Below are 72089 nucleotides of genomic sequence, written 5' to 3'. Positions count from 1 at the left end.
AGAAACGTACCCGTAACAAGCTCCGGGTCTTCTTGTGCCTCTGCCGCATTAATATTGAAAACTCTTCCGCGGCCTTGTCCATTCGTGTTCTCCTGGTTCGGGCAATTTCTAATAATGTGGCCCGGTTTTCCACATTTATAACAAACTACATTGGCATAACTTGCTCCGACACTACTTGCTCCGCCATTACTCGTTCCGAAACCATTTGTTCCTTTCGTTCTATTAACCCCTGGTCCGTAGACCTCACACTTCGCCGTGCTATGACCATTTCTTTTACACTTGTTGCAAAATTTGGTGCAGAACCCCGAGTGATACTTTTCACACCTTTGGCATAGCTGCTTCTGATTGTTGTTGTTATTGGGGTTATTATTGTTGTTGGGATGATTGTTGTAGTTGCTGCTGTTGTTGTTGTTGTTGTTGTTGTTGTTGTTGTTGTTGTTGTTGTTGTTGTTGGGCCGTTTGTTGTAGTTGCGATTGATGTTGCAATTGTTGGGATAATTGTTGCGATTATTGTTGTAATTGCTGTTGTTGTTGTATTGGTGATTCTTATCACCATTTTCCTCCCACTTTCTTTTGACTTGCTTCACATTGGCCTCTTCAGCAGTCTGTTCTTTAATTCTTTCTTCAATCTGGTTCACTAGTTTGTGAGCCATTCTACATGCTTGTTGTATGGAAGCGGGCTCGTGTGAACTTATATCTTCTTGGATTCTTTCCGGTAATCCTTTCACAAACGCGTCGATCTTCTCTTCCTCATCTTCGAATGCTCCCGGACACAATAGGCACAATTCTGTGAATCGTCTTTCGTACGTGGTAATATCAAATCCTTGGGTTCGTAACCCTCTAAGTTCTGTCTTGAGCTTATTGACCTCGGTTCTGGGACGGTACTTCTCGTTCATCAAGTGCTTGAATGCTGACCACGGTAGTGCGTACGCATCGTCTTGTCCCACTTGCTCTAGATAGGTATTCCACCATGTTAACGCAGAACCTGTGAAGGTATGCGTAGCGTACTTCACTTTGTCCTCTTCAGTACACTTACTTATGGCAAATACCGATTCGACCTTCTCGGTCTACCATTTCAATCCAATCGGTCCTTCGGTTCCATCAAATTCCAAAGGTTTGCAGGCAGTAAATTCTTTGTAGGTGCATCCTACACGATTTCCTGTACTGCTAGATCCAAGGTTATTGTTGGTATGTAGCGCAGCCTGTACTGCGGCTATGTTTGAAGCTAGAAAAGTACGGAATTCCTCTTCATTCATATTCACGGTGTGTCGAGTAGTCGGTGCCATTTCCTTCAAAATAGTCAAATGGAACAAGTTAATCATACAGAATATTAAGAGTAGTTAATAGTATTTCGTAGCATAATATGAACTCATTTATAAAAGCTTTTTCTTCATATTAGCGTTTTATAAGTTTAAATTCGGGTAGTACCTACCTGTTAAGTTCATACTTAGTAGCTAATATACAATTCAACTACTACAATTCTATATGAAAAACTGATTATAATAATATTTCGCGTTCAAACTTTTACACAATATTTTACAAACTTACAATACCGCTTATTTTACATATAGCATGAAATATAGCACACAATGAATTTGATACAAGATGGTTGTGAAGATAATTCTAGCTAGTACACAAGTCGTTCAGCAAAGGCAATAAAGACACGTAATTCATACGTCCAGAAACAAGTCATGCATTCTGGTTTTACTAGGATTACTTCCCATCCTTGGTCTTGTGGAACATAACCGTTATGGCCGTTGATAAGACAGCGTGTTGTAACATCGTTAAAGGGGCGAGGGTTACGTAATGTCCAACAGTCCCGTAACAATCTAAAAACCTCATTTCTTACCCCAATTACCGACTCCGTCACTTGTGGGAATGTTTTGTTTAATAGTTGTAGCCCGATGTTCTTGTTCTCACTTTGGTGAGAAGCGAACATTACTAATCCGTAAGCATAACATGCTTCTTTATGTTGCATGTTAGCCGCTTTTTCTAAATCACGAAGTCCAATATTCGGATATATTGAGTCAAAATAATTTCTTAACCCATTGCGTAAAATAGCATTTGGGTTCCCCGCAATATATGCGTCAAAGTAAACACATTGTAACTTATGGATTTCCCAATGTGATATCCCCCATCTTTCGAACGAAAGCCTTTTATAAACCAAGGCATTCTTGGAACGTTCTTCGAATGTCTTACAAACTAATCTCGCCTTAAATAGTTGTGCCGAAGAATTCTGACCGACTCTAGACAAGATTTCATCAATCATGTCTCCGGGTAGGTCTCTTAAAATATTGGGTTGTCTATCCATTTTGTGTTTTTATACTGTAAAATAGACAAGAGTTAGATTCATAAAAATAAAAATACTTATTAATACAAGCAATTTTTACATATATCATAAAGCATAAGCACACTATATTACATATATTACACCACACGAATACAACTATCTTATTCCGACTCGCTTGTTTCTTCTTCTTCGGTTTTGGTTCGTTTTGCCAAGTTTCTAGGGATATATGATGTTCCCCTAATACGAGCCATCGTAATCCACATTGGTTTAGAAAAACCTGGTGGTTTAGAGGTTCCCGGGTCATTGTTACAACTTAAGGACTTCGGGGGTTGACGATACATATAAAGTTCATCGGGGTTGGAATTAGATTTCTCTATTTTTATGCCCTTTCCCTTATTATTTTCTTTTGCCTTTTTAAATTCAGTTGGGGTAATTTCTATAACATCATCGGAATTCTCGTCGGAATCCGATTCATCAGAGAATTGGTAATCCTCCCAATATTTTGCTTCTTTGGCGGAAACACCATTGACCATAATTAACCTTGGTCGGTTGGTTGAGGATTTTCTTTTACTTAACCATTTTATTATTTCCCCCACCGGTTCTATTTCTTCATCCTGTTCCGATTCTTCTTCCGGTTCCGATTCTTCTTCCGGTTCCGACTCTTCTTCCGGTTCCTCTTCGGGAACTTGTGAATCAGTCCACGAATCATTCCAATTTACATTTGACTCTTCATTATTATTAGGTGAGTCAATGGGACTTGTTCTAGAGGTAGACATCTATCACATAATATCAAACGCGTTAAGAGATTAATATATCACATAATATTCACATGTTAAAAATATATAGTTTCCAACAAAATTTGTTAAGCAATCATTTTTCAAGTAAACACGGTCGAAGTCCAGACTCACTAATGCATCCTAACAAACTCGATAAGACACACTAATGCAAAATTCTGGTTCTCTAAGACCAACGCTCTGATACCAACTGAAATGTCCCGTTCTTATTGATTAAAAATGTTCCATATTAATTGATTTCGTTGCGAGGTTTTGACCTCTATATGAGACGTTTTTCAAAGACTGCATTCATTTTAAAACAAACCATAACCTTTATTTCATCAATAAAGGTTTAAAAAGCTTTACGTAGATTATCAAATAATGATAATCTAAAATATCCTGTTTACACACGACCATTACATAATGGTTTACAATACAAATATGTTACAACAAAATAAGTTTCTTGAATGCAGTTTTTACACAATATCATACAAGCATGGACTCCAAATCTCGTCCTTATTTAAGTATGCGACAGCGGAAGCTCTTAATAATCACCTGAGAATAAACATGCTTAAAACGTCAACAAAAATGTTGGTGAGTTATAGGTTTAACCTATATATATCAAATCATAATAATAGACCACAAGATTTCATATTTCAATACACATCCCATACATAGAGATAAAAATCATTCATATGGTGAACACCTGGTAACCGACATTAACAAGATGCATATATAAGAATATCCCCATCATTCTGAGACACCCTTCGGATATGATATAAATTTCGAAGTACTAAAGCATCCGGTACTTTGGATGGGGCTTGTTGGGCCCGATAGATCTATCTTTAGGATTCGCGTCAATTAGGGTGTCTGTTCCCTAATTCTTAGATTACCAGACTTAATAAAAAGGGGCATATTCGATTTCGATAATTCAACCATAGAATGTAGTTTCACGTACTTGTGTCTATTTTGTAAATCATTTATAAAACCTGCATGTATTCTCATCCCAAAATATTAGATTTTAAAAGTGGGACTATAACTCACTTTCACAGATTTTTACTTCGTCGGAAAGTAAGACTTGGCCACTGGTTGATTCACGAACCTATAACAATATATACATATATATCAAAGTATGTTCAAAATATATTTACAACACTTTTAATATATTTTCATGTTTTAAGTTTATTAAGTCAGCTGTCCTCGTTAGTAACCAACAACTAGTTGTCCACAGTTAGATGTACAGAAATAAATCGATAAATATTATCTTGAATCAATCCACGACCCAGTGTATACGTATCTCAGTATTGATCACAACTCAAACTATATATATTTTGGAATCAACCTCAACCCTGTATAGCTAACTCCAACATTCACATATAGAGTGTCTATGGTTGTTCCGAAATATATATAGATGTGTCGACATGATAGGTCGAAACATTGTATACGTGTCTATGGTATCTCAAGATTACATAATATACAATACAAGTTGATTAAGTTATGGTTGGAATAGATTTGTTACCAATTTTCACGTAGCTAAAATGAGAAAAATTATCCAATCTTGTTTTACCCATAACTTCTTCATTTTAAATCCGTTTTGAGTGAATCAAATTGCTATGGTTTCATATTGAACCCTATTTTATGAATCTAAACAGAAAAAGTATAGGTTTATAGTCGTAAAAATATGTTACAAGTCGTTTTTGTAAAGGTAGTCATTTCAGTCGAAAGAACGACGTCTAGATGACCATTTTAGAAAACATACTTCCACTTTGAGTTTAACCATAATTTTTGGATATAGTTTCATGTTCATAATAAAAATCATTTTCTCAGAATAACAACTTTTAAATCAAAGTTTATCATAGTTTTTAATTAACTAACCCAAAACAGCCCGCGGTGTTACTACGACGGCGTAAATCCGGTTTTACGGTGTTTTTCGTGTTTCCAGGTTTTAAATCATTAAGTTAGCATATCATATAGATATAGAACATGTGTTTAGTTTATTTTAAAAGTCAAGTTAGAAGGATTAACTTTTATTTGCGAACAAGTTTAGAATTAACTAAACTATGTTCTAGTGATTACAAGTTTAAACCTTCGAATAAGATAGCTTTATATGTATGAATTGAATGATGTTATGAACATCATTAATACCTTAAGTTCCTTGGATAAACCTACTGGAAAAGAGAAAAATGGATCTAGCTTCAATGGATCCTTGGATGGCTCGAAGTTCTTGAAGCAGAATCATGACACGAAAACAAGTTCAAGTAAGATCATCACTTGAAATAAGATTGTTATAGTTATAGAAATTGAACCAAAGTTTGAATATGATTATTACCTTGTATTAGAATGATAACCTACTGTAAGAAACAAAGATTTCTTGAGGTTGGATGATCACCTTACAAGATTGGAAGTGAGCTAGCAAACTTGAAAGTATTCTTGATTTTATGAAACTAGAACTTTTGGAATTTATGAAGAACACTTAGAACTTGAAGATAGAACTTGAGAGAGATCAATTAGATGAAGAAAATTGAAGAATGAAAGTGTTTGTAGGTGTTTTTGGTCGTTGGTGTATGGATTAGATATAAAGGATATGTTATTTTGTTTTCATGTAAATAAGTCATGAATGATTACTCATATTTTTGTAATTTTATGAGATATTTCATGCTAGTTGCCAAATGATGGTTCCCACATGTGTTAGTTGACTCACATGGTCTGCTAAGAGCTGATCATTGGAGTGTATATACCAATAGTACATACATCTAAAAGCTGTGTATTATACGAGTACGAATACGGGTGCATACGAGTAGAATTGTTGATGAAACTGAACGAGGATGTAATTGTAAGAATTTTTGTTAAGTAGAAGTATTTTGATAAGTGTCTTGAAGTCTTTCAAAAGTGTATGAATACATATTAAAACACTACATGTATATACATTTTAACTGAGTCGTTAAGTCATCGTTAGTCGTTACATGTAAATGTTGTTTTGAAACCTTTAGGTTAACGATCTTGTTAAATGTTGTTAACCCAATGTTTATAATATCAAAAGAGATTTTAAATTATTATATTATCATGATATTATGATGTACGAATATCTCTTAATATGATATATATACATTAAATGTCGTTACAACGATAATCGTTACATATATGTCTCGTTTCAAAATCATTAAGTTAGTAGTCTTGTTTTTACATATGTAGTTCATTGTTAATATAATTAATGATATGTTTACTTATCATAATATCATGTTAACTATATATATATAACCATATATATGTCATCATATAGTTTTTACAAGTTTTAACGTTCGTGAATCACCGGTCAACTTGGGTGGTCAATTGTCTATATGAAACCTATTTCAATTAATCAAGTCTTAACAAGTTTGATTGCTTAACATGTTGGAAACATTTAATCATGTAAATATCAATCTCAATTAATATATATAAACATGGAAAAGTTCGGGTCACTACATATACGTAGAAATCATCAGATGTCAAAAACCTTAGATATATATTCAATTGATAGTGTACCTTTTCAAAAGAATGCAATGTTTACAAAACGTATCATGTAGAGGTCAAAACCTCACTATGAAATCAATGAATAACGTACCGCGTCAATAGCGATTTGGATGGGTCGTTACAGCCATTGTGTCAAAAGTTAAATGCATATTGACAAAAATTCTATTGCGTCATAAAAAAGTTTGAAATATTTTTGATGATGTCGTTGCATCATAAGTTGAAAATATTTACAAAAATTTAACCGTCGTTTTTAAAATGTAAAACTACCATCATACCCTCCACCATTTTAGTTTAAGAATTCCAATGGTTGAAACTTCATCCATATTTTGAGTTTTTAAATGATAATTAACTAGTTTCAACTACCCTCATATTTGAACATAATTATCACAATCAGTCACCGTAAGATTAAAGGTTAATCACCATAAACACCTAAGTGTTTGATGACTTTCACACTTATAAAATGTATGTATCTATATTTATACATCTTTTTTTTGGACAGCTGTTAGGATCACCCAGGGGGACTTAACCACTCACGCGTTCATCTCCTACACAGTTATACTCGCCCGAACTGCGTGCCTAGGAGGAAACCCGCACCAATCTCATACGGGGCATGGACGGTAAAACCCCTCCCCTTTACCCCCCAACGTGATGTGGGAAAGGTGTCATGGGTGGAACTTCATGGCAGGGATGAAATTGTGGGTTAATATGTAGCCAACGGGGGTTGAACTCCTAACCTCCCCTAAAGGAGGCAGGCCACAAACTGCTAGACCATATCACAACTTCTTATATCTATACATCTTAATGATGGTCATCAAGTTCTAGCTAGGAGATGCTCTCTCGAATACATAGGTTGTACAGTAATGTACACTTATACATTTAGACATTAACATAATGTGATCAATCGACCAGAGTGCTCTGTAAAGTTGTTATGAGTATATGTGCCAAGATGAATATTCATTCTGTAAGACCCAAATATTTATTGTACATAGAGTATAAATGGTGTACATAAAGTGTGTGAAGCATGATGTAAATTAAAAAGCTCAGAATATGTTCAGACCCCTGTGCGCGCCGCGCACAGTTAGAGGAGCGCGCCGCGCACCATGCCTGGCGACAGATTTCCTGCTTTTTCTATTTTGAGTTAAATGAGGGGCTTTTTGGTCTTTTCACTTGAGGACGGATCTGTGGCCATATTAGCAGATTTAGATCCACTTTTGGATCATTTTCACATCCACAACTCTCTCATCTTTAAACCCCAGAGAGAGGAAGAGTTTTTAGAGAGGGAAAGCTCCATTGGAGAAGAAGGATGTTGATTTCGGGTTAAGGTGCAAGAGTTAAAGTTGTTCTCGTTCATGGCTACGTTTTGGTAGTGTTGGTAAGCTCTAACTCCGAATTTAATTATTAAAATTCTTGTTCATGTTTAGGGTTTGATCTTGTTGGGGTTCTAAACCCCATTTCTCATGAAATTGGGGGTTTTGTTGTATTGTTAGTGTGAGTGAACTCGATTATTGTGGGTTTAGGGTTAGATGACAAATTTGGAAGTATTTGTCATTGGTTTGGGTGTTAATCGCTAGATTGTATGTGTGTTGGTGATTAGATGTTCATAAGAACATGTTAGTTGGTCAAAATGGGTGTTAACCTCAAATTGTTGTCAAACTAAGTTATGGGTCAATATTGCATGAGACAACCTGTCCTAATTCATAAGGACAAATACAATAACATATGCTTACATTGTGAGGTATTTGACCTCTATATGATACATTTTACAAATATTGCATTCGTTTTAAAAAGACAAACTTTCATTACATCGAAAGTTGACAGACATGCATACCATTTCATAATATCCGAACTATAAATGATTTAATCTGTCATTTACTTAATAATAATCTTTATTGAACTCAACGACTTGAATGCAACGTCTTTTGAAATATGCCATGAATGACTCCAAGTAATGTCTTTAAAGTGAGCAAATGCACAGCGGAAAATTTCTTTCAAACCTGAGAATAAACATGCTTAAAAGTGTCAACCAAAAGGTTGGTGAGTTCATTAGTTTATCATAATCATTCATTTTTATCATTTTAATAGACCACAAGATTTCAGATATAATTGTACACGTAACCTTAGTACAAAATAGTACGCATAACCTGCGAATTAAAAATCATTCATATGGTGAATGCTTGATAACCGAACTAACAGGATGCATATAGAATATCTCCATCATTCCGGGACTGTCATCGGATATGATAAATCGAAGTACTAAAGCATTCGTACCCCGAATGGGACTTGTCAAGGTCCATAGATCTATCTTTAGGATTCGCGTCAATTAGGGGCCATTTCCCTAATTCTTAGGCTACCAAGCTAAAAAGGGGCATATTCGATTCAATAATCCAACCATAGAATGTAGTTTCGATTACTTGTGTCTATTTCGTAAAACATTTATAAAAACAGCGCATGTATTCTCAGTTCCAAAAATATATATTGCAAAAGCATTTAAAAAGGGAGTAATGAAACTCACACTACTGTATTTTGTAGTAAAAATACATATGACGGCATTGAACAAGTGTAGGGTTGGCCTCGGATTCACGAATCTATATTAAGTATATATATTTATATGTTGGTCAATATCTGTCTAACAATTTAGGTCAAGTCGTAGTGTATCACAATCCTAATGCTCGAGGTTATCATGCAAAAGTCAACAAAAGTCATTTAATCCAAAAATGACTTCCAAAATCTATATATGTTTATTATATAACTTAAATATAGTCGCTTTATATATTTATATATATTTATCAGATTTTATTAGAGTAAATAATACAAGTCATTTATTAATAAAAATTTATATTAGAATTTATATATGATAAAAATATACTTTTATATATCTTAAGTAATAAAATTTATAAAGTTCACTTAATATTATAAAAAATATAGTAGTATGTATTATTAATGTAATTATATTACGTGTGGTAAAAATATCTTTGTATCACATATTTATTTGATAAAATAATACTGATAATAATAATAATGAGTAAAAGTTATATTATTTTGTAATAATAATAATTATTATTATTCTATTAGTAATAATAATAACAATATTTATATTTACTAATGATGATATTAATTATAATAAAATGATAATTCTAATCATGATAATAATGATGATACTTTTTATTATTAACTGTAATAATAATAATATTTTATAAAAATAATAATTCTATTCAAAATGATAATTTTTAATAATAATACTAAAATGATAATAATAATGATATTTTATAATAACAATGATATTTCTATTAAAAATGATAATTTTAATAAATATGATATTTTTAATATTAATGATACTTTTAATAATAATAATAATAACGATAAGAAATAATAAAATTATAGCTTTGATAAAAATATTAATTATTTTTAATAATAATAATAATAATAATAATAATAATAATAATAATAATAATAATAATATTTATATTTACTAATGATAATAACAATTTTGATATTAAATAATAATCTTTTGTAGTAATACTAATGTCATACTAATAATAATATTACTAATAATGATAAAAATAATGAAAATGATATTTTTATCTAAATCATAATCTTAACAATATTTTAACGGAATCATGATACTTATACTCATTATTTCCTAATCGACTTGTTTAATAACCTTTAGTCCTCTTTTATATTGTATTCATAATAATGATAATAATAGTAATCCTAATAATTAGATGATACTAATATTAGTTTTAATGATAATGATACTAATAATAATAAATATTATAATAATATTACTAATAATTAATAATAATAATAATAGTAATAATAATGATGATAATAATAATAATGATAATATTAATAATAACTTTAATAACGATAATAATAATAATAATAATAATAATAATAATAACAATTTTTAATGATAATACTTATTTTAATAATGATAATGATAATAATAATAATTATTATTAGATAATAATAATAACGATGATAATAACGACGATAGTAATAATAATAATCATTTTAATAATAATACTAAAATTAATGATAATTCATTTGACTATATCTTTTAATCTGTTCATCGAAACCATACACTTTCTAAATGAAAAGTTATTAATTTTTCGTCAGCTTTTCAACGACATGCATATCATATATCTTATCTCAGTAACACATGTATTAAATTCATAATTTATCATAAACTATTTAACGACGAAATTAAACATACAAGCATGCACAAACATATATATATTCGAGCACTAGTCAGGGATACACTATTAATATATAAAAGATAGAATATGAATACTCACGTATCAATATTGTGATTCAATATTGCAGGAAAGTACGTAGATGCAACGAAAATGATAAACGCTAGGTTGACCTCACGAGCTATACCCCCGAACCATACCCATAACCTCCATAGCTATAACCCATACTTTCCTTAGCTCTATCCCACTCGAAAACCCATTTTGTAAATACTTGGGCAGAACCTCGTCGTAGTATTTTATGTAAATACTTAATAATAATAATACTACTAATAATGATAATACGATTAATAATAATATTAATCTTGATAATAATAATAATAATAATAATAATATTAATATTAATATATAGATATAGTTGTCGAGAGAGATAGAATGGATAAGTGTGTGTGTGATAAATCCTGAAATCGTCGAGCTTTATACACATTTGCTGAGTTTGATGCCCATGCGATCGCATGGTTTCTTGGGCATATGGCCATGTGTAGTGACCCGAACTTTTCCATGATTATATATTATGTGAGATTAATATTTACATGAATAAATGTTTCCAACATGTTAAGCAATCAAACTTGTTAAGACTTGATTAATTGAAACGAATTTTGTGTTAACGTTTGACCACCCAGTTTGTCCGATGATTCACGAACGTTATAACTTGTATATGACATGATATTATATATATGAACATATATATATGTTTAACATGATGAAATGATAATTAAGTATCTCATTATGTATATTAATAATGAACTTTATACATAAAACAAGACTACTAACTTAAGAAATTCAAAACAATATTTATACGTAACGATTATTTATATATCATATTAAGATATATTAGTACATCATGTTATCATGATAATGTAACAATTTAACATCTCATTAGATATAATAACAATAGGATTAATTACATTTAACGAAATCGTTAACTTAAAGGTTCCGAAACAACATGTACATGTAACGACTAACGATGACTTAACGACTCAGTTAAAATGCATATACATCTAGTGTATTAAGATGTGTTAATACACTTTTGAAAGACTTCATGACACATATCAAAGTACTTCTACTTAACAAAAATGCTTACAATTACATTCTCATTCATTTTCATCAACAATTCCACTCGTATGCAACCGTATTCGTACTTATACAATACCCAGCTCCTAGATATACATACTATTGATACAGAATTACAATCAATTATATTAAGATATGGTTTGATGACTTGTAATAATCTTGACTCTGTGCTCTTATTGATTTCATGAAATCAAACCACCTCAAGTAAATGTATTTGGATAATGACATGATAATCAATGATAAAACCATATGAGATTATGCACGAAACACATTGAGAATGTGGTTTTGTCTACCTATATTAATTTTGATCTAAATGTGTCTACTTGAATATTTGATGAATCAAGATTAATATGAACACCTAATAAAGAACATGTTAACTTAAGATTCTACACTTTAGCATTTTAAGATATGATTTTGCTTGATACGTGCTTAAATATTTAAAACGTGTTACCTTAGATCAATAATCTTAACTTGCTCATAGGTGAACTAGATGCCATTAACATATATGCTTAATGCTTCCTACGATCAAGACATATTATGGCTAATTCACACAATTATGGAAGTTTGAATTAAGATTATAGTATGGATGTTTGAGATCTAGACTTCTCCTTCACTAAAAATTAAAGTAAGAAATCAAGGAGAAATTTTTTCCCTCAATAAGATCACTTATATGGTTATATAATAGATAATAAATAGTGTTTATGGCTAACCCGAAGATAAATATCTTAACCTTTACTTAGTTGTGCTTTATGGTAAATTTAAGTAAAAGATGCTTAGTTAATAAATGACATGTTGACTAGCCCTTGATGATTAAAGATAAAGTTTGAATTCTATTATATTATTTGATCCAAATTTACACTTAGCTCTTTTTGTAAACATTATAGAATACCAAGAAATAAAGACTTACCAAATGTGTTAGTGTCAAGTCACTTTCATAAAGTATGTTCAAAAGAATTCAAACACTTTGAGCCTATATTACAGGTCCAGGTTATTTGACATCTTTTCCAGGTTCAAAACTAAGTAAAGAGACCAAAATGATCAGATTTATACACTCTCAAACGACTATACAACATAGATATTTTTAGAGCTGCAGTCATGCGATTAAAGCACGTCGACCACAGAATAGACCACATGTTGTATGAAAATACAAAGTCTTCACCTACAAATACCAAGCCTTTGTGTGACTTGAAGGCTCAAAAATCCCTCCAAGAATTCATTCATATACATTAATAAAGCTCACATTGCAGTTCATATTGAAATGTCCCATTCATATCGATTATAAACATTTCATATTAATTGGTTTCGTTGCGAGGTTTTGACCTCTATATGAGACGTTTTCCAAAGACTGCATTCGTTTTTAAAACAAACCATAACCTTTATTTTATCGACAAGGTTTTAAAGGACATAACCTAGATTATCAAATAATGATAATCTAAAATATCACGCTTACACACGACCATTACATAATGGTTTACAATAATTAATATGTTACAACAAAGTAAGTTCTCGAATGCAGTTTTTAAACAATATTATACAAACATGGACTCCAAATCTTGTCCTTAATTTAGTACGCAATAGCAGAAGCCCTTAACAATCACCTGAGAATAAACATGCTTAAAATGTCAACAAAAATGTTGGTAAGTTATAGGTTTAACCTATATATTTATCAAATCGTAATAATAGGCCACAAGATTTCATTTCTCATAAATAACCATATGTATAAAAATCATTCATATGTTTGAACACCTGGTAACCGACATTAATAAAATGCATCTAGAATATCCCCAAAACAGAACCACTCGTCTGTAGATAAAAATCGAAGTACTAAAGCAGTTCAAAATCCCTGACTGGGGCGTGTCAAAGCCCGTAGATCTACCTTTAGGATTCGCGTCAATTAGTGACAATTATAATAAACACTAATTCATGTGCTACCAAGTTCAACAAGGGCGATATCAGGTATAGCAATTCAACATAGAATGTAGTTTCAATTACTTGTGCCTATTTTGTAAAACATTTATAAAACTGCATGTATACTCATCCCAAAAAGATATTAGATAATAAAAGTGGGACTATAACTCACTTTCACGTATTTTCTCTTCGTCGGAAAATAAGACTTGGCCACGGGTCGATTCACGAACCTATAACAAATATATATATATATATATATATATATATATATATATATATATATATATATATATATATATATATATATATCAAAGTATGATCGAAATATATTCACAACATATTTTACTACGTTTTAACGATTTAAGTTTGTTAAGTTAACAGTCCAATGTTAGTAGTCCACAATTAGTAGTCCACAGTTAGTAGTACATAAATGAATATATTTTCTCGAATCAATCCACGACCCAGTGTATACAAGTCTCAGACTCGATCACAACTCAAAGTATATATATTATTTTAGAATCAACCTCGACCCTTTATATGCTAACTCGATCATTATCGCATATAGAGTGACTTACGGTTATTCCAAATAATATATATAGATGACGTCGATATGATATGTCAAAACATTGTATATGTGACGACCCGAAAATTTTCGACTAATTTTTAATCAAACTCTCGATACGATTTAATATTTTTGACACGATAAGCAAAGTCTGTAATGTTGAGTCTCAAAATTTTTGAACTGTTTACATGGATGCATTTAACCTTTGACCATTCCCGACGATTCACGAACTATTATTTGTAAATAAATATGTATACTGTTGAGTCCCCAAAATAATTAAGGATTTAATTATGACAAAACTGTAATTTATTTGCACTAAAATGTTATGTGCAGCCAGCACAAGTTTGTTTATGTATAGACATCAGATATTGCTGTGTCAAGTGTAGTTTACTGCTCAGTCTACCAGCACAAGGTAGACAGTGTTCTTCAATCAGCACATGATGTGTACTCAGCAGTTCAAGAATATCAAGTGTCTCAGCAATGAAGAACCAGCACAGTTGGAATGCAGCTTGCTACACAAGACAGCTATGCTCCATTATAAGCATAGTAGTTTCCCGAGTGGTCTACATCAATTGTACTATTCAACAGAAGTCAAAAACAAAGTTGAACAGAAAAGGACACGCGTCGACGGCTGACAAGTGATCTTACAAGACCACGTGGGAATGCAGAAGTTTAATGCATGTGTAGACATGGGTTATACTTTGTCAACACCTAGGGAACACAACATTCTATTTGTTTAATCAAATAGTGGTGCCAAACCGAATTAGGGTATTCCTGCAAATAGCTACCAAAGAGGAAAGAGGAGAGCATGCTCTCTGATGCAGTTGTCCCCACAAGTACAGACATCCTATGTACCAGTGGACAACAGAACCATTACATGGTTAATAGGACTACTATAAATTGTTGTATCCACTATTGTAACAACTAGTGGTGTGAGTTTATTTATTTAGAGTCAAAAACGTGTAATAGCTTTTAGTTTACCTCTTAGCTATATTCTAGGTAATCTGTATCAACCAACTATCATTCCGCCAAGGATAGTTGTGATTCTTTGTGATTCAATCAATAAAGAATAACCGTTGAAAATTTCCTGTGACTCTATTTAATTTACATGTTTGAATACTAATCGTGTTTAACTGTTAAGTTAATTAAAAGAAATTGTATTCACCCCCCTCTACAATACTCCTGTTGTTATCAAGGGACCAAGAAATGGTATCAGAGCTTTAGTCTTGATAATTAATATCTTGGATCTGAATTCTCTCATGGCTACATATTCAAATACAGCTTACCTTGAAAATGGCTCATCCAATAGACCACCCAAATTTGATGAAGATGAGTATGAAACTTGGAAGGCAAGATTTATGCTTCACCTTGAGTCTATTGACCCACTCATGCCTGGTATTGCCACAGATGATCCATTTGTTCCTACTGAGACTATTGGTAGTGCTCCAGCTACAGCTGACACTCCTGCTGTTCCTGGCAGAGATGTTATTCTCACTCCTTCTAGATGGGATGCTGAGGATAAACGCCGTGTTGGACTTGATCCTAAAATCAGAACCCTGTTAGCTATAACTTTGCCTAACCCACTGTTCAAACTGGTTAAGGGAAAAGCAAATGCCAAGCTTATGTTAGACTATCTAGATGTCACCTATGAGGGTATGGGAGAAGTAAGGCAGAACAGAATGATTGCTTTGAAAAGAGAATATGAAATGTTCTTTGCCTACAAGAATGAAACCCTTAAGCAAACCTTTATTAGGTTTAACTCTTTGATTGCAGACCTGATCACTTTGAATGTCACCTATACTGAATTTGAACAAGTAAAAAAATTCATTGATTCACTGCCTACTAAATGGAAATCTATTACTGACCCTTTAAGAACCACTCAGACCTTAAAGAACTTTAACATGTCTTCTCTCTACAGTTCACTTTGGAACCATGAGAAAGCAGAGGCTAAATTTGAACATAACTTGAAAGAAAACTTTAGGTCTACCCCCCACCACTTCAAAATCTTCTAAGACGGATGATACTGCTCTTATTGCTGCTGCTAAAAAGAAAGCTCAAAAGGCTTTACTGGTTCAAAAGTTGTTGGCAGAAGAAGAGACAGCTGAGAGTGATGTGGATAGTGGTACTGGGTATGAAGAAAGCAGTGATGATGAAAGTGATGTAGAAGGGTTTGCTTAAGGTATGGCTTTGCTGGCTAGGCAGTTCAAAAGGTTCAATCGTAATAGAATCAGCAAGTCATACAAAGGGAGTAAGAAACCGAGTGCTAGGTATAGCAGCAAGTTAATCAAGGATTCTAAATCCGAGTGTTATAATTATGGGAAGGTTGGACATTTTGCTGCTGAATGCATGTCCAGGAAACCTTCAACTTCACATGCCAACTCTTTCTCAAAAGCTGATAAGTACAAGAACAAGTACAAAGCTATGAAAGCTCAGATGAAGGAAAGTGATAAGACTGATAAAAAGGGTAAAAAGCCAGAAAAAGTTCTAGTTGCTGAGCATCATGATTGGGATGAAACCAGCTCGTCGTCATCCTCTGATAGTGATACTGATGATGATGGTGCTGGTTATGCTTCTGATAAAAAGCTGTGTTTTATGTCCAAGGAGGTCAAGGAGTCTGATGAGTGATCGGGTCTTAAACGCCGATCATTATCGATGTTAAGAGGTGGATATTACGTGTATATTTGAGGTTTAGAAAGTTATTTCATGAGGTTTTTATAACGAGTAACGATTTGGGACGAGAACGATAAAAACGGGGGTTAAAAACAAGAAAAAAATGAAAAAACTGACGCCCAGCCGCAAGGAGGCGGCTGGGGGGCGCACGTAGGCACCTGAGGGGTACAAAAAAATCAGTCAAGTGGAAATCTGGCAAAAGGAGGTGGCTGGGCGCATGTAGGCGCCCGGTGAGAGTAATTTGCGGCTGGAACTATTTTTGGATAAAATTTAAGGCCGAATTTGATGGATTTAATGCTTGGGGGTTACCCTACTTCACCCCTATATAATAGAAACCCTAGGCTACGAATTTATATCATCTTCCATCAGTTCTTAAAGCATCAAACACACAAAAACACACCATTAATCATCATCAAATCAAGATTCAAGCTAGGTTTCAAGGAGTGTTCTTCATGCAACTTCAAGAAGCAACCATGATCATCATCACCAACATGCTTGGCTAGTTTCTTTCACTTTATTCCTTGCATGAACAATTAGTGTATGTTTAGTTTTTCATTTACTTATGTGATTCTTGAATTTGTAATCCTTATGTCTTTTGGTTTATAATTTCATTGAATCTTTCAAATTATCATTTAATGCAAGTTTGAAAGTTATTGATTGTTGCAAGACAAGTGATTGATATTTAACATCTTGTGCTTAATCCAACCTAGTTACAATTTAGTATAGGGATAAAGACAACGTGTGTAGGTAGCATTGCTTGTGCCCAAGATAATCATAAATTGGAAAACTAAAGAAGTCTTGTCTATGAGATTTAGTTGATAATTTGATAACATAAGGATTTGTTGAACTAATGCATGCATAATTGGGATTGTCAAGGAATAAAGACTTCCATCCAATTGATTACAACCTTTTCATTTAGTTCATTGTTTATGCTCTTGAATACTCAAAATTTACATTTGCCTAGTAATTGTTAATCTAGTTTTCACATTAGTTAATTTTAGTTAATCACAAACAAACCAATCTTGAAATTGCTTGCTAGTTAACCACAACTTCCCGTGGAACGAATCCTGCTTACCCTATCTAAAGTAGAGTAATTAGGCTATTTTTGACCGGCCCTTTGACACCGATCAAATTTTGGCGCCACTGCCGGGGAAGTGTGCGCTTGATTGCAAGCTCTTATTTTATTGCTTTCGTTTTAAATTAGAAAAACCATAAAAATAATAAAACCAATAAAAATCCAAAAATAGTGTTTTGTTTATTTTGTTTTTGTCAGTTTTACGCTCGGTGTTCTTGTTTTTGTTGAAGTGCAGGTTAGTGTATGCAAACTCGGAGTTTGGGAGATCAAAATCTTAAGCCTTTAGACCCGGAAATTGAGAAATCTGCAAAAGCTAATCGAAAAGCTACAAGAATCTTAAAGGGTTCGACAGTGGCTTCAGCATCCACTCAACCACAGTTAGAGACACATCCGATTGTTCCACCAAACTATTCTAAATCAGAGTCTGACACTGAAGAGGAAGTTTTTGATCAACGAGACGAGATGGCCGAACGACCAAGAGGAGTAGACACCTACTACCAACCGGGTGATTTTGAGGATCATCCACCCATTGTTTATCCTGCACCGGCAGGAGGAAACAACTGACGATTTGAGGTCCGACCTCAACTCATTTCGATCTTGCCAACCTACCGAGGTATGGCTAATGAGGAACCATATGAACACATCACTGAATTCAATGGGATATGTGCTACTAATCAGGTAAACGGTTTCAGTGATGATGAGGTACGTCTTCGATTATTTCCTTATTCACTAATGGATAAGGCAAAAAGATGGTTTCTCTCCTTGCCCGCCCGGAGTATTAATACTTGGGCGGAAATGAAAAAATGATTTTTAGAAGAATTTTACCCCATAAGTAAAACTTCAGACATGCGTACGCAAATAAAATCTTTTAAACAATTACCGGGTGAATTATTTCATGAAGCGTATGAACGTCTGAAGGAGTTACTTAGGGCATGTCCACACCATGAGATACCCAAGTGGGAATTGGTTAAAGTTTTCTATGATAGTTTAGATTCCCAAAACAGACAGTTTCTTTTGGCGGCTAGTGGTGGGGCATTCTTAACTCGGTCTAGTGATGATGAATGGACGTTCTTCGAACAGTTAAGCAAGGGTTCAAAAACCCAAGCTTCGGTTGATCGTAAACAACCTAGTACCTCCCCAGTGAATCATGTTTCCGATTCGGGTGGTTCATCTAGGAACTTAGAGCAGGAATTTGATGATTTGAAAATGCTTATATTTAACAACCCAAACCAGGGTCTTGCTTGTAATGTTTCGCAGGTTCAGGAAGTATGTGAGATTTGTGGAGATCCTTCTCACTTTGCATATGGATGTAGAAATGGGATTCCACCGGTAAATAAGCACATAGTGGAAGAACAAGTTAATGAGGTTCAGGGACGGAGATATGATCCATACTCCAACACGTATAATCCGGGTTGGAGAAATCATCCTAATTTCAGTTGGACCAATAACAACGCTCTGAATGCTAACCAAGGGAACCAACTTAGACCACAAAACAACTTTCAAAACCAGGGTAACTTTCAGAACCAAGGCAACTACCAAAGAAACTATCAAAATCCTTATCCCAACAACCGAAACCAAAATCAAAACAATTACCAAAACCAAGGCCAAAACCCAAACCAAAATCAAAACAGTACTTCAACCAATCAACCATCTAGCTCGGATGCTAAGATGGATGCGTTCATCCCCGAAATGCTAAAAATGATAGAAGTGCAAAATAAGTCTATTGGTGCATTGGCTAAGGAGATCGGTAATGTAGCGGAAAGTAAGGGAAATAGGGAACCAGGTACAATTCCAAGCTACACGGTTCTAAATCCAAATCATAAGGATCAAGGAAAAGGGCATAGTGTTAATATGGTAGGTACCTTGCGAAGTAGAAAGAAGTATGACAACAAGGTTGGTGAGAAAGAGGTAGCTCAACGCGATGCAAGTAAGTCTCCTATCGTTCTTGATGAGGAGGATGAGGTAAGTGAAAATATTGATCGAGGGAATTGGGTGGTTTAAAGGCTTGTTGCACATGCTAAGTGCAATCGTGAGTCCTACGGAAGTGGCTAGTTAGGATTTTAGGTTTTCTTTTGATTTTCTTTTCTAAGTTGTAATGGAAGGATAAACGTAATCGAATGAAATGTGTGATGATGAATCAAAATGATGTGCGATGGTTATTGGATGATGAACTTGCGAGTATCTCGGTAATGTGTTAGATTTTCCCTTTTTTTCTTTTCACATAAGTATTATAATACTCTAAACATGCGTACGAGGGCGTAGCATGATTCAAGTGTGGGGGAGAGGGGAAAATTAAAATTTTCTTTTTGTGGGATACGTTACTTGGGTTTGAAGCTTAAAATGAGTAAAACATTATGATTATTGCGATTGAACAAAATTTTTATCATAATTTTATAACAAACCAAGTGTGATTTTTGTGAAAAAGAGTTGAAAGAATAAGTGAAGTGGCATGGTATTAATGGGTATTAAGAAAAAGTTGGTTGTAAACGTCTAAATTAAACAAAAAGTTTCAAAGTGGTCAAGTTAAGAAGTAAGGTCTTCTTAGTTGAGTTATCACGGTGTTTTCAAAAAGGAAGTAAGGTCTTCCGATTTATGTTTCAAAAGCACTTTTAGTGCAGCTTTTTACCCATGAAATGACGAAAGTGAAAGGTACAAAATGTCATTTCCTGTTCATTCACATCTTGTTTCGATACCGGGAACAAATGCTAGTGCTTGGATTTGTTCTGTGTTGCTATTCAAAACCAGGATTAGCTGTGGATGACACTAGCCATACCCGCAGTTCGCTGCAAAACAGCCAGTATAGGGGCTGGATAAATATTCCTACACGAGAGCCATGCTTGGGGCTAAAACCACAAAACGAGAGCTCGATGGAGCCAAATCCATAAAACAGCCAGTATAGGGGCTGAATAAATATTCCTACACGAGAGCCTTGTTGGGGCGTATAATACCGCTAAAAATAGAGCTAGATGGGGCTAAATCCACAAAAAAAATTATTTCTCATTATAAGTCACGTGGGACTTAAATTCCACGACCCTTCGTCGATTGTCCACCCTGCTCCGAGAGTCACCGGAGGAGTCGTTGGGGCATGAGATGAGTGTCATGATCCTAAAACACCGGGAGAACCAAAAAGGGTGTCTTCGGACACTCTGGCACACCAACCTTTAAAATAAAATATGGAATTGACGGTATATGGTTCTTTTATCTAGTTCATATGGCGGATGGCTCTCACTTGACTTATGTTTTATTTGAAGATCACCAAGTTTGAAGTTTTGTTATTGAAGTATTTGCTTGAGACGAGATGTTCACATAATCGAGAAGTTAAAGTTCATTAAGTGAGAGCCATTTCGGAAGAATTTATGTTCCACATTGAGTTCAGGACGTTGCGGTTTTATACAATCCTTTAAAGATTTATCAGTTGTTAAAAAGCTTAATTAAAGGTTCGAGTCGAAGATTTTGTTTGAGATTGTTTAAGGACAAACAATGATAAGTGTGGGGGAGTTGATCGGGTCTTAAACGCCGATCATTATCGATGTTAAGAGGTGGATATTACGTGTATATTTGAGGTTTAGAAAGTTATTTCATGAGGTTTTTATAACGAGTAACGATTTGGGACGAGAACGCGAAAATGGGGGTTAAAAACAAGAAAAAATGAAAAAACTGACGCCCAGCCGCAAGGAGGCGGCTGGGGGGCGCAAGTAGGTACCTGAGGGGTGCAAAAAAATCAGTCAGGTGGAAAGCTGGCAAAAGGAGGCGGCTGGTTTTTGCGGCTGGGCGCATGTAGGCGCCCGGTGAGAGTAATTTGCGGCTGGAACTATTTTTGGATAAAATTTAAGGCCGAATTTGAGGGATTTAATGCTTGGGGGTTACCCTACTTCACCCCTATATAATAGAAACCCTAGGCTATGAATTTATTTCATCTTCCATCAGTTCTTAGAGCATCAAACACACAAAAACACACCATTAATCATCATCAAATCAAGATTCAAGCTAGGTTTCAAGGAGTGTTCTTCATGCAAATTCAAGAAGCAACCATGATCATCATCACCAACATGCTTGGCTAGTTTCTTTCACTTTATTCCTTGCATGAACAATTAGTGTATGTTTAGTTTTTCATTTACTTATGTGATTCTTGAATTTGTAATCCTTATGTCTTTTGGTTTATAATTTCATTGAATCTTTCGAATTATCATTTAATGCAAGTTTGAAAGTTATTGATTGTTGCAAGACAAGTGATTGATATTTAACATCTTGTGCTTAATCCAACCTAGTTACAATTTAGTATAGGGATAAAGACAACGTGTGTAGGTAGCATTGCTTATGCCCAAGATAATCATAAATTAGAAAACTAAAGAAGTCTTGTCTATGAGATTTAGTTGATAATTTGATAACATAAGGATTTGTTGAACTAATGCATGCATAATTGGGATTGTCAAGGAATAAAGACTTCCATCCAATTGATTACAACCTTTTCATTTAGTTAATTGTTTATGCTCTTGAATACTCAAAATTTACATTTGCCTAGTAATTGTTAATCTAGTTTTCACATTAGTTAATTTTAGTTAATCACAAACAAACCAATCTTGAAATTGCTTGCTAGTTAACCACAACTTCCCGTGGAACGAATCCTACTTACCCTATCTAAAGTAGAGTAATTAGGCTATTTTTGACTGGCCCTTCGACACCGATCAATGAGGATGATAGTGGTAGTAAGTTTTTGGCTGATATGAGGGAAGCTAATCAGAAAAGAGATTCACCTCAATGGAAAACTGAATTGATGTATAAGGTTGATAATTTTCGAACTTATACTGATGATGAAAAAGCCAAAATGTTTGACTACCTAAGGGTTGACTTATGTAGAGGCAGCAAACGTGAAGAAGTTTTGAAAACTGACAATAAATCTTTAAATGAGAAACTTAAAAGCAAAAATGATGAAATTAAAATCTTGAAAGATGATATTTCCAAACTTGAAAAACAAAACTTTGCTTTAAAGTCTCTTCACGTTGAGGCAGCAGAAGTCAAGAACTAGCTGGATAATCTTAAAAAAGTTGTCGCTTCGTGGTGTACATCTGCTCAACGCACAGCCAAGTGTGTTAATGAGCAGGTGCCTGCCTAAGTTGAAGCTTTCTTTGCTGGTGACTATGCTGCTGCTGCTGCTATTACAGAAGTTACTTTCATGGACCCAATTTTTGAAACTGATCCTGAAGCTGTCTTGCCAAATACTTTTGCCAAGATAGTTAAGGGTAAAAAGGTCTTGACAAATAAATTTGTTAGACCTGATGTGTCCCCACCACCTGCCATGAAAGAGATTTTGGAAGATGAAGTTAGAGCAAGAGAAGTCAGTACCTCAATTGATGAGACTACTAACCCCTCGAGCATCTAGTACATGACTCCAAAAGAAAGACGTATTAAAAGGGAAATCACTGAAAATAATCTAAGAAAAATTAAACCAACTGATTCCCCTTCGTGTTCGAGTTCCAATTGTGCTGAGCCAGCTGATGACAAACTTACTGGTCAACCAGTAGCTGTAGACAAGCCAGTCAAATGAAATACTGGCAAGTCCAAGGCAGCAGGTAAAACTTCTCCTAGCTCATCAGCTTCAGTAGACAATCCAGTAACTTCCCACGCTGGCTCGTCAAGTGATAAAGGCAAAGCAATACGCCATGACTATGGTACTGGTTCTAAGAAGAAAGCTGCCTTAAGGGAAAAGCAAAAGTGGACTCGAATGATGAGCTGTCTATCACTGAGATTATGACAGTCAAGCTTGACCAGCTAATTGAGGCAGTAACCAAAAGTCAACCCGATCTTACTGCACCCATTTACTCAGTGTATGACCAGTCACCGATACCAAATGTGAGAAAATGCTACAAATGTGGTAGCAAGTTTCACTTAGCCAACCGGTGTACTCTAACCCTAACCCCATCTGCTGCTTCTTCTTCAAGCAAACCAGCAGACATGAAGAGATCATCAAAGATGACCCTTCCAGAACCCATCTTTGGATGGGTTCCCAAAAAGAACTAATCTCTTAGCTACTGTGTAGGGCATTCAAAATAAGCAAATCTGGTATCTCGATAGTGGTTGTTCGAGACATATGACCGGATGTAAGTCCCTGCTGATGGACTATCAAGAAAAGGATGGTTCAGATGTTTCGTATGGAGATAATTCGTTGGGTTACACAAAGGGTTTTGGTACTTTGACAAATGGGAATGTCACGTTCTCAAATGTTGCATATGTCGTTGGGCTTAAACATAATTTACCCAGCATAAGCCAACTGACAAGTAAGAATAAGATAGTCCAATTCAGAAGGAAAATTGGCACTATTTTTGATAAGACAGGGAAGCCATTGCTGACTGCAAAACGTCATGAAAACATGTATCAAATTGACATGAACACATGAGTCACAACAACTGATACTTGTTTCTATTCAAAGGCAGCAGACAACCTGAAGTAGTTATGGCACAAGAGACTCTCACATCTCAACTTCAAAGACATTCACAAATTATCCAGTAGAAGTTTGGTGTCTGGGCTACCCACTATGTCTTATGTAAAGGACAGATTGTGTCCTGGCTGTGAAAAGGGAAAACATCACCATGCCTCATTCAAATCAAAGCAAATATCATCTGTTGAGAAACCATTTCATTTACTTCATATGGATCTATTTGGTCCTGTTAATGTGGACAGCTATAGTGGGAAGAAGTATACACTGGTTATTGTTGATGAATACTCCAGATACACCTGGGTATTCTTTTTGAAGCAAAAGAGTGAAGCTGCTGATGAAATTATCAATTTTATCAAAAGAATGGAGCTTTTAAATGGGCAACCGGTGAAACAGCTAAGAAGTGATCATGGTACAGAATTCAGAAATGATACATTAGAAGAATTTTGTGCTGACAAAGGTATTTCACAGAACTTTTCTGCTGTGAGAACACCTCAACAGAATGGTGTTGCAGAAAGAAGAAATAGAACTCTCATTGAAGCAGCAAGATCTATATTAGCTGAGTCTGGGCTGAAAAATTCATATTGGGCAGAAGCTGTGAACACTGCATGTTTTACCCGGAATAGATCTTTAATAGTGAAAAGGCATCAGAAAACTGCTTATGAAGTTCTCAAAGGAAGAAGACCCTCAATTTCATTTCTTCATGTATTTGGCACTCCCTGTTTCATTCTAAACAATAGGGATCGGCTAGATAAGTTTGATGCTAAGGCTGATGAAGGTATATTCTTGGGATATTCCAACATGTCAAAGGCATATAGGGTTTTCAATAAAAGAAGGGGTTGTTTTGAAGAATCAACTAATGTTACATTTGATGAAACTGCCCCAGCTTCATTTCCCAGTCAAGAATATGAAGAGCTATTGTTTGAAGAGCCTACTCAGCAAGCTCTTGATGATGAAGAAGAACCAGCTACAAATCCCTCACCAATCCATGTTGATGGGTTCTCTGATGATGAGATGGAACACTCTGTTCCATCTGTGTCTAAACCAAGTGGACCTACTGGCTCTACTAAAGTCCTACAACTTGAGCATAGGTCTACTGGTTCTGAAGGATCACAAGCTGGTACTGGTTACATTAATAATGAACAGCTATCTCCAACTGCTGCTCTTACATTTGAACCAGCTGATGATCAAGATGCTGTGTGTTTCACGACAAGCTCACCTATTCATAACACTAGATGGACAAAAGAGCATCCTATTGAGCAAGTTATTGGTAATCTGGCTAGTGGTGTTAAAACAAGAAGACATGCAACCAGCAATTTTTGTATGCATGTAAATTTTGTGTCTACCATTGAACCTACATGTCCTGATGAAGCAATCAAAGATCCAAGCTGGGCAAGAGCTATGCAAGAAGAGATCTCCTATTTTGATAGGAATAAGGTTTAGACATTGGTACCTAAATCCGATGATGAAACTAAGAAGATCATTGGTACCAAGTGGGTTTTCAAGAACAAGATGGATGAAGATGGGATTGTGATCAGAAACAAAGCTAGATTGGTAGCTCAAGGGTTCAAACAGGAAGAAGGATTGGATTATGGAGAGACATATGCTCCAGTGGCTAGGATAGAAGCTATCAGATTGTTCTTGGTATATGCTGCTAATATGAACTTTAGGGTATTCCAGATGGATGTTAAATCTGCATTTCTAAATGGGAAGCTGCAAGAAGAAGTTTATGTCAAACAGCCTCCTGGTTTTGTAAGCAGTAAATATTCAGACCATGTCTACAAGCTAGACAAAGCTCTTTATGGCCTCAAACAGGCACCAAGAGCATGGTATGAGATACTTCATGTGTATCTCACTGGTATAGGTTTTAAAGTTGGAACAATTGATACCACTCTATTCTCAAAAGAGACAGATGGTGATCTCTTGCTGGTACAGATATATGTGGATGATATTATTTATGGATCTAAAAATGAGAAACATTGTCAAGATTTTTCAAAACTTATATTAAAGACATATGAAATGAGCTTACAAAGAGATTTGCAATACTTTTTGGGGTTGCAAATTAAACAACTTCATGATGGAATTTTTATAAGTCAGGATAAATATATCAAAGATATGTTAAAGAAATTTGGTCTGACCTGTTTAAAAGATATAGGGACCCCGATGGCAGCATCTATTAAAATAGATGCTGATCCCAATGGTGAACCAGTCAATATCACTGAATAGAGAGGTATGATTGGATCCCTACTTTATCTTACAGCCAGCCGACCAGATATTATGTTTGCCACATGTCTCTGTGCCAGATATCAAGCTGATCCTAAAGAGTCACACTTGCTAGCAGTAAAAAGGATATTTAGGTATCTGAAAGCTACTGCTAAACGTGGTCTTTGGTATCCCAAAGACCAGGATTTTGAGCTAATTGGGTATTCCGATGCTGACTTTGCAGGGTGTAAAATAGACAGGAAAAGTACTACTGGTGGTTGCCAGTTACTGGGTGGTAGGCTAGTTAGCTGGACGAGCAAAAAGCAAAATATTGTGTCCACCTCTACTGCTGAGGCAGAATACATTTCTGCTGTTAGTTGTACTACTCAAGTACTATGGATGCAAAGCCAGCTGAAGGACTATAGTGTTCAAGTTACAAAGACTCCAATCTACTGTGACAACACAAGTGCAATTGCTATCACCAACAATCCTGTGATGCATTCAAGGACAAAGCACATTGACGTTCGATATCATTTCATAAGGGATCATGTTCAAAAAGGAGATGTGGAGCTACATTTTATTTTAACAGACCAGTAGTTAGTAGACTATTCACAAAGCCCTTAGATGAGAAACGTTTTAACTATATCATCTCTGAGCTGGGTATGCTTGAACTTTAAATAAAAGACAATTTTTGTTGGTGTGCTGGCTCTATAATATGTAGGGCAAACCAGTAAGTCACATTTATTAACTTACTGCCTACATGTCAAACACTCAGCACAACAAGGTCTTTTATACTTTGGTTACTCAAAATGTTTTAAATGAAATAATAAATAGCTCACAAAATTAAATGATTCCTTAAAACTGAAACTCATTTACTCCCAATGATTTAAATTAAATTCATGACATATTAAATGTAACAAAGTATTTTGTATTTAATACAAAACTTATTTTGTGGTCTTTAAATCAATTTTGAATTAAAACCTGCTGCATTTAATGCTGAATGGGAGGTATGAGTGTTCAAGCCGTATATACGTCATGTCAACAGTCTGTGTCCCCTCGAAAGTGTGCCAGTCTGTCACATCTGCCCACGCGCCTGCAGATGACAGTTGCCATTTTCTCTCTCCTGCACTTTTTCACCCAATCAGAACGGATAAAAGAGTGTTTTATCTTCCATAATAATATTCGGTTATTTATTATTCAAAATCACACACTCTTTTCTCTCAAAATCTTCCAAACCCCACAACTTCATATCTTCATCTTTACCTATTATCAATGGCAGACCAATCACAATCACCACATGTTGAAAACCAGCCAGAGGAACAACAACAGCAACAACAATAGGTACAACAACCTGATCAAGAACCACAACCAGCACCGGAGGAACAGGTTGTTCAAGGACCACTGTTTAATCTCCACCCAACTCTGGTTGTGACGACCCGAAAATTTCCGACCAAATTTAAACTTTAATCTTTATATTATTCCGACACGATAAACAAAGTTTGTTAAGTTAAATCTCAGGAATTTTAAACTGTGTTCATACATTCATTATAACCTCGACCAAATTCCGACTATTCACGAACCGTTATATATAAATAGATATGTATATGTATATATATATATATTATAACTTGAGAATATTAATAAAGTATTAAACGTATAATATTTTACACGAACGTATTTGTTTCAATATGATTTTCGACGAAATTAAAAAAATATATATTAAATGATTGAATTATCAGAAACATTGAATTATGATTACAAGTCTCTGTTGAGAGGTCCACTATGATTTGAGAAAATCTATTCCTCTTAACGATATTCAGAATAATTTGTAAAGCTATTTATAAATAAAAACAAAAAGTGTCATTTACGAAAGTTAGACAAAAGTTAGTGGAGAATTGGTTTCCATAATATTCTATTAATCTATTTTCAAACGTACAAAGACGTTTTCAATTTAAAAAGAACTTTATTATTAAAACGTATATAACTTTTATAAATATCTAGAATCACTTTTGACAACTCATTACTTAACCAGTATAATAAATATAACGATATTTATATTTTATTTCATTAAATATATATAACTATTTAAATTAATATTATATATATTTATACGCGTATTATACATACATAGTTTTTATACTTTACTATACTTTAACTTTACCTTACTTTACTTTTACTTTACTTTAACTTTAATAATTCATACTTTAATAATTCACTTTAATAATTCATACTTTAATAATTCACTTTAATAATTCATACTTTAATAATTCATACTTTAATAATTCACTTTAATAATTCATACTTTAATAATTCACTTTAATAATTCATACTTTAATAATTCACTTTAATAATTTACTTTAATAATTCATACTTTAATAATTCACTTTAATAATTCACTTTAATAATTCATACTTTAATAATTCACTTTAATAATTCACTTTAATAATTCATACTTTAATAATTCACTTTAATAATTCAAAAATCTATTATAAATAGAATTCAATAGGTTTCATTATTTTATAGAAACTTGAAAATATATTTCTCTAAACTCTCTCAATCGAATTACATATATATATTTTCTTTGTATTATTTCAAGATATTATTATTATACATAAAATACTACGACGGAGTTATACTCAGACGATTTCAAAATAAGTTTTCAAACGGGATAGAGTTAAGGAAATTATGGGTTATAGCTATGGAGGTTATGGGTATTGATCGAGGGTATTGCTCGTGAGGTGAAATACCTCGTGATGTAATCAACTATTGTGAATCGTTTATAATGTATATGAACGGGTCCTTTCAGTTGGTATCAGAGCTGGTTTAATGCCATTTATTAGCGGGTTAATCGTAGAGGGGGTTCTCACAGTGTTACCTGTGACGAAGCATTGGCTCTTACTCCTCGCGGTCCCTATTAGGGTTGGCTGTACTGCCGAGAGGCGGGCCATAAAATCAGTGTCTGAGGTACGCTCAGTGGTCACTAGACGGTTAGCTGGGAAGGCACTGAGTGGGATGCGTCCCCACTGTTGTTTCACTGGTTAAGGCTGCTAATGCACCTGAACACACGACTATTCGCCTATCAAGAGGCAATGCTGCTCATTCACTCTCCATTCCCAAATCAAAAGCCAACATAGGTTATGAAATGCTAATCGACTACATCCGGCAATCCTCTCTGGCTAGAGCTATCACCGGTGTACCTTCACCCTTATATGGTGCCTGCTTGGCACGATTTTGGTATACTGCCACCACTGCCACCACTCCCCAGAATGTTCCATGTATTCGTAGCATGGTAACTGAAACCCTAACTTGCTCCGTCACCATTGAGGCCATCTACCGTGCCCTTCAATTACCAAATGGACCATTTGTCGATTCACCAACCAGCGATGTATTCAGACGGGAGGTGCTAGAAATCATTGGGTTTTCTCAACCAATAGCTCATTCACCTTTGAGGAAGCATATGCCACCTCTTTGGTACTACTTCTTTGGGCTACTGACCAAGTGCATCAGCCAGAAATCAGGAAGTTTTGACCAATGCTCAGATTTTGAGCTTAAAATTGGTCATGGTTTGTTGTTCAACAGAAATATTGATTATGCCGGGAAAATTTATTTGAGGCTAAGGGAGATGGTGCAAGCACCTAAACGAACACATTTAATCCCCTTTCCTAGGTTCTTAAGCCTGATTTTTTGAAAATGAGCTGGGTGAAGCTTACCAGCAGATTGCTGATCAATCATACGACCTGCCTCTAAAATAAGGGAGTATGCCAAAAGATGCACCTGCTGCTCCATATACTGGTTTAACACCAGGCATGCTCGAGTATCTTCTTGCTCGGGGTGGAGCTAACCAATCGACTGCCTCTGGTTCTGCACCAGCTGAGGGGGAGGGCCCTCAGCATAAGCCAGCTACGCGTAGGAAGCAGCCAGCTACCTCAACTAGAACAGCCACCGTCTCACATACTGGTAAAGCAGTAGTTTTATTAGAATCTAGTGCTCTCTGATAATAAAGAACATCCCTAGTCTTATATACTGACTACCCAATTCTAGTATTGGAATCCGTTGCTCATCTATTTCTTGGTAACAGGCAAATCCAAACGTGCAAAAGCTGGCTCCAAGCAAACCACAGGGGAGATTGCACCAGTCTCAACTGCTGCTCCTGCAAAGGATGTGGCTATGAAACCTGGTGCGTTTCTAGACCAAAGAGCAGAAAATTCTAACTTCATTAAAAACATTTTAACTGCTGACTTGAAAAATGAAAGTGGAGTTAAAGGTATAAACTTGGCTCCCAAGCTGACTGGTTTTAAAACCAGTGTTAAGAAGAGTAGCAACCCATACTCTTCTAACCAGACACTTCCACATTTTTCTAAATTGAACTTAATGCTTTATCCTCTGCTGACAGTACAACTAGTAGAGCACATAACTGACCCCCAAAGTAGACTTGAGCTGGGTCCTCATCATGTTGAACCAGCTCAGGATTTTGCACAGCCAATATGTTACTTGGATCATGATAAGAGTCTCACTCCTACATCATTATCAACCAGAACTCTTACGCTATCTGGGTCAACATGTGTTGCCAATGAGTCAGCAAAGTCACATATTCACTTACAGATACCTAACTCTGTCTCAATCAAAGGGCTGACTAAACCACCAGTCTGTCCCCAGAGACCAACAATAGATGCAATTGTTGAGTCAAATTTATTTGGTTCTACAGTTGTTAACATAAAATGTTCTTTTGTTTCAGTTCTTAGTAGGGTAGATGAACATGCAGAGGGGGAGCAAGAAAGGGATGTTAATGTTTCTACTGATGAGCTCTCTGCTTCTGCTACTGGTGTTGGTGCTACTGATTTGCCTACTGGTTGTGCTGGTACTAGTACTGTTGCCTCTACTGCTGCTGTCTCTACTGGAGACAATGTGGTTGATGGTTCCACTATTCTTACTGATAAAGAGGAGTTAGCTACTGCAGATATTTTTGCTACTCCTCCTCCTGTCTCTGGTATTGCTACTTCAACCACTGATTCTGAAGTGGTTGATGATATGATAATGGAACCTCCTCCAGTCCTCGAAAAGGTTATTGATAACATTATTAAAGAGGTTCTGGATGTGGATACTGCTGCTGCTACTACTGTTATTCCATCTACTGAGCAGTCATCCGATGTTGTCACTGGTTCTATTAGTATTCCGGATGTTTCTAATCTTCAATCGAGACAATTTATTACTGTGGATCCCACTGGTAATCTACATGTTTTTGATTCAACACCAGATACTTTCTTTAAAGGTGCTGCAGATGCTGCTTCTTCACCTATTGCACAGTCACCTACTGCTGCTACTGGTTCTACGGAACCCATTATGCATGCTGGTACCTCTGCTACTGTAGTGACCCGAACTTTTCCATGTTTATATATATTAAATGAAATTGATATTTACATGATTAAGTGTTTCCAACATGTTAAGCAATCAAACTTGTTAAAACTTGATTAATTGAATTGAGTTTCATGTAGACAATTGACCACCCAAGTTGACCGGCGATTCACGAACGTTAAAACTTGTAAAAACTATATGATGACATATATATGGATATATATATATATATATATATATATATATATATATATATATATATATATATATATATATATATATATATATATATATATAGTTAACATGATATTATGATAAGTAAGTATCTCACTAGGTATATTAACAATGAGTGATATATATTAAAATGAGTTTATTGAATTAAGAAACTCGAAACGATATATATAACGATTATCGTTATAACAACGTCTTACTAAATACATATGAATCATATTAAGCTAGTGATACACTATGTTTAAACATGATAAATGATAAGTAAACATATCATTAAGTGTATTAACAATGAGCTACATATATAAAAACAAGACTACTAACTTAAGGATTTCAAAACGAGACATATGTAACGATTATCGTTGTAACGACATTTAAATGTATATATATCATATTAAGATATATTAATACATCATAATATCATGATAATGTAATAATTTAACATCTCATTAGATATATTAATCAATGGATTAACAACATTTAACAAGATCGTTAACTTAAAGGTTTCAAAACAACATTTACATGTAACGACTAACGATGACTTAACGACTCAGTTAAAATGTATATACATGTAGTGTTTCAATATGTATTCATACACTTTTGAAAGACTTCAAGACATTTATCAAAATACTTCTACTTAACAAAAATGCTTACAATTACATCCTCATTCATTTTCATCAACAATTCTATTCGTATGCACTCGTATTTGTACTCGTACAATACACAGCTTCTAAATGTATTTACTATTGGTATATACACTCCAATGATCAGCTCTTAGCAGCCCTTGTGAGTCACCTAACCATGTGAGAACCATCATTTAACATCTAGCATGAAATATCTCACAAAATTACAAACTAATGGAGCCTATATGGAAGCATCAAATTCACGTGAACTAGCATACTCACAAACAATTAACTTTGCAATTTTCTTGAATCAAATTACTCTCTCTCAAGTGTTCTTCCAATATTCTAAGTGTTCTTTATCATCTTCATCAAAATCTAGCTCAATCTAGTTCATAAATCCATACATAAACCAAGATACAAAACAACTACTCAAGAACACACCAACAATACTTCCAAGTTTGCTAGCTTACTTTCAATCTTGCAAATCCATTTCAAGTGATCATCCAACCTCAAGAAATATTTCTTATTTACAGTAAGATATCTTTCTAATTCAAGGTAATACTCATACTCAAACTTTGATTCAATTTCTATAACTATAACAATCTTATTTCGAGTGGAAATCTTACTTGAACTTGTTTTCGTGTCATAATTTTGCTTCAAGAACTTTCAAGCCATCCAAGGATCCTTTGAAGCTAGATTTATTTTTCTCATTTCCAGTAGGTTTATCCATAAAACTTGAGGTAGTAATGATATTCATAACTGAAGGTATTTCATATGCCCGAGAGTCATATTAAATTAATGTGGCCAACATGTTATGATCCAAGTCGGGTCATACCCAATAACAAGCTTACCGACACCTTATACATATTTGATCTTGACGATTAGATCATTAAACAAATATGCGACACTTAGATTTTAGAAAATCGGGTTTCTAAAATATTATCACTTGAGATAAATTATTTGGATAATTTATATATAATTGTTTATAGGTTTAAATGATTATATTGTGTTATATTTTATAAAAGGTTTTATAAAATGTATAAGTAACAAAATAATACATAAGTTTATAATAAGTTTATAAACTTTTATAAACTTTTATAAACTTACAAGTATTATTATATAAGATCATGTGTGTGCAGAATTTTGTGTCTCCAAGAATGATAAACACATGCTCTTTTGTTGCTTTCCATGTACACACTCCTTAAGGACATGCAAGGTTCCTTTTAACCAAGGTTTGACTCATGCTTACAAGTGATAAGTGCTCATAAAAACTGCAATATTCAGCTCCCAAATGCCCATTCTGGTCGAACTGTTTATAGCACAAAAGGGAGCAGATTTTGCTTGTATAAACAAGTGATTAAGTGTCCTAAATCCTAACAAAATCAAAGGTGGTGTTGGTGCATCAAAAGCTTGGGGTATTACACACTTGAGGCTTCAAGTTAGAGGCTTTATTCCATCATCTTCTTCATCAACATTGCTGTCCAAATTCAGCTTTCAACTCATCTTAGAGGAGGTACAATTCACTTCCTTTGTTGTTATGTGTAAGCATTATTTCATGACTTGATAACTATATGGAATTCATCCAAAGTGGTTTAACATATTAACATGCTTTCTTAATATCATGCTTTCGCTTATATTAACTCTTAATGAATTGGTTTCATGAATACATTTATATTATGATCTTGTTGAAATGTTGAATTCCATCAATGGTATCTAGAGCCGAAGTCTATGAAATATGCTTCTTATACATGGTCTTTAAAACCCACCAACTTTGCATTCTATGTACATGCATGAAAGTAGAATGTAAAAATATTCGGGTTTGGGTGGGTTCATGATTTTGGCCGAATTTTAAGGGTTCCAAAAGTGGGTTTGGAACTTGCAAATTTGTCATATTTGTTGTATATTGTCGTTCACAATCAATGCCTTGACCTTATGATGTATGCATGTGTGTTTGAATGGATATTTGTTTGATTGAATGGTTGTAATATTCATTCAATTTGGTTTAAAAAATTAATTATTCATTTGGTATGTAATATTAATTTTGGTTATGTAATTTATTTTATATTTGGCATGTAAAATAGATTAGGATGTATTTTCATTTTCTAGACAAAATGTATTAGGATATATTTTGTAACAAGATGAAGATGCATGAAGATCACAAGGAAGAACACAAGAAGCATGTGGATGCAAGGTTAAGTGGGAGGTTAAAACCTCTTACTTTGTGTTTTACCCATTGACCGGTGGCATTTTGTTTTCGGCTAAACAAAATGTCTACCAAAAGGCTTGATTGTGAACATTTGTTTTGCATGCGTGGTTGTTTTAATTTCTTGTATGATTGTGGATTGTGCATGTTACTACAACAAGTTATCACACAAGTTAACAACAAGCAAAACTAAAATTTAATTGGTTAAATTATTAACAACATGAAATTTACCAAACCACAATTTAATCGGTTAAATTGAAATGGCAAAAAGGATATTAATAAACGGTTATTAAGAACATGATAAGGATCATATGTATAAAATGGTTTATATCAAGTAATTGGCTAAAATTACATGACTTGAAAATGGATTTCAAATGAACCATACACTAAATGCATGTTGGTGTATGGCATAAAAGTTTTCTCAAACTAGAAATAATGAAAACTTAAAATCCCTTTATCAAACAAGGTGAACAAGTTAAACGCCATCCTTTTATGTGACACTTAGACATATTAGGGAACTCATGATGGGATAAAGGTCACCTAACCATCATGAACAAACTAATATGATTAAGGTGAATTTTGCATGCTTGTGGGATAAAGGTCACCTAACCACTTGTATGTTAAGTTTACACGTTTACACAAGTAGGACGACTTAATTTGGAAATCATGAACTTAGGGTCACCGAAGCATGATGAACAAATAGGCGTTGATGGGATAATATGCCATGCAAAAGGATTGCATGATCCCATAACTTAGAAGTTGCAAAAGGATTGCAATTGTCATATAATGACTACCTAGCTAAATCGAATGACGAGATAAAGGTCACCTAACCGAAATTTGGTTTATCGTTGGATTCTAAAATTTAATAAATATCAATTGGATTTAAAGGGTATTGATTGTTAAATTAAAATTAGATACTTAAACAACTTTGTTAAATTTTGTAGATGGCCGCCAATAACAACAACAACATTCCTAACGCACCTATTAACTTTAACAACCTATCATTGAGGTCAATCCTCGAAAAGGAAAAACTCAACCATACGAACTTCATGGATTGGTTCCACAATCTAAGAATTGTCCTCAAATTAGAGGACAGGGCCTATGTGTTGGAGGACCCCATTCCCGATCAACCGGACGAGGATGATACGGAAGCCATGGCATATTGGGAGAAATATTGCACCAATTCATTGCAAGTTTCTTGCCTCATGCTTGGGACTATGATACCCGAACTCCAAAAGGACTTCGAGCATCATAGTGCATACGACATGATCACACAGTTGAAGGAGATGTTCCTTCAACAAGCTCGTGTCGAGCGCTTTGAAACGGTCCGAGCGCTTCATGCATGTCGGATGGACGACTCCCAATCCGTTTCATCTTATGTCCTTAAGATGAAAAGCCTTATTGATCGAGCAAACCTTCTAAATTGTAACGTGTCTAATGAATTAGCCACGGACCTTATCCTTAACTCATTGTCAAAGAGGTTTGACACATTCGTGTTAAATTATAACATGAATGGATGGGATAAGAGCATCGGCGAATTACATGCCATGCTTAAGAAGGCCGAAGCAAGCATGGGTAAAAGGGCTTCACCCGTGTTTACGATCAATGAAGGCGGGTCCAAAAACAATAACACTCCTAAGCCGAAGGCAGCTAAAAGGAAAGGACCCACCTACCAAGGCAAGGGCAAGGGAAAGGGAAAGAGAAAGATGGTTACCCCAACCAACAACAACAAGAAGCAAAAGGTTGCCGGTAAAGCTAACCCCAAGGAAGATCCGTGCTTCGGTTGTGGTGAAATGGGTCACTGGAAACGAAACTGCCCGGTCTACCTTAAGGAGTTGAAGGAAAAGAGGGATACAGGGCAAACCTCAGGTAATGTATATATGGTATACATTGATCTTAGTATTACTTCTTCTAATACATGGGTATTAGACACTGGATGTGGAACTCATATTTGCAATTCTCTGCAGGGGTTCAAAAGAAGTGATCAAGAAGCGGGAACGACAAGTCTCTTCATGGGAAATGGAGCAAGGGTGCAAGTGAAAGCTCAAGGAGACTTTATTTTAAAGCTACCAAGTGGTTTGGAGCTTATTTTGAAAAATGTTTTGTATGCACCCGATTTATATCTAAACATTATTTCTGTATCCCGTTTGAAACAATATGGTTTTAATCTTAATTTCATTAATGATGATATCCATGTTTCTTTAGATAATGTGTTCTATTTTAAGGCTTCGCCTTCGAATGGTATTTATGAATTGGTTCATAATGACACTTCATGCAGTAGCTCAATGTTCCATACGAACACCAAGAAACTCAAAAGAGATTTGAGTGATTCCTACTTGTGGCATTATCGCCTTGGTCATATAAACAAGAACCGAATGCATACACTTTAAAAGAATGGACTTTTGAAATCAAATGAACCAGACTCGTTTGACGTATGTGAATCTTGTTTACAAGGAAAAATGACTAAAGCACCTTTCAAAGGGACCTATGAAAGGGCTAAAGACGTATTGGGATTAATACACTCGGATGTATGTGGACCCTTTAAGCCCATAACTAGGAATGGTGAAAGATACTTCGTTACTTTCATTGATGACTTCAGTCGTTTCGGATATGTCTACTTATTAAGACACAAGGACAAAACTTTTGAGGCATTCAAGGAATATCAAAACGAAGTACAAAATCAACTCAATAAGACAATCAAGGTACTTCGTACCGATAGAGGAGGTGAATACCTAAGCGATGCTTTCCAAGATCATCTTAAAGGTTGTGGAATTATCTCACAACTTACTCCTCCTGGAACACCCCAACTAAATGGAGTTTCCGAAAGGAGGAACCGAACCCTAATGGATATGGTTCGATCTATGATGGCTAGAAGCTCGTTACCTCTATCATTTTGGGGTTATTGTCTATGCTCCGCGGCTCGTATTTTAAATATGGCCCCAACCAAGAAAGTGGAACGAACACATCATGAGATGTGGTTTGGAAAACCTCCATCTCTATCATACTTAAAGGTATGGGGATGTGAAGCTTATCCTAAGCGTTACGTCCCTAATAAGTTGAATGCTCGATCCACAAAGTGTATCTTCATAGGGTATCCCTAGGATGATATGGGATACTATTTCTATGATTCATCCGAGCAGAATGTATTTGTTGCTCGGAAGGCTGAATTCCTTGAAACTAAGTTCCTAATGGAAGGTAATAGTGAAAGGAAGATAGATCTTGAAGAGGTTCAAGATCAAGTAGATGATAAACAATTGGTTGACACTAGCACTCAACATGAAAATGTTGAGAATGATCAAATGGATGATCAAAGTATACAAGACGTTCGCAAATCTGGTAGGATTAGTAATCCTCCTGAGAGATATGGGTTTCTCATGGATGATTGCTATGTGGTTGATTTGGATGAACCAATAAACTACCAATATGCTTTATCAAGGATTGATAAAGATAAATGGCAGGAAGCCATGAACGCTGAGATGCAATCCATGTATGACAACCAAGTTTGGGAACTAGTTGTACAACCTGCTAGCTCCAAGTTAGTTGATTGTAAATGGATTTTCAAGATGAAAACAGACATGCATGGAAACTTAAATACATATAAAGCTAGACTTGTAGCAAAAGGTTTCACTCAAACTCAAGGGGTTGACTATGATGAAACCTTTTCGCCTGTGGCAATGCTAAAGTCTATTAGGATATTGTTTGCCATTGCTGCTCATTATGATTATGAAATATGGCAAATGGATGTAAAGACCGCCTTCCTAAATGGATATCTTGAGGAAGATGTCTATATGGTTCAGCCTGAAGGTTTTGTCGATCCGAAACATTCTAACAAAGTATGTAAGTTAAAGAAGTCAATCTACGGATTGAAACAAGCATCTAGAATGTGGAATCATCGTTTTAATGAGGAAGCCAAGAAATTTGGCTTCATCAAAAATGGTGATGAAGCTTGTGTATACAAGAAAGCTAGTGGGAGCACTATAATGTTCCTTGTATTATATGTGGATGAAATATTGTTATTTGGAAATGATATTCCAACAATGCAAGGCGTTAAGACTTGGCTAAAAAGCTGCTTCTCCATTAAGGATCTTGAAGAAGCACAATACATTTTGGGGATTAGGATCTACAGGGATAGATCCAAGAAATTGATAGGTTTGAATCAAAGTGCATACATTGAAAAGATCTTGAAAAGGTTCAAGATGGAAAACTCTAGGAAAGGTTTGGTACCTATTCAAAGAGGAACGCTCCTTAGTTCATCTCAGTGCCCCACCATGAAAGATGAACAAGAGAGAATGAAGAAAGTCCCATATGCGTCTGCCATTGGGTCAATCATGTATGCAATGATATGCACTAGACTGGATGTGTCATGCGCTCTTAGCCTGACAAGCAGATACCAGAATAACCCAGGAAACAGTCATTGGATTGCTGTTAAAAGTATATTGAAATACCTTAGGAGGACTAAGGATATGTTTCTAATATATGGGTCTGGTGAGGAGGAACTCGCTGTAAGAGGTTACGTGGACGCGAATTTCCAAACTCATCGTGATGATTCTCGATCACAATCCGATTATGTCTTCACATTAAATGGAGGTGCGGTCTCTTGGAAGAGTTCAAAACAGGATGTTGTTGCTTTATCCACTACTGAGTCGGAGTACATCGCCGCATCATTGGCAGCTCAGGAAGCTGCATGGATGAAGAAATTCGTTGATGACTTAGGAGTAGTCCCTTCCATTCAGGACCCTCTTGAGATCTTTTGTGACAACGAGGGTGCGATTGCTCAAATCAAAGAACCTTGTGCTCACCAAAAGACCTGTCACATTGAGCGGAGATTCAACTACATAAGGGATGAAGTTGAAAAGGGAAAGATATGTATTCACAAACTTCACACAAATCTTAATATAGCGGATCCACTCACGAAGCTCTTACATGGTGCAAAACATCAAGGGCATGTTAGTGCATTAGGGCTTCGATATTCTAGTGATTGGTTATGATCTGTTTTAAGTATTGTAACGGAACGAAATTGTTCAAACTCATTAATATAATTATAGCATTAATTTATTTTGAGTTATGTTCCTATTTTGCATATTTTATCCATGAATAAGTAATTATTCTAAATTCCGTAGTCGATCACATTTGTGGGAGCAAGTGCGAGGTTTAGACTATTATGAACTTGGATTTGTGTACATTCACGGGATGAATGTGGGGCAAGGTTGCTACCAAGGTTCATAGATATTTGTGGGATACAAATATTGGAAGACCCGCCCTCAAGACTTACTAAATGGAGCCTTTGTGGTTGATCACATGTAGTCTTGAGTAAAGGCGAATATCATTGTATCATCTGACCTGAGATACATATTGGGTTCGGATATTTACCAAGTATTATACCTTGATTCTTTCCTTCGCTATTCTGAAATATGGTAGTTCATAAGGAAGAGCTCAGGTATAATGCAAGGTATATATTTAGGACGTATGTAGTCAAGATGGAATTTGTCCCTCTTATTCGTTGAGAGTCGGATGTCTAAGGCCTGATAAAGTTGAATCTAGAAGAGAGTGATCACTCTGTGTCTCTTGGATTTAACATGACATCTAGGACGAAAGGATATAATGAAAAGATTCACCTAATCATATTCGAGATGGGAACTTGAAAGGGATGATGTTATTGAATGGCACAATGTCATAACATATTGGGGGTGATGGACGGTCGTTAGGTGGTATCCATCACTTGCATTAATTTCTTATGTTTCTCGTGCAAGTGGGAGATTGAAGGTATTTCATATACCCGAGAGTCATATTAAATTAATGTGGCCAACATGTTATGATCCAAGTCGGGTCATACCCAATAACAAGCTTACCGACACCTTATACGTATTTGATCTTGACGATTGGATCATTAAACAAATACGCGACACTTGGATTTTAAAAAATTGGGTTTCTAAAATATTATCACTTGAGATAAATTATTTGGATAATTTATATATAATTGTTTATAGGTTTAAATGATTATATTGTGTTATATTTTATAAAAGGTTTTATAAAATGTATAAGTAACAAAATAATACATAAGTTTATAAACTTTTATAAACTTTTATAAACTTACAAGTATTATTATATAAGATCATGTGTGTGCAGAATTTTGTGTCTCCAAGAATGATAAACACATGCTCTTTTGTTGCTTTCCATGTACACACTCCTTAAGGACATGCAAGGTTCCTTTTAACCAAGGTTTGACTCATGCTTACAAGTGATAAGTGCTCATAAAAACTGCAATATTCAGCTCCCAAATGCCCATTCTGGTCGAACTGTTTATAGCACAAAAGGGAGCAGATTTTGCTTGTATAAACAAGTGATTAAGTGTCCTAAATCCTAACAAAATCAAAGGTGGTGTTGGTGCATCAAAAGCTTGGGGTATTACACACTTGAGGCTTCAAGTTAGAGGCTTTATTCCATCATCTTCTTCATCAACATTGCTGTCCAAATTCAGCTTTCAACTCATCTTAGAGGAGGCACAATTTACTTCCTTTGTTGTTATGTGTAAGCATTATTTCATGACTTGATAACTATATGGAATTCATCTAAAGTGGTTTAACATATTAACATGCTTTCTTAATATCATGCTTCCGCTTATATTAACTCTTAATGAATTGGTTTCATGAATACATTTATATTATGATCTTGTTGAAATGTTGAATTCCATCAATAACATCATTCCAATCATATATATAAAACTATCTTATTCGAAGGTTTAAACTTGTAATCACTAGAACATAGTTTAGTTAATTCTAAACTTGTTCGCAAACAAAAGTTAATACTTCTAACTTGACTTTTAAAATCAACTAGACACATGTTCTATATGTATATGATATGCTAACTTAATGATTTAAAACCGGAAAACACGAAAAACACCATAAAACCGGATATACGCCGTCGTAGTAACACCGCGGGCTGTTTTGGGTTAGTTAATTAAAAACTATGATAAACTTTGATTTAAAAGTTGTTCTTCTGGGAAAATGATTTTTATTATGAACATGAAACTATATCCAAAAATCATGGTTAAACTCAATGTGGAAGCATGTTTTTCAAAATGGTCATCAAGACGTCTTCTTTCGACTGAAATGACTACCTCTTATAATATTGAATTGTAACCTGTATTTCCGACTATAAACTTATACTTTTCCTGTTTAGATTCATAAACTTAAGTTCAATATGAAACCATAGCAACTTGAATCACTCAAAACGGATTTTAAAACGAAGAAGTTATGGGTAAAACAAGATTGGATAATTTTACTTGTTGTAGCTACGTGAAAATTGGTAACAAATCTATATTAATCATATCCTAGCTAGCTTATATTGTATAATACATGTATTCTAATATATTATGTAATCTTGGGATACCATAGACACGTATACAAATGTTTTGACATATCATATCGACCCATGTATATATATTATTTGGAACAACTATAGACCCTCTATATGCAGTAATGTTTGAGTTAGCTATACAGGGTTGAGGTTGATTCCATAAATATATATACTTTGAGTTGTGATCTAGCCTGAGACTTGTATACACTGGGTCGTGGATTGATTCAAGATAATATATATCGATTTATTTCTGTACATCTAACTGTGGACAACTAGTTGTAGGTTACTAACGAGGACATCTGACTTAATAAACTCAAATCATGAAAATGTAATAAAAATGTTGTAAATATATTTTGAACATACTTTGATATATATGTACATATTTGTTATAGGTTCGTGAATCGACCAGTGGCCAAGTCTTACTTCCCGACGAAGTAAAAATATGTGAAAGTGAGTTATAGTCCTACTTTTAAAATCTATAATTTTTGGGATGAGAATACATGCAGTTTTATAAATGTTTTACGAAATAGACACAAGTAATTGAAACTACATTATATGGGTGAATGATCGAAGCCGAATATGCCCCTTTTGCTTGGTAACCTAAGAATTAGTAAACCAATCTACTAATTGACGTGAATCCTAAAGATAGATCTATTGGGCCAAACGAACCCCATCCAAAGTACCGGATGCTTTAGTACTTCGAATTCGTTTTTATCATGTTCGAAGGACTTCCCGGAATGATAGGGGATATTCTTATATGCATCTTGTTAATGTCGGTTACCAGGTGTTCACCATATGAATGATTTTTATCTCTATGTATGGGATGTATATTGAAATATGAAATCTTGTGGTCTATTATTACGATTTGATAAATATATATGTTAAACCTATAACTCACCAACATTCTTGTTGACGTTCAAAGCATGTTTATTCTCAGGTGATTATTAAGAGCTTCCGCTGTTGCATGCTAAAATATGGACAAGATTTGGTGTCAGCATGCTTGTATAATATTGTTTAAAACTACATTCGAGAATTACTTTGTTGTAATATATTAATATTGTAAACCAATATGTATTGGTAGTGTGTAAGTGTGATATTTTTAGATTATCATTTCTTGATAATCTAGGTGGTGTCCTTTTAACCTTGTCGATAAAATAAAGGTTATGGTTTGTTTTAAAAACGAATGCAGTCTTTGAAAAACATCTCATATAGTGGTCAAAACCTCGCAAAGAAATCAATTAATATGAAACGTTTATAATCGATATGAACGGGACATTTCAGTTGGTATCTGAGCGTTGGTCTTAGAGAACCAGAAAATTTGCATTAGTGTGTCTTATCAAGTTTGTTAGGATGCATTAGTGAGTCTAGACTTCGACCGTGTTTCTTTAAAAATGATTGCTTAATATTTTTTGTTGGAAACTACAAATTGTAACATGTAAATATTATGTGATATATTAATCTCTTAACGTGTTTGATATTGTGTGATAGATGTCTACCTCTAGTACAAATCCCATCGACTCACCTAATAATAATGAAGAGTCGAATATATTTTGGAAAGATTCACAAATTCTCGAAGAGGAACAAAGAGGAGGAACTGGAAGAGGAGGAACCGGAAGAGGAGGAACCGGAAGAAGAAGAGGTTCCGAAGTAAGAAATATTGATACCTACAGTAAATTGATTAAATAAAAGAAAATCCTCAACCAACGGACTAAAGTCAATAATGGTCAACGGTGTTTCCACCGAGGAAGCAAAATATTGGGAAGATTACCAATTTTCTGATGAATCGGATCCCGATGAGGATTCTGATAATGTTATAGAAATTACCTCGACCCAATTTAATAAAGCAAAAGAAAATAATAAGGGAAAAGGTATAAAAATAGAGAAACTTGATTCCAACCCCGAAGAACTTTATATGTATCGGCAACATCCGTATTTCCTAAAATGTAACAATAACCCGGGAACCTCTAAACCACCAGGTTTTTCTAAACCATTGTGGAAAATGACGGCTCGTATAACTCCATATATCCCTAGAAAATTTGGAAAACGAACCAAGTCCGAAGAAGAAGAAACCAGTGATTCAGATTAGAGGGTTGTAATCATGTTGTGTATTATATGTATTGTAGTGTGCTTATACTTTTATGTTCTATGTAGAAATTGCTTGTATTGTTTGTTAATTATCTTTTACGAATCTAATCCTTGTCTATTTTATAGTATAAAAACACAAAATGGACGTTAAGGGTAGATAACCGAATATTTTAGAAGACCTACCAGAGGATATGATTGATGAAATCTTGTCTAGAGTCGGTCAGAATTCATCAGCACATTTAGTTATGGCAAAATTAACTTGTCAAACATTTGAAAGACTTTCCAGAAATGCCTTAGTTTATAAAAGGCTTTCCTTTGATAGGTGGGGTATATCACATTGGGGAGACCGTAAGTTACGCCATGATTTCTTTAAAGCATTAAATGTAGGGAACCCAAATGCAATTTTACGCTACGGGTTAAGAACCTATTTTGACTCAACATATCGCAACATAGGATTTCGTGAATTAGAAAGAGCTTCTAACATGCAACATAAAGAAGCATATTATGCTTACGGGTTAGTGATGTTCGCTTCTCACCAAAGTGAGAAAAAGAACATCAGATTACAACTATTAAATGAAACATTCCCACAAGTGACGGATTCAGTAGTTGGGGTGAGAAACAAGGTTTTTAGATTATTACGGGGCTGTTGGACATTACGAAACCCTCGTCCTTTTGACAACATTACAACATGCTGCCTAGCCAGCGGTCACAACGGTTATTTTCCACAAGATCAAGGATGGGAAATAATACTAGTAAAACCCGAATGCATGACTTGTTTCTGGACTTATGAATTACGTGTTTTTATTTCTTTTGCTGAACGACTTGCGTATTAACTAGAATTGCCTTTATAGCTGCCGAGTAGCAAAGTTATTATGTGCTATATTTCATCCTATATGTATAATAGCGGTATTGTAAGTTTGTAAAATATTGTATAAAATTTGAACGCGAAATAGTATTATAATCAGTTTTTTCATATAGAATTGTAGTAGTTGAATTGTATAATAGCTACTAAGTATGAACTTAAAGGGTAGGTACTACCCGAATTAAAACTATAAAACGCTAATATGAAGAAAAAGCTTTTATAAATGAGTTCATACTATGCTACGAAATACTATTGACTACTCTTAAAATTCTATATGATTAACTTAATTCTTTTGGGCTATTTTTGAAGGAAATGGCACCGACGACTCATCAGAATTTGAACATGAGCGAGGAAGACTTCCGTGTTTTCCTTGCAGCAAACATAGCTGCAGTACAGGCTGCGATGCAAAATAACAATAACTCTGGATCTAGCAGTGGAACTAATTCCACAAGAAATTGTGTAGGATGCTCCTACAAAGAATTCACTGCCTGCAAACCTTTGGAATTTGATGGAACCGAAGGACCAATTGGATTGAAACGGTGGACCGAGAAAGTTGAATCGGTGTTTTCCATAAGTAAGTGTACTGAAGAGGACAAACTTAAGTACGCTACGCATACCTTCACAGGTACTGCATTAACGTGGTGGAACACCTATCTTGAACAGGTAGGACAAAATGCTGCTTACGCACTACCATGGTCGGCATTCAAGCAATAGATGAACGAGCAGTACCATCCTAGAAACGAAGTCAATAAGCTCAAGGTAGAACTTAGAGAGTTACGAACATAAGGGTTCGACATTACCACATATGAACGACGATTCACAGAGTTGTGCCTATTGTGTCCGGGAGCGTTTGAAGATGAAGAAGAGAAGATCGACGCATTTGTAAAAGGGTTACCAGTAAGGATTCAAGAAGATGTGAGTTCACATGAGCCCGCTTCCATACAAAAGGCAATTCGAATGGCTCATAAACTCATAAATCAGATTGAGGGAAGAATTAAAAAGCAGGCGGTCGAAGAAGCCAACACGAAACAACTCAAGAGGAAGTGGGAGGAAAACGGTGACAAGAATCACCAGTACAACAACAATAACAATTACAACCACAATCGCAACAACTATCCCAACAACCGCAACAACAATCGCAACAATAACCGCAATCCTAACAATAACTACAACAAATGTCCCAACAACAACAACAACTACAACAATCGTTTCAACAACAATAACAATCCCAACAACAACCTCAATAACAACAACGGCAACAAAAACCAAAAACAGCCATGTCATAGGTGTGAAGAAAATCACCCGGGGTTTTGCACGACATTTTGCAACAGGTGTAAAAGAAATGGTCATAGCGCGACAAAATGTGAGGTCTACGGACCGAAGTTTAACAGAACTAAAGGAACAAATAGTGTCGGAACAAGTAATGCCGGAACGAATAGTGTCGAAGCAAGTTATACCAACGCTGTTTGTTATAAATGTAGAAAACCAGGCCACATTATTAGAAATTGCCCAAATCAGGGGAATACTAATGGGCAGGGCCGCGGATGAGTTTTCAATATTAATGCGGCAGAAGCACAGGAAGACCCGGAGCTTGTTACGGGTACGTTTCTTATTGACGATAAATCTGCTTATGTTTTATTTGATTTGGGTGCGGATAGAAACTATATGAGTAGAGATTTTTGTGCTAAATTAAGTTGCCCATTGACGCCTTTGGATAATAAATTTTTACTCGAATGAGCAAATGGTAAATTAATTTCAGCAGATAATATATGTCGGGATAGAGAAATTAAACTGGGGGATGAACCGTTTAAGATTGATTTAATACCAGTCGAGTTAGGGAGTTTTGATGTAATAATTGGCATGGACTGGTTGAAAAAGGTGAGAGCAGAGGTCGTTTGTTACAAAAATGCGATTCACATTATGCGTGAAAAAGGAAAACCTTTAATGGTGTACGGAGAAAAGAACAACGCGAAGTTAAATCTTATTATTAGTTTGAAGGCGTAAAAACTAATAAGAAAAGGTTGTTACATAATTCTAGCACACATCGAGGAAGTTAAACCTGAAGAAAAGAACATCAGTGATGTTCCCGTCGCAAAAGAATTTCCCGATGTATTTCTGAAAGAATTACCAGGATTACTCCCACATCGATCCGTTGAATTTCAAATAGACCTTATACTAGGAGCTGCACCAATAGCTCATGCTCCATACAGACTCGCACCCAGCGAAATGAAAGAATTACAAAGTCAGTTACATGAACTTTTAGAGCGTGGTTTCATTCGACCAAGTACTTCACCATGGGGAGCTCCTGTTCTGTTTGTCAAGAAGAAAGATGGTACATTCAAGTTGTGTATCGACTACCGAGAGTTGAACAAACTTACCATCAAGAACCGTTACCCATTACCGAGAATTGACGAATTATTTGATAAACTACAAGGCTCGTCAGTTTATTCAATGATCGATTTACGTTCTGGATATCACCAAATGCGGGTGAAGGAGGATGACATTCCGAAGACTGCTTTTAGGACGCGTTACGGTCATTACGAGTTTATGGTTATGCCGTTTGAATTGACTAACGCACCAGCTGTGTTCATGGATCTCATGAACCGAGTGTGTGGGCCATATTTTGACAAGTTTGTCATTGTTTTCATCGATGACATACTTATTTACTCGAAGAATGATCAAGAGCACGAAGAACATTTGAGAAAAGTGCTAGAGTTGCTGAGAAAAGAAAAACTGTACGCTAAGTTTTCAAAGTGTGCATTTTGGTTGGAAGAAGTTCAATTCCTCGGACACATAGTGAACAAAGAAGGTATTCAGGTGGATCCAGCAAAGATTGAAACCGTTGAAAAGTGGGAAACCCTGAAAACTCCGAAGCATATACACCAATTTTTAGGACTAGCTGGTTACTACAGAAGGTTCATCCAAGATTTTTCCAGAATAGTAAAACCCTTGACTGCATTAACGCATAAAGGGAAGAAATTTGAATGGAAGGATGAACAAGAGAAAGCGTTTCAATTTAACTACGGCACCTATATTGTCATTACCTAAAGGGAATGATGATTTTGTGATATATTGTGACGCCTCAAAGCAAGGTCTCGGTTGTGTATTAATGCAACGAATGAAGGTAATTGCTTATGCGGCTAGACAATTGAAGATTCACGAGCAGAATTATATGACGCATGATTTAGAATTAGGCGCGTTGTTTTTGCATTAAAGACTTGGAGGTACTACTTATATGGGGTCAAAAGTATTATATATACCTACCACAAAAGTCTTCAACATATATTTAATCAGAAACAACTGAACATGAGGCAGCGCAGGTGAATTGAATTGTTGAATGATTACAACTTTGAGATTCGTTACCACCCGGGGAAGGCAAATGTGGTAGCCGACGCCTTGAGCAGAAAAGACAGAGAACCCATTCGAGTAAAAGCTATGAATATAATGATTCACATTAACCTTACTACTCAAATAAAGGAGGCACAATAAGGAGTTTTAAAAGAGAGAAATTTAAAGAATGAAATACCCAAAGGATCGGAGAAGCATCTTAATATTCTGGAAGACAGAACCCGGTATAGGGCTGAAAGAATTTGGGTACCAAAATTTGGAGATATGAGAGAAATGGTACTTAGAGAAGCTTATAAAACCAGATACTCAATACATCCTGGAGCGGAGAAGATGTACAAGGATCTCAAGAAACATTTTTGGTGGCCGGGTATGAAAGCCGATGTTACTAAATACGTAGGAGAATGTTTGAAGTGTTCTAAGGTCAAAGCTGAGCATCATAAACCATCAGGTCTACTTCAACAACCCGAAATCCCGGAATGGAAATGGGAAAACATTACCATGAATTTCATCACTAAATTGCTAAGGACTTCAAGTGGTTTTGATACTATTTGGGTAATAGTTGATCGTCTCACCAAATCAGCACATTTCCTGCCAATAAGAGAAGATGACAAGATTGAGAAGTTAACAAGACTGTATTTGAAGGAAGTCGTCTCCAGACATGGAATACCAATCTCTATTATCTCTTATAGGGATGGTAGATTTATTTCAAGATTCTGGCAGACATTACAGCAAGCATTAGGAACTCGTCTAGACATGAGTACTGCCTATCATCCACAAACTGATGGGCAGAGCGAAAGGATGATATAAACGCTTGAAGACATGCTACGAGCATGTGTTATTGATTTCGGAAACAGTTGGGATCGACACCTACCGTTAGCAAAATTTTCCTACAACAACAGCTACCATTCAAGCATTGAGATGGTGCCGTTTGAAGAACTTTATGGTAGAAAGTGCAGGTCTTCGATTTGTTGGAGTGAAGTGGGGGATAGACAGATTACGGGTCCGGAGATAATACAAGAAACTATCGAGAAGATCATCCAAATTCAACAACGGTTGAAAACCGCCCAAAGTCGACAAAAGAGCTACGCTGACATTAAAAGAAAAGATATAGAATTTGAAATTGAAGAGATGGTCATGCTTAAAGTTTCACCTTGGAAAGGCGTTGTTCGATTTGGTAAACAAGGAAAATTAAATCCAAGGTATATTGGACCATTCAAGATTATTGATCGTGTCGGACGAGTAGCTTACCGACTTGAGTTACCTCAACAACTCGCGGCTGTACATAACACTTTCCACTTCTCGAAATTGAAGAAATGTTTTGCTAAAGAAGATCTCACTATTCCATTAGACGAAATCCAAATCAACGAAAAACTTCAATTCATCGAAGAACCCGTCGAAATAATGGATTGTGAGGTTAAAAGACTTAAGCAAAACAAGATACCAATTGTTAAGGTTCAATGGAATGCTCGTAGAGGACCCGAGTTCACCTGGGAATGAGAAGACTAGATGAAGAAGAAATATCCGCACTTATTTCCAGAAGATACGTCAACACCTCCAACTGCTTCAAATTTCGGGACAAAATTTATTTAACGGGTAGGTACTATAGTGACCCGAACTTTTCCATGTTTATATATATTAAATGAAATTGATATTTACATGATTAAGTGTTTCCAACATGTTAAGCAATCAAACTTGTTAAAACTTGATTAATTGAATTGAGTTTCATGTAGACAATTGACCACCCAAGTTGACCGGCGATTCATGAACGTTAAAACTTGTAAAAACTATATGATGACATATATATGGATATATATATATATATATATATATATATATATATATATATATATATATATATATATATATATATATATATATATATATATATATATATATATATATATATATATATAGTTAACATGATATTATGATAAGTAAGTATCTCACTAGGTATATTAACAATGAGTGATATACATAAAAATGAGTTTATTGAATTAAGAAACTCGAAACGATATATATAACGATTATCGTTATAACAACGTCTTACTAAATACATATGAATCATATTAAGCTAGTGATACACTATGTTTAAACATGATAAATGATAAGTAAACATATCATTAAGTGTATTATCAATGAGCTACATATGTAAAAACAAGACTACTAACTTAAGGTTTTCGAAACGAGACATATATGTAACGATTATCGTTGTAATGATATTTAAATGTATATATATATATATATATATCATATTAAGATATATTAATACATCATAATATCATGATAATGTAATAATTTAACATCTCATTAGATATAATAATCAATGGGTTAACAACATTTAACAAAATCGTTAACTTAAAGGTTTCAAAACAACATTTACATGTAACGACTAACGATGACTTAACGACTCAGTTAAAATGTATATACATGTAGTGTTTCAATATGTATTCATACACTTTTGAAAGACTTCAAGACACTTATCAAAATACTTCTACTTAACAAAAATGCTTACAATTACATCCTCATTCATTTTCATCAACAATTCTACTTGTATGCACTCGTATTTGTACTCGTACAATACACAGCTTCTAAATGTATTTACTATTGATATATACACTCCAATGATCAGCTCTTAGCAGCCCTTGTCAGTCAGCTAACCATGTGCGAACCATCATTTAACATCTAGCATGAAATATCTCACAAAATTACAAACTAATGGAGCCTATATGGAAGCATCAAATTCACGTGAACTATCATACTCACAAACACATTAACTTTGCAATTATGTTGAATCAAATTACTCTCTCTCAAGTGTTCTTCCATTGTTCTAAGTGTTCTTCATCATCTTCATCAAAATCTAGCTCAATCTAGTTCATAAATTCATACATAAACCAAGATACAAAATAACTACTCAAGAACACACCAACAACACTTTCAAGTTTGCTAGCTTACTTTCAATCTTGCAAATCCATTTCAAGTGATCATCCAACCTCAAGAAATATTTTATATTTACAGTAAGATATCTTTCTAACTCAAGGTAATACTCATACTCAAACTTCGATTCAATTTCTATAATTATAACAATCTTATTTCGAGTGGAAATCTTACTTGAACTTGTTTTCGTGTCATGATTTTGCTTCAAGAACTTTCAAGTCATCCAAGGATCCTTTGAAGCTAGATTTATTTTTCTCATTTCCAGTAGGTTTATCCACAAAACTTGAGGTAGTAATGATGTTCATAACATCATTCGAATCATATATATAAAACTATCTTATTCGAAGGTTTAAACTTGTAATCACTAGAACATAGTTTAGTTAATTCTAAACTTGTTCGCAAACAAAAGTTAATCCTTCTAAATTGAATTTTAAAATCAACTAGACACATGTTCTATATCTATATGATATGCTAACTTAATGATTTTAAATCTGAAAACACGAAAAACACCGTAAAACCGGATATACGCCGTCGTAGTAACACCGCGGGCTGTTTTGGGTTAGTTAATTAAAAACTACGATAAACTTTGATTTAAAAGTTGTTCTTCTGGGAAAATGATTTTTATTATGAACATGAAACTATATCCAAAAATCATGGTTAAACTCAAAGTGGAAGTATGTTTTTCAAAATGGTCATCAAGACGTCGTTCTTTCGACTGAAATGACTACCTCTTATAATATTGAATTGTAACCTGTATTTCCGACTATAAACTTATACTTTTCTGTATTTCCGACTTTAAACTTATACTTTTTCTGTTTAGATTCATAAATTTAAGTTCAATATGAAACCATAGCAACTTGAATCACTCAAAACGGATTTTAAAACGAAAAAGTTATGGGTAAAACAAAATTGGATGATTTTGCTTGTTGTAGCTACGTGAAAATTGGTAACAAATCTATATTAATCATATCCTAGCTAACTTATATTGTATGATACATGTATTCTAATATATTATATAATCTTGGGATACCATAGACACGTATACAAATGTTTTGACATATCATATCGACCCATGTATATATATTATGTAGTGACCCAAACTTTTCCATGTTTATATATATTAAATGAAATTGTTATTTACATGATTAAGTATTTCCAACATGTTAAGCAATCAAACTTGTTAAGACTAGATTAATTGAAATAGGTTTCATATAGATAATTGACCACCCAAGTTGACCGGTGATTCACGAACGTTAAAACTTGTAAAAACTATATGATGTCATATATATGGATATATATATATAGTTAACATGGTATTATGATAAGTAAACATATCATTAAGTATATTAACAATGAACTACATATGTAAAAACAAGACTACTAACTTAAGGATTTTGAAACGAGGCATATATGTAACGATTATCGTTGTAACGACATTTAATTGTATATATATCATATTAAGATATATTAATACATCATAATATCATGATAATGTAATAATTTAACATCTCTTTAGATATAATGAACAATGGGTTAACAACATTTAACAAGATCGTTAACCTAAAGGTTTCAAAACAACACTTACATGTAACGACTAACGATGACTTAACGACTCAGTTAAAATGTATATACATGTAGTGTTTTAATATGTATTCATACACTTTTGAAATACTTCAAGACACTTATCAAAGTACTTCTACTTACCAAAAATACTTACAATTACATCCTCATTCATTTTCATCAACAATTCTACTCATATGCACTCGTATTCGTACTCGTACAATACCCAGCTTCTAAATGTATTTACTATTGGTATATACACTCCAATGATCAGCTCTTAGCAGCCCTTTTGAGTCACCTAACACATGTAGGAACCATCATTTGGCTACTAGCATGAAATATCTCATAAAATTACAAAAATATTAGTAATCATTCATGACTTATTTACAAGTAAACAAAATTACACATCCTTTATATCTAATCCATATACCAATGACCAAAAATACCTAAAAACACTTTTATTCTTTAATTTTATTCATCTAATTGATCTCTCTCAAGTTCTATCTTCAAGTTCTAAGTGTTCTTCATAAATTCTATAAGTTCTAGTTTCATAAAATCAAGAATACTTCCAAGTTTGCTAGCTTACTTCCAATCTTGTAAAGTGATCATCCAACCTCAAGAAATCTTTCTTATTTATAGTAAGATATCTTTCTAATACAAGGTAATACTCATATTCAAACTTTGATTAAATTTCTATAACTATAACAATCTTATTTCGAGTGGAAATCTTACTTGAACTTGTTTTCGCGTCATGATTCTGCTTCAAGAACTTTCAAGCCATCCAAGGATCCTTTGAAGCTAGATCTATTTTTCTAATTTCCTGTAGGTTTACCTACTAAAATTAAGGTAGTAATTATGTTCATAACATCATTCAATTCATACATATAAAACTATCTTATTCGAAGATTTAAACTTGTAATCACTAGAACATAGTTTAGTTAATTCTAAACTTGTTCGCAAATAAAGTTAATCTTTCTAACTTGACTTTAAAATCAACTGAACACATGTTCTATATCTATATGATAAGCTAACTTAATGAATTAAAACTTGGAAACACGAAAAACACCGTAAAACCGGATATACGCCGTCGTAGTAACACCGCGGGCTGTTTTGGGTTAGTTAATTAAAAACTATGATAAACTTTGATTTAAAAGTTGTTCTTCTGGGAAAATGATTTTTCTTATGAACATGAAACTATATCCAAAAATCATGGTTAAAATCAAAGTGGAAGTATGTTTTCCAAAATGGTCATTTAGACGTCGCTCTTTCGACTGAAATGACTACCTTTACAAAAACGACTTGTAACCTGTATTTACGACTATAAACTTATACTTTTTATATTTAGATTCATAAACTTAAGTTCAATATTAAACCATAGCAACTTGAAACACTCAAAACGGATTTAAAACGAAGAAGTTATGGGTAAAACAAGATTGGATAATTTTTCTTGTTGTAGCTACGTGAAAATTGGTAACAAATCTATATTAATCATATCTTAGCTAACTCATATTGTATTATACATGTATTCTAATATATTATGTAATCTTGGGATACCATAGGCATGAATACAATGTTTTGACATATCATATCGACCTATCTATATATATATTTCGGAACAACCATAGACACTCTATATGCAATAATGTTGGAGTTAGCTATACATGATTGAGGTTGATTCCAAAATATTATATATACTTTGAGTTGTGATCTAGCCTGAGGCTTGTATACACGAGGTCGTGGATTGATTCAAGATAATATATAATATTGCTTTATTTTCTGTACATCTAACTGTGGACAACTAGTTGTAGGTTACTAACGAGGACAGCTGACTTAATAAACTTAAAACAGTAAAACGTATTAAAAATGTTGTAAATATATTTTGAACATACTTTGATATATATGTACATATTTGTTATAGGTTCGTGAATCGACCAGTGGTCAAGTCTTAATTCCCAATGAAGTAAAAATATGTGAAAGTGAGTTATAGTCCCACTTTTAAAATCTAATATTTTGGGATGAGAATACATGCAGTTTTATAAATGTTTTACAAAATAGACACAAGTAAATGAAACTACATTCTATGGCTGGATTATTAAATCGAATATGCCCCTTTTTAGTCTGGTAATCTAAGAATTAGGGAACAAACACCCTAATTGACGCGAATCCTAAAGATAGATCTATTGGGCCCAACGAGCCCCATCCAAAGTACCGGATGCTTTAGTACTTCGAATTCATCATGTCCGAAGGGAGTCCCAGAATGATAGGGGATATTCTATATGCATCTTGTTAAGTTCAGTTACCAGGTGTTCACCATATGAATGATTTCTATCTCTATGTATAGGATGTATATTGAAATATAAAATCTTGTGGTCAATTATTACGATTTGATAAATATAGGTTAAACCTATAACTCACCAACATTTTTGTTGACGTTTAAAGCATGTTTATTCTCAGGTGATTATTAAGAGCTTCCGCTATTGCATGCTATTATATGGACAAGATTTGGTGTCAGCATGCTTGTATAATATTGTTTAAAACTGCATTCGAGATTTATTTTGTTGTAACATATTAATATTTGTAAACCAATATGTATTGGTAGTGTGTAAGTGTGATATTTGTTAGATTATCATTTCTAGATAATCTAAGTGGTGTCTTGTTAACCTTGTTGATAAAATAAAGGTTATGGTTTGTTTTAAAAACGAATGCGGTCTTTGAAAAACGTCTCATATAGAGGTCAAAACCTTGCAACGAAATCAATTAATATGGAACGTTTATAATCAATATGAACGGGACATTTCATATTATTTGGAACAACCATAGACACTCTATATGCCGTAATGTTTGAGTTAGCTATACAGGGTTGAGGTTGATTCCAAAAATATATATACTTTGAGTTGTGATCTAGCCTGAGACGTGTATACACTGGGTCGTGGATTGTTTCAAGATAATATATATCGATTTATTTCTGTACATCTAACTGTGGATAACAAGTTGTAGGTTACTAACGAGGACAGCTGACTTAATAAACTCAAATCATTAAAACGTAATAAAAATGTTGTAAATATATTTTAAACATACTTTGATATATATGTACATATTTGTTATAGGTTCGTGAATCGACCAGTGGCCAAGTCTTACTTCCCGACGAAGTAAAAAATCTGTGAAAGTAAGTTATAGTCCCACTTTTAAAATCTATAACTTTTGGGATGAGAATACATGCAGTTTTATAAATATTTTACGAAATAGACACAAGTAATTGAAACTATATTATATGGGTGAATGATCGAAGCCGAATATGCCCCTTTTGTGTAGCGACCCCGACAAATCGTCAAGTGACGGCGTCGGCTACGTGGGTCCCATTACCTGATTATAAGTCTTTAAGATAACGTTTGACCAAAATATGTCGCCTTCATTTCAAAATAAAGATTGTTTCAAAGTTTACAAGAATTGTTCAACCAAAAGTTAAGTTACAACGTTATAAGTACGATTGAAATCTAGGCGACACGGTTTAAAGTGAAGTCAAAAGACGCTCCATGAAAAGCATGTATACTCGACATCCAATGCAAGTATCAAATAATGAGCGGAAGCATGTATCACATATCGTGCAAGACCTGAGAAAAACATAGAAATCTGTCAACGAAAACGTTGGTGAAATCATAGGTTTAGTAAGTAAATTGTATTGAACCACAAGGTTCTTTAAGAATTGCTCAACCAGAATCGTTCACATTCCAAAATAGTATTTGTATCACGAGCACCCAATTATCAAGGCTTAACCGAATCTTCCCTCTGAATTTAAATTTAGTGTTAGAACTTACACTATACATTGTTGAAATTATATTTCATTCACTAACGGTAGCGAACCGTCTGAATGAGGGTTTGTTAAACCCGTATGGCCACACAACATAATTACACGCTTACACTTACACCCTGCAAGTGGAACTAATGATAATTGGATTGAGGACTTTTGTTCAAACTCGTATGCATCCTTGTATTCGTATTTGTTCACAATGTAAAAGCATGAAAAGTAAATAAGTGGGAAATGTATGTGTTTCTCAGCCCACGATGTAAAGAATAAAAGTGATTAAAAAGTGGGACTATGATCTCACCTTGAGCGCGAGAGTTAATAAAGTACTTCAACAAGTAAACGCGTGCAAGGACAAAGCTAGTCTTGACCTAAACAATAGGTTTGTATCAATAACGGTAAACACGATAGGTCAAAGATGTTCAATTAGTCCTATGGCTCGTTACGACTCAATAATGTAGCATGTGAATCAAGTTGTCATGTTTCATGCAAGATACAAGTATAAAAGCATGTTAGAACGATTGCACAACCATTTGGTTAAGTTTGGTTAAAAGTCAAACTTGGTCAAAGTCAAAGTCAACGGGGTCGGGTCGGGTATCCGACAATTTTTCTAAGTTATATAATCATATATGAGTATGTTGGCCAAGTTTCATGTTAATCGGAGGTCCGTAGCATAGCAAACATTTTTACGTCAAACGACAACCCAAACAGCCCATTTTAGTGTATTAGGACGGCGTCCCAATTGTCAGGACGGCGTCCTGATATGAAGAGTGGGACGGCGTCCCAATTGTCAGGACGGCGTCCCAATATGAAGGGTGGGACGGCGTCTAGGAGGTTGGGACGGCGTCCCAAAAGGCTTACAGGTCCTGTTTGCAGAAAACACAAAGCACGAGCCAAACTTCAATCAATCCTAGTTTATGATCCGCAAACAATCAAGACATGTATTTTATATCACCGGAAAGCTCTTTCGACAAGGAACACAACTAGATACATTTCCTAAATCAAATTTATCATTTTAGACAACAAAAATCTTGTCGAAAGTTCATTAAACGTTCCAAAACAAGGTTTCAAGTTCATCAATTGCAATTCAAGTTTCGGGAATCCAATTTATACATATGATATGCCGTTTTGAAGGTAATGAAATATGTAATTCGACTAAACACTTATCAATAACATTAATAAGCATTCAACGCATCAAAAGTTCGTTTTAAGAGTTGTCAAACCCTAACCAAACCTCAAAATCACTAATCATGTTAATGTAAGGTTTTCATGTCAATCAACACACCAAAACGAAGCTATTGAAGTAACTAACACTTTGAACACACAAACATTAACATCTAAACACATTTCATCATCCAAAATCAAGGATTAAGCATACACTTTTCATTTTCAAGCTAGTTACACCAAAACATCAAGATCGAGCATACAAATCATATATTCATGTTATACACGAGCCATAGACACTAATTAACAACATATCAAGTCAAAAACACGAATTTGAGAAATCTAGAGTTTTAGAAATGTTACCCAAAATCGAAGTGGTTAGCATCAAATCGAAGAGGATGATGAGAGGATCAAGAATATGTAGTCGGATTTGTTGTGAGCTTCCAAGATCAAAATTAGATGATGAATTTGTGTTTGTGTTCTTGAGAGAAAAGGAAGAAAGAAAAAGAGGAAGAAGATAGTGAAATGAAGTGTGTGGTGGTGAGGAGTCACTAGTTAGCCAAGTTTACCCGAGTGGCGAGATTAGTCCCTCAAGTTTGTTGTCGGGTGCGGAAAATAACCAAACGACTATTTTTAAAACGCAAGTTAACGAGAGATGTTATAATCGAGTAACGGGATTATCATGAACACTAGTTAACGAAAGATACAAATTTGAATAGCGAAAGATATTATTTTTAAAAAAAAAACGGGCGTTAAAATAATTTAACGGAAAAATACGGGATGTTACATTATCCACACCTCAAAAGAAATTTCGTCCCGAAATTTAGTTGGAAGTAATAATCGGTATCTCTTACTCGGGACCTAGTGTAGTAACTCTACGAATGATTGAAGGTACTTTCTTAGACATTCCACGAATCCGGATAGTCGGGGTGTTACGTTGTATTAGGGCTTGGTTTTACGATCCACATGTTCAGCCGGTTTTCCTATGAAGAGGAGTTTGTCATCAATAGTTGGTGCATCTAAAAGGATTGCACATTCCTGTTCCGCATGACACGTTTCTAAGTTTGTTACACGAAATGTAGGATAAACGGAAACTTAATTGAGTCGGAAGTTCTAAACGGTAGGAAGCGGTTCCAATACGCCCCAAGGTTTCAAAAGGTTCGATACTGCGGATATAGCCTTTCTCGATTTCCCCAAAATGGATTACACCCTTCCAAGGTGCGGTTTCTCAATATTACGCGGTTACACACTGGGTTTGGTGAGGTTTTCATCTAAGTTTGGTATAACTCTTCTGGCGACAATGGGTTGTCTCGAGCCCTTCTCGGACTTGAACGATCTCAATTGTTGTTTCTTGATGGAGTTCAGATTTCGGTGGTTGATGCTTTGGTTAAATGAACAGGGGTATGACATTAGCGGTCATATAGGGTTTCGGAAAATGCGCGTGAACACACGAGTGGTAACTACTGTTGTAAGAGTGATCTACTAAAGGTGACAATACGAGTTTGTGACATGTCTTTCCAAGACGTAAATCGTTCGTTTGCTCGGTTCGTCAGTTTGTGGGAGATACGCGGTACATGTGTCTAAGCGGGTCTCCAAGGTTCCTTGTAAAACTAGAAGTGAAACGAGTATTTCAATACGGAATAATTGACAAGGATACACCGTGTTGGAATAGAATCTCTTAAGATACGTTTGAACAAGTTAGTTAGGGTTCGAAAAAAAATGTTCGTTAGGACTATTCACCCTCGTGGCGAATACTTATGTAATATGAGGAGTTTCTCTATCCATGGAGAAATGTTACAAGGAGTTTCTTTAAACGGAAATGCGAACGGTAAAGATAGTAGCGAAATGAGAACTTTGAATAGGATGAGCTTACATCTCGAGGTTGCCATAACGTGCCTCTAGTTGTCAAAAGTTGAAGTCTGAAAGAGAAACGAGATAGTACACGTAGTTGTATAGTTCGGGGTTGAATAATAGTTGGCCGATTATCAGAAACACAAGGGCGTTAAGTCAAAGAAGAGTGAAGTATCGTTGGATTGTGTGTTATCTTAAATTCCAGTAATATCAGACGGTGACGGTGAAATAACAGAGGTATGTAGTGTGGTACATGATGACGAGAAGATTGATCGGATCCACAATTTAGTATTCGGATTCTTCGTGTAAAATAACGAAATTTAGTTATGTTGATTTTTGAGTCGAGAGAGTATGCCTTTCGGCGTTCAAATAGAAATATTTCCATGTTCGAGTTCCATCTGTTGCTATACGATTTTAACTAGAAATGTTGGTGTGAAGAATCACGTTCAAGGCTCGAACACGGAGAGGTTTATAGTTTTTCCTTAGTGAGTTAACGAGTTTAAAAGTCGGGTAACACGAGAAAAGTCAGAAATGAATCTTCGGTAACAACCGGTGAGATCTAAGATTTTTACGAATACAAGTCTGAGTTGGGAGAGTTTCCTGATTACATGTGGCTTGATTTCGAGATTGATTGTAATGTCTTGACCATTAACATCATGGTCTAGAAAATTGGACTTCGTTCAACAGAAATTCTCACTCGGAGAGTTTGGTATAAAGTTGCTCTTTTCTCAAAAGTTCGAGCGTAAGATGGTGATGTTGTTCGTTTTCCTTCTTTACTTAAATAAGTTAAGATGTCATCTATAAATACGATAACAGATTAGTCTATATGAATTTGCATACGCGGTTCAAGAGGTTTATGGATACGGGCGAGCCCTAAATAAATCAAGCAGTACTAAGAGAGATTTACAACTAACGTTGCGAGTTCGGAAAGTGGCTTAGGAGACATCGTCTCACTTAACCCCCAATTGATGATAACCGGAACGGAGGTCGATTTGGAACATACGGGATTCGTGCAATTAATCATGAGGTCATGGATGCGAGGGAGAGGGTATCGGTTTCCAACCGAAAATTACTCAGTTCACAATAATCTATACAAGATGATGGGGAAACATTTTTTTTTTTTTTTTTTTTTTTTTTTTTTTTTACGAATAGGTTCCGAGCTCCCTAGTTCTATAGGTGTCAAGTCAAAAGTCTTAACGTATTTCCTCCAATAAAATTTTATAGGCACACAATATTTTCCGTTGGTCACTTAAATTGCCTAAGTAATGTCTAGGGGAAAAAAAGGTGAAGTGCAAAGAGTACGAGTCAAAGTCTTGTTTATAAAACGTCTAACGGTAACCGAATCGAATAAACATGAAACGTGAGAATTTCGAGAAGAAACATACCCATGACTAGTCCATCGTCGTCTCGGGCATCCTAGGCGTTGATGTTGAAAGTTTAACGGCGTGCGTTGGGGTTGATTTTCTTATTTGGGCACGCACTCCTAAAATGACCCGGTTGGCCACATTCAAAACAAACACCCGTCTTGGGTGCATTGGGCTCCTTTTGAGCGACGGGAGCGGTATTCCTACAATCGTGGGCTACATGGCCACTTCTTTGACACTTCAAGCAAAAAGGTTTGCCACATTCACCTAAATGATGTTTGTAGCACTCGTTACAATACGGTAGGTGTCCGGTATAACCTTTCTTGTCGTTGGGGATGAAGGGATTTTTGGCGGGGTTGTTGTAATTGCTTGATTGGGGGGCTTCCCATTTTCTTTTGTTGTCACCCGATTTATCCTCGGCTTTAGGTGCCGGCACTTCAATTTCGTCCACTGTTTCAATCAATTGGCGGGCCATATTCAAAGCCTCTTGGTGGTTAGCGGGTTTGGATGACATTACTCCTTGTTTGATGCTCTTGGGGAGACCATCCATGTAAAGTTCAACCCTTAAAGATTCGGGGTTCACAAGATTTGGGCACATCAAAGCAAGTTCGGAGAATCGTTGATTATATGCCTTTAGGTCATTCCCGACCGCTTTTAAAGTTCTTAGTTCGTGTTCGAGCTTACGGGTCTCTTCGCGCGGGAAGTATTCAGTGATCATCTTTTTCTTTAAGTCGGCCCATGAGAGTGTGTGGGCTTCATCGATACCCACCGACAGCACATACGTATTCCACCATGTGAGGGCGATACCGGCAAAAGTGTGGGTGGAATATTTGACTTTGTCTTGGTCCCGACAACCGCTTATGCTAAAAACGGCTTCTGTTTGCTCAAACCATCGGGTGAGCACAACCGGTCCTCCGGTCCCATCGAAGGTGTGAGGTTTGCACCCCATGAAAGTTTTGTAGGAGCAACCCTCGTTTGAATTACCGGCTCCATGGTTGTTGTGGTTGTGGTTGTTATTGTTGTTGTTGGAGGAGTGACCGGCCATGGCCGCATCCACGGCAGTGGCTATCATACGTTGGAGGGCTTGTTCGGGAGTTTCGGGAGGAGCGCGTCGACGAGCCATTGTTCCTTCATGACACAAGAATATCGTTGGTTAGTATTTTCAACAATACTAACCGGAGTATGGAATAAGGATAGAGAGAAAATTTTCCTTGACTCGCCCTAAATTCTTTATGTCATAATGTCGGAACGTCCATGTGAATCACCGTAATATAATCCCGGAAATTATATTACCCTGATTCTCATGTGCATTTAACCTTACTTCATAAAGTCAAGGTGGCGCGTCAACAAAATTTATCAACGTAAGATCAAGATCGAATACGAGTTAGATATGATAGAAGAGTTCGAGTATAAATGCACAAATAGTCAAGTAATTCCTACTTCAGTCTATATGCCGGTTGTAGTCTAGATTCACCTATGTACCCTATGACTCGGGGTGGACACAAATGAACTCTAAATCCCTACAACCAAGGCTCTGATACCACCTGTAGCGACCCCGACAAATCGTCAAGTGACGGCGTCGGCTACGTGGGTCCCATTACCTGATTATAAGTCTTTAAGATAACGTTTGACCAAAATATGTCGCCTTCATTTCAAAATAAAGATTGTTTCAAAGTTTACAAGAATTGTTCAACCAAAAGTTAAGTTACAACGTTATAAGTACGATTGAAATCTAGGCGACACGGTTTAAAGTGAAGTCAAAAGACGCTCCATGAAAAGCATGTATACTCGACATCCAATGCAAGTATCAAATAATGAGCGGAAGCATGTATCACATATCGTGCAAGACCTGAGAAAAACATAGAAATCTGTCAACGAAAACGTTGGTGAAATCATAGGTTTAGTAAGTAAATTGTATTGAACCACAAGGTTCTTTAAGAATTGCTCAACCAGAATCGTTCACATTCCAAAATAGTATTTGTATCACGAGCACCCAATTATCAAGGCTTAACCGAATCTTCCCTCTGAATTTGAATTTAGTGTTAGAACTTACACTATACATTGTTGAAATTATATTTCATTCACTAACGGTAGCGAACCGTCTGAATGAGGGTTTGTTAAACCCGTATGGCCACACAACATAATTACACGCTTACACTTACACCCTGCAAGTGGAACTAATGATAATTGGATTGAGGACTTTTGTTCAAACTCGTATGCATCCTTGTATTCGTATTTGTTCACAATGTAAAAGCATGAAAAGTAAATAAGTGGGAAATGTATGTGTTTCTCAGCCCACGATGTAAAGAATAAAAGTGATTAAAAAGTGGGACTATGATCTCACCTTGAGCGCGAGAGTTAATAAAGTACTTCAACAAGTAAACGCGTGCAAGGACAAAGCTAGTCTTGACCTAAACAATAGGTTTGTATCAATAACGGTAAACACGATAGGTCAAAGATGTTCAATTAGTCCTATGGCTCGTTACGACTCAATAATGTAGCATGTGAATCAAGTTGTCATGTTTCATGCAAGATACAAGTATAAAAGCATGTTAGAACGATTGCACAACCATTTGGTTAAGTTTGGTTAAAAGTCAAACTTGGTCAAAGTCAAAGTCAACGGGGTCGGGTCGGGTATCCGACAATTTTTCTAAGTTATATAATCATATATGAGTATGTTGGCCAAGTTTCATGTTAATCGGAGGTCCGTAGCATAGCAAACATTTTTACGTCAAACGACAACCCAAACAGCCCATTTTAGTGTATTAGGACGGCGTCCCAATTGTCAGGACGGCGTCCTGATATGAAGAGTGGGACGGCGTCCCAATTGTCAGGACGGCGTCCCAATATGAAGGGTGGGACGGCGTCTAGGAGGTTGGGACGGCGTCCCAAAAGGCTTACAGGTCCTGTTTGCAGAAAACACAAAGCACGAGCCAAACTTCAATCAATCCTAGTTTATGATCCGCAAACAATCAAGACATGTATTTTATATCACCGGAAAGCTCTTTCGACAAGGAACACAACTAGATACATTTCCTAAATCAAATTTATCATTTTAGACAACAAAAATCTCGTCGAAAGTTCGTTAAACGTTCCAAAACAAGGTTTCAAGTTCATCAATTGCAATTCAAGTTTCGGGAATCCAATTTATACATATGATATGCCGTTTTGAAGGTAATGAAATATGTAATTCGACTAAACACTTATCAATAACATTAATAAGCATTCAACGCATCAAAAGTTCGTTTTAAGAGTTGTCAAACCCTAACCAAACCTCAAAATCACTAATCATGTTAATGTAAGGTTTTCATGTCAATCAACACACCAAAACGAAGCTATTGAAGTAACTAACACTTTGAACACACAAACATTAACATCTAAACACATTTCATCATCCAAAATCAAGGATTAAGCATACACTTTTCATTTTCAAGCTAGTTACACCAAAACATCAAGATCGAGCATACAAATCATATATTCATGTTATACACGAGCCATAGACACTAATTAACAACATATCAAGTCAAAAACACGAATTTGAGAAATCTAGAGTTTTAGAAATGTTACCCAAAATCGAAGTGGTTAGCATCAAATCGAAGAGGATGATGAGAGGATCAAGAATATGTAGTCGGATTTGTTGTGAGCTTCCAAGATCAAAATTAGATGATGAATTTGTGTTTGTGTTCTTGAGAGAAAAGGAAGAAAGAAAAAGAGGAAGAAGATAGTGAAATGAAGTGTGTGGTGGTGAGGAGTCACTAGTTAGCCAAGTTTACCCGAGTGGCGAGATTAGTCCCTCAAGTTTGTTGTCGGGTGCGGAAAATAACCAAACGACTATTTTTAAAACGCAAGTTAACGAGAGATGTTATAATCGAGTAACGGGATTATCATGAACACTAGTTAACGAAAGATACAAATTTGAATAGCGAAAGATATTATTTTTAAAAAAAAAACGGGCGTTAAAATAATTTAACGGAAAAATGCGGGATGTTACATTTTGCTTGGTAACCTAAGAATTAGTAAACCGATCTACTAATTGACGCGAATCATAAAGATAGATCTATTGGGCCTAACGAACCCCATCCAAAGTACCGGATGCTTTAGTACTTTAATTCATTTTTATCATGTCCGAAGGATTTCCCGGAATGATAGGGGATATTCTTATATGCATCTTGTTAATGTCGGTTACCAGGTGTTCACCATATGAATGATTTTTATCTCTATGTATGGGATGTATATTGAAATATGAAATCTTGTGGTCTATTATTACAATTTGATAAATATATAGGTTAAACCTATAACTCACCAACATTTTTGTTGACGTTCAAAGCATGTTTATTCTCAGGTGATTATTAAGAGCTTCCGCTGTTGCATGCTAAAATATGGACAAGATTTAGTGTTAGCATGCTTGTATAATATTGTTTAAAACTGCATTCGAGAATTACTTTGTTGTAATATATTAATATTGTAAACCAATATGTATTGTTAGTGTGTAAGTGTGATATTTTTAGATTATCATTTCTTGATAATCTAGGTGGTGTCCTTTTAAACTTGTCGATAAAATAAAGGTTATGGTTTGTTTTAAAAATGAATGCAGTCTTTGAAAAACGTCTCATATAGAGGTCAAAACCTCGCAAAGAAATCAATTAATATGAAAAGTTTATAATCGTTATGAACGAGACATTTCAGCTACTGCCACTACTGATTCGTCTCAGGCTACTGCAACATATGTGTGCCAGGTACCAGATCCTGATGAAGTTGTACCGAACTTCATCTGTAGGGGAGCATCCATCACTCCCAGAGTTGCCTTACTGGTGGATCAGCTGACTATTGATCCCCAAAGTGCTCTGGTGTCAGCCAGTAAACTACCTAGGGAAGAGCTGACTGAAATGCTATCTCAGCTTGATCGACCAGCAAGAGAAGAGGTATATGAGAGGCTGGCCACTTTAGAACAGATCAATGAGCAGCCATACTATCACCATTGGTATGGCTCCAGCTGTTTCTCCATGGCCTGGTACATGGAGGCCTCTCAAGTTCATCAGGGATCCCACTACTGGTAAATATATCGTGCAACATGATTCGACAGTACCTTCTGATTCATTAGCTTCTTCCTCATCATCTTCTTCATCTAATGGTGATGCTGATAAAGGTACTGCTAAGGAAGAGCCAGTCATTCATGATAATGTGACTGGCTCCAAAGATAAACCAGTGGATCTCACTGATGATGCTGACAAGGATACCAGTGGTTCTAAACCTTCGGGTGAAGCTAAAAATGATGGTGATCATGGTGACGAGTCAGAATCTGACCTTCCACCTCCACCACCCCATGGAGGTACCCCTGTGTTAGCTGCTAGTGATCGCCCCTCAACCAGCTAGACTAAGTTTAATGATGATGAGGTGGCTGCCATCTCCACTTTAGCTGTCTATAAGAAAATCGGTTAAATAAAAGAAAATCCTCAACCAACGGATCAAAGTCAATAATGGTCAATGGTGTTTTCACCGAGGAAGCAAAATATTGGGAAGATTACCAATTTTCTGATGAATCGGATCCCGATGAGGATTCCGATGATGTTATAGAAATTACCTCGACCCAATTTAATAAAGCAAAAGAAAATAATAAGGGAAAAGGTATAAAAATAGAGAAACCTGATTCCAACCCCGATGAACTTTATATGTATCGGCAACGTCCGTATTTCCTAAAATGTAACAATAACCCAGGAACCTCTAAACCACCAGGTTTTTCTAAACCATTGTGGAAAACGACAGCTCATATTAGGGGAGCATCATATATCCTTAGGAAATTAGCAAAATGAACCAAGTTCGAAGAAGAAGAAACGAGTGAGTCGGATTAAAGAGTTGTAATCATGTTGTGTAATATATGTAATATAGTGTGCTTGTGTTTTTTTTTTTTTTTGATAAATGTAAAATTGCTTGTATTATTTGTTAATTATCTTTTATGAATCTAACCCTCATCTATTTTTACAGTATAAAAACACAAAATGGACGTTAAGGGTAAACAACCGAATATTTTAGAAGACCTACCAGAGGATATGATAGATGAAATCTTGTCTAGAGTTGGTCAGAATTCATTAGCACAATTAGTTATGGCGAAATTAACTTGTCAAACATTTGAAAGACTTTCCAGAAATGCCTTAGTTTATAAAAGGCTTTCCTTTGATAGGTGGGGTATATCACATTGGGGAGACCGTAAGTTACGCCGTGTTTTCTTTAAATCGTTAAATGCGGGGAACCCAAATACAATTTTTCGCTACGGGTTAAGAACCTATTTTGACTCAACATATCCCAACATAGGATTTCATGAATTAGAAAGAGCTTCTAACATGCAACATAAAGAAGCATGTTATGCTTACGTGTTAGTGGTGTTCGCTTCTCACCAAAGTGAGAAAAAGAATGTCGGATTACAACTATTAAATGAAACATTCCCACAAGTGACGGACTCATTAGTTGGGGTAAGAAACAAGGTTTTTAGATTGCTACGAGGCTGTTGGGCATTACGAAACCCTCGTCCTTTTGACGACATTACAACATGCTGCCTAGCCAATGGTCATAACGGATACTTTCCACAAGATCAAGGATGGGAAGTCGTTTTAGTAAAACCAGAATGCATGACATGTTTTTGGACTTATGAATTACGTGTCTTTATTGCCTTTGCTGAACAACTTGCGTATTAATTAGAATTACCTTTATAGCTGCCATGTAGCAAGTTATTATGTGCTATATTTCATCCTATATGTATAATAGTGGTATTGTATGTTTGTAAAATATTGTATCAAAGTTTGAACGCGAAATATTATTGTAATAAGTTTTTCATATAGAATCGTAGTAGTTGAATTGTATAATAGCTACTAAGTATAAACTTAACGGGTAGGTACTACCCGAATTAAAACTATAAAATGATAATATGAAGAAAAAGCTTTTATAAATAAGTTCATATTATGCTACAAAATACTATTGACTACTCTTAAATTCTATATGATTAACTCAATTCTTTTGGGCTATTTTTGAAGAAAATGGCACCGGCGACTCGTCAGAATTTGAACATGAGCGAAGAAGACTTCCGTGTTTTCCTTGCAGCAAACATAGCAGCAGTACAGGCTACGATGCAAAATAACAATAACTCTGGATCTAGCAGTGGACCTAATTCTACAAGAAATCGTGTAGGATGCTCCTACAAAGAATTCACTGCCTGCAAACCTTTGGAATTTGATGGAACCGAAGGACCAATTGGATTGAAATGGTGGACCGAGAAGGTCGAATCGGTGTTTGCCATAAGTAAGTGTACTGAAGAGGACAAAGTTAAGTACGCTACGCATACCTTCACAGGTACTGCGTTAACGTGGTGGAACACCTATCTTGAACAGGTAGGACAAAATGCTGCTTACGCACTACCGTGGTCGGCATTCAAGCAATTGATGAACGAGCAGTACCGTCCTAGAAATGAAGTCAATAAGCTCAAGGTAGAATTAGAGAGTTATGAACACAAGGATTCGACATTACCACATATGAACGACGATTCACAGAGTTGTGCCTATTGTGTTCGGGAGCGTTCGGAGATGAAGAAGAGAAGATCGACGCGTTTGTAAAAGGGTTACCAGTAAGGATTCAAGAAGATGTGAGTTCACACGAGCCCGATTCCATACAGAAGGCAAGTCGAATGGCTCATAAACTCATAAATCAGATTGAGGGGAGAATTAAAGAACAGGCGGCCGATGAAGCCAACACGAAACAACTCAAGAGGAAGTGGGAGGAAAACGGTGACAAGAGTCACCAGTACAACAACAATAACAATTACAACCACAACCGCAATAACAATCGCAACAATAACCGCAATCCTAACAATAACTACAACAAACGTCCCAACAACAACAACAACAACTACAACAACCATTTCAACAACAATAACAATCCCAACAACAACCTCAATAACAACAAACAACAGAAATAACCATGCTTCAGGTGTGCAGAGTACCATCCGAATGTGTTTTGCACAACAGTTTGCACCAAGTGTAAGAGAAGTGGTCATGGCGCGGCAAAATGTGAGATTTACGGACCAAAGAACAACAAAAATAAAGAAACAAGGGAATACCGGGCCACATTATTAGAAATTGCCCAAACCAAGGGAATACTAATGGGCAAGGCCGCAGAAGAGTTTTCAATATTAATGCGGCAGAAGCGCAGGAAGACCCGGAGCTTGTTACGGGTACGTTTCTTATTGACAATACATCTGCTTATGTTTTATTTGATTCGGGTGCGGATAGAAGCTATATGAGTAGTGATTTTTGTGCTAAATTAAGTTGCCCATTGACGCCTTTGGATAGTAAATTTTTACTCGAATTAGCAAACGGTAAATTAATTTCAGCTAGAATAATATATGTCGGGATAGAGAAATTAAACTGGGGATGAAACGTTTAAAATTGATTTTATACCAGTCGAGTTAGGGAGTTTTTATGTAATAATTGGCATGGACTGGTTGAAAAAGGTGAGAGCAGAGGTTGCGATTCGCATTATGCGTGAAAAGGGAAAACATTTAATGGTGTACGGAGAAAAGAACAATGCGAAATTAAATCTTATTAGTAGTTTGAAGGCGCAAAAACTAATAAGAAAAGGTTGTTACGTCACTCTAGCACACATCAAGGAAGTTAAACCTGAAGAAAAAAAAAATCAGTGATGTTCCCGTCGCAAAAGAATTTCCCGATGTATTTCCGAAAGAATTACCGGGATTACCCAAACATCGATCCGTTGAATTTCAAATAGATCTTGTACCAGGAGATGCACCAATAGCTCGCGCTCCATACAGACTCGCACCTAGCGAAATGAAAGAATTACAAAGTCAGTTACAAGAACTTTTAGAGCATCATTTCATTTGACCAAGTACATCACCATGGGGAGCTCCTGTTTTGTTTGACAAGAAGAAGGATGGTACATTTAGGTTGTGTATCGACTACCGAGAGTTGAACAAACTTACCATCAAGAACCGCTACCCACTACCGAGAATCGACGACTTATTTGATCAACTACAAGGCTCGTCGGTTTATTCGAAGATTGATTTACGTTATGGGTATCATCAAATGCGGGTGAAGGAGGATGATATTCTAAAGACTGCTTTTAGAACACGTTACGGTCATTACGAGTTTATGGTTATGCCGTTTGGGTTGACCAACGCACCAGCTGTTTTCATGGACCTCATGAACCGAGTGTGTGGACCATACCTTGACAAGTTTGTCATTGTTTTCATCGATGACATACTTATTTACTCAAAGAATGACCAAGAGCATGAAAAACATTTGAGAAAAGTGCTAGAGTTGTTAAGGAAGAAAAAACTTTACGCTAAGTTTTCAAAGTGTGCATTTTGGTTGGAAGAAGTTCAATTTCTCGGTCACATAGTGAACAAAGAAGGTATTCAGGTGGATCCAGCAAAGATTGAAACCGTTGAAAAGTGGGAAACCCCAAAAACTCCGAAGCATATACGCCAATTTTTAGGACTGGCTGGTTACTACAGAAGGTTCATCCAAGACTTTTCCAGAATAGCAAAACCCTTGACTGCGTTAATGCATAAAGGGAAGAAATTTGAATGGAAAGATGAACAAGAAAAAGCGTCTCAATTGTTACAGAAAAAGTTAACTACGACACCTATATTGTCATTATCTGAAGGGAATGATGATTTTGTGATATATTGTGATGCCTCAAAGCAAGGTCTCGGTTGTGTATTAATGCAACGAACGAAAGTAATTGTTTATGCGTCTAGACAATTGAAGATTCACGAGCAAAATTATACGACGCATGATTTGGAATTAGGCGCGGTTGTTTTTGCATTAAAGACTTGGAGGCACTACTTATATGGGGTCAAAAGTATTATATATACCGACCACAAAAGTCTTCAACACATATTTAATCAGAAACAACTGAACATGAGGCAGCGCAGGTGGATTGAATTATTGAATGATTACGACTTCGAGATTCGTTATCACCCAGGGAAGGCAAATGTGGTAGCTGACGCCTTGAGCAGAAAGGACAGAGAACCCATTCGAGTAAAAGCTATGAATATAATGATTCACAATAACCTTACTACTCAAATAAAAAAGGCGCAACAAGGAGTTTTAAAGGAAGGAAATTTAAAGGATGAAATACCCAAAGGATCGGAGAAGCATCTTAATATTTGGGAAGACGGAACCCGGTATAGGGTTGAAAGAATTTGGGTACCAAAATTTGGAGATATGAGAGAAATGGTACTTAGAGAAGCTCATAAAACCAGATACTCAATACATCCTGGAACGGGGAAGATGTACAAGGATCTCAAGAAACATTTTTGGTGGCCGGGTATGAAAGCCGATGTTGCTAAATATGTAGGAGAATGTTTGACGTGTTCTAAGGTCAAAGCTGAGCATCAGAAACCATCAGGTCTACTTCAACAACCCGAAATCCTGGAATGGAAATGGGAAAACATTACCGTGGATTTCATCACTAAATTGCCAAGGACTGCAAGTGGTTTTGATGCTATTTGGGTAATAGTTGATCGTCTCTCCAAATTAGCACACTTCTTGCCAATAAGAGAAGATGACAAGATGGAGAAGTTAGCACGACTGTATTTG

This window comes from Rutidosis leptorrhynchoides, chromosome 4, assembly GCF_046630445.1.
Source record: "Rutidosis leptorrhynchoides isolate AG116_Rl617_1_P2 chromosome 4, CSIRO_AGI_Rlap_v1, whole genome shotgun sequence".
In the NCBI taxonomy this organism is placed as follows: Eukaryota; Viridiplantae; Streptophyta; class Magnoliopsida; order Asterales; family Asteraceae; genus Rutidosis; species Rutidosis leptorrhynchoides.
Note: the sequence above shows the minus strand (reverse complement) of the source record.